The following is a 72,089-nucleotide window of genomic DNA, read 5'->3' on the forward strand; positions in this document are numbered from 1 at the left end:
AGCGCGTACTCGTGATGAATGTATTGCGACTGCTGATGAGAAAAACACGGGCATATTTGAAACTATTCCTCCACGTTTGTGTGATATGCAGTCTTCCTGTCTGCTCCGAGCAGGAATTGTTCTCCTGAACAATGATCACAGCCGCGCAGGCTGACAATCCCATGCACGTTGAACGGATATGACATGGCCCGCCTCTTTTACACTTCATGCCTGCCTCAAACTTGACTTGGGGGTAAACGGGCAATCGAGTGGAGTAATGTCAAAATCTGCAGTCAAGGAGGGGAGAGAGAGGGGGAGAAGGAGAGAGAAAGAGAGAGTCTTTGCCATGCCATGCAAACACCACGATTAAAATGTGAGATAATAGCGAGATCGTGGGTGACACTGTGGTGTAGCCTTCACACATACGCACTAAAGGCTGATTTATGGTTCCGCGTTACACCAACGCAAAGCCTGCGGCGTCGGGTAAGCGGCGACGGACACCGTACGGTGTGCGTCGCCGCTTACCCGACGCCGTAGGCTACGCGGTTCTCTGCGTCGATTTAACGCAGAACCATAATTCAGGTTTAACACTTAGGAGAGGAGAGGGGGCACGATCCAGCCATACATCACTCAAGTTGGCTGATAGGAGACTGATGCTTTAATGGGAACATTTACCAGTCAAAAAACTCAACTCCTGCATGTTGTGAGAAGAATTAAATGCGCGTGACGAGCAGTGAGTGTTAACAAAATACTGGGTCGCGATTCTGGCATGGAAATGTACACATATCCATAGGCCTGGAGTGAAAGTAAATCCTGGAAGAAATACCTGCTCTTAAATGGAATACATCTGCGTGTAGTTTTACCATAAAGTTATAATTTATTCACAGTACAAAACTGTGCGTATATTCTGTGCGTAAAAATACGAATACACCTTTTGACTGTTTTTTTTTAAATATATTTATACTTAGATGTTTTGGTTCCAAAATAATTTGGCAGTAAAGAATGCAGTGAATGAGAAAGGGTGTGGATAAAAAAGTCAAATATTTACCTCTGAAGTGACCCGCAGGACAAAGGCCCCCAAGGGCTCCCTCGAATTTGTTGATCATTTGAGTATATTTGATACTATAAGGGGTTACAGCAAATATCTTAAGGTATAACTGTTGTATTCGTTAGGCTTGTGACGAGATAAACCTGAACCTGTATTTTAAAGATGCCATTGCATAATTATTAAGCGGAAGAGAAGCAGAGTGGTGACACTTAATACATAATTGAACATATCAACTTTTGTAATTACTCAAAACCTATATTAAACTCATTTAAACATACTTTTTTACATCATGTTTATCGCGGTATAATATTTTCTCGTGGTCATGAAGCCTTTAGATCCCCGTCACCCTATCACTATAGTTCATAATTAAGAGGCTTTTTCACTTTTGGACATGGACGGGTCTCCTGCGGAAGGCGCGGCCAGTGGAGCACCTGAGCAAGGGGTTTTTACGGGACTCCGCGGCCTGCAGGAGCTGCAGAGCCTCGACTGCACGGTGCTTTGGTGTGGGCATCCCACACACTAAACTTTGAGAGGGATATGTCAGCATCAGTAATTACAGCTTGTCAGCTCCTGCGACACCGGGCTAAAGGGCCATCTCCGCAGCTCCTATCTGAGCGGAGGAGCGCGGTGCTTAATCAGTCCTGACAGTCAAATCCCAAACTTTTTTTTCTTATTTTCTTGGGAGAGTGGTGATCGTGCCACTCGGGCCTTTCTGTTATAACGCGGTTAAGGTCGGTGTGCACCTGCAGCTTCTCTTCAGCGTTGGCAAGGCGAAATATATTTTGTGAAAAAATGTGCTTGTCTCTGTTTTGTTTAAAAGAAATGTCGTTGAAGAGCTGAAGATGAGCATCAGATGCAAAGCTTGGAGCAATGCATCTAATATATTAACCTCTTTATCTTCCTTCCTCCCTGCATGTCCCCAAATCAGCTCATATACCTGGAAGAGCGAGCACACCACCTCCTCCGGCGCTGCTGCTCCTTGTCACATTATGATATTAAGTCATGTGCTCTAAGCTGATGATGCTGAATAACACGACAAGAGAAAATGCGCATTTAAGTTATTGCAATGATGAAAGATTAATCAAGTGATTTTCAGAAACATTTTCTAATAATATATATCAAAAAATATATTGAGACCAAGTTATCACCTGATTTGTTTAACAAATAGCGTTGTACATCAACTTACCACTCTTCCATCCCAAGCATGCTGCATGCCAGCCAGCACAAGGCAGGCTACAATCTAGAAGGAAAGTCGGGATTTAGGCTATGAAGCTGCTAATTGTAGAGGTAATGTGTGGCAAAAATAAGTTGCTAAAATATGTATATTCCGAAAGCTTGAAGCCAGTGAGAGACCCAACTGTACCCAGTTAGAATTAAATATTGAACTTATTTGGATTTTTAGTGTAAATGCGTCCCAAAACTGGATGGAAGCCACTCATTTTTGAAACGATCACTGGCAGGGGAGAGAGACCAGACGAGCCTAATTGATTTTTAAGTGGTGTCTCTGTGGTTTAGGAGAGTAGGAGGGGAGTCCACTTCAGGGATCTGCCAAACTCCTCCAGTTTGTACCTGAATTGAGGGGCAGTGATGTGTTGCTGATGCGGCTCAACAACCCGCACCGGGGGCCAGACGAGGGGTGGACAGAGGGGCCATCACAGCCCAATCTGTGCTCTCATGTGCGTTGGAGGATGGTTGTAAATGAACTTACTTCTGCGGAGGCAATAAGCTGACGTGTCAAGCCTCATACAGCAAACAATGGAATACCAATCACGTCTGTGATAGGGTCAGGCGACCACCAACACCCCCCTGGCCGTCTTTCCTCCATCGGATCGTAATTTTAGTAACGATTAGACGACATTTATTTTAATCTCCCACACTGTAAAGATATCCGATTTTAAAGACCTGCAGCGTGATAGAAGTGTTTTTCTGCCACATTAAGTGAAACTGAACATTTCATGAGGAATGGTCACCAATCTATCTATCTATCTATCTATCTATCTATCTATCTATCTATCTATCTATCTATCTATCTATCTATCTATCTATCTATCTATCTATCTATCTATCTATCTATCTATCTATCTATCTATCTATCTATCTATCTATCTATCTATCTATCTATCTATCTCACGCACGCACGCACGCATCACACACACACACACACACACACACACACACACACACACACACACAGACACACACACACACACACACACACACACACACACACACACACACACACACACACACACAGCATGCACACACCATGGACCTGCAGAGAAAAAGCAACTCTCCCCGAGTGAGCGGATAAAGGGGTCTGGGGGAGAGGGAGGCCGGCTCGCAGCTCACTCTTCCAGACTCTCACACACAAGATTCGGGCGCACGGCTCCATTGAGTACGAGGAGGCTTTTGCAGGGGGGCTTCATTAGAAGTAACGAGTTGACACAAGGTAAATCTTAATGTTGAGGCGCCTTTCTCTACCGGCCCGGGGAGGAGCCCTCATTAACTGTCGCTAACAACCCGTGTAAATACACTGATTGGACAGCTCCGATACAAGCTCCCAGCCCTGCCAGGAAGTCCCCCTAATGAGACCACACAATAAAAACAATACAAGAAAGAAGGGAGGGAGAGGGAGAGAGGAACAGTGATGTTAAAAACTTTTGTACAAGCTCTGCTATTAAAGTTGGCGCCACATTTACTGATCATTGTCACAACACTTGCATAAAAAATACTTTTTTTGAATTTAAATTAAGACACTGATTGTTTGCCTCTAAATTAAGTAGTATACTGTTAAAGTATTGCACTTGTGATTAGAAATCAGCAACCCTTTAAAGTACGATAATCGACCATAAGATGCAAATCATCGTTAAGATTATATGAAAAATTTCGTCAGTAAAGAGTTTGAAAGGGAATTTGAAAAAGAAACCCGCTGTTATAGCAGGTGGCAGCGTGCTTTTCCCAGTTCCCAATACGCTGCAAAAAATATCTAAGCGACCCGGTTCTGATTTTAAACTCTTTTTGCACAAAATAATCTAGCACTGGCCAAAAAGATGACGCCACAAAAATTTACAAACTGCATAATTGTGACGCACCAAAGTGTTATTCTCTATCAGCGAATTATAACAACTTTGATATTTGTCATTAAAGCTTTGAATATAGCACTGATTCAAACTAATTGGCTTAAATATGTTCTTAATCAAAACAGATTTAGAAAAAAAACATGTTCATGTAAACCTTTTTTTAAATAAACAAATATTCCAATTAATGAATTGTATTTATTTTTTTAAAGTACGGTCCTTCAATAAATGACTTCTTCATACTGACACTTTTTACAGTGTAGCAGTGGAGTCTCCGTGTTCCGTGGATCGGTCAGCGGGACGCAGGGATGCTGCGCCCCGTCCCGGCTCCACATCTGCTCTGCACCGCTGCCCGGTACATACACACGGGAAGCAATGAACTAAAAAATAGTCGAAACATTTGCGTTGCTGTTCAAACTTAATTGGGGTGGACTTATTAATGCGTAATGCTATAAAATATTTGAGGACATCATTGAAACCATGTCCGCGTGCAGAGGGCAGAACTTACGGGAGGCGCCGCTGAATTTCTACCTAGATCTCGGACAAACTGAGCAGTGAAGCAGCAGTGACCCGGTGCCAGATCCAGGCTCGGCTTGAAACGCTTTGTGATCGGGATTCTGCGCATATCTCTGTAGGAAATTAAAAAGACGTGGAGAGAAAAAATGCAATAAAATAAAACAGCAGCAAGAAGAAAAGGGTACGAGCGTTAACGGGAAACGTTAACATTTGTTCATTATTAAAAATACTAAAAATCTATTGACAGGAAAATTAAAGCAAAATGTGATCCAAATAATATAAACAACATCGTTTGAAGGATAACAATAATGCTTTTTTCCCCTTTACGCACCCGTCTAGTCTCCCAAGTCCCGTCTTGCGCGTTGTTAGGATGAATCCAGGATGGAGCAGCAGCACATGAGCCTGTCCTGTGTTTGCCAGGGAGGGGTGTGCTGCCTTTTCTGGCCAGCCTCTGCCAAAACGGGGTCAACGAGGGAGCAAAAGAAAAAAAAAAGAAAAGAAACGAAAAAAATAAAGCAAGATCCTTTCTTTCGTGCCTTCTTTCTCTTTCCTTCTTACCTTTTCCAGTCAACACCTTTTCTTTCTTTCTCTCTTCCGGTCCCCTTCTCTCTCTCACTCCCGAACATGACGTAACGTCAGCTTTGTTTATTTGCTCCCCTTATTGGAACGGACTGATAACAACCAAAACTTACTAAATGGCAGATATCGACATGCAACTGATGCCCGCCTGGCACAAGAACCACAGGAGAGCAGCATGCATCACTTTAGTTAGATAAAACTTCTTGTCAAAGCAAAGTTTTTGCATTCCCTTTTACTGAAATTCACCAAGAATAAGGTCACAGAAGAGGAAGAGAGATGCGGATAAGACAGTTGACAGACATCTGTGTCTGTTTGGCCAACGCATTTACAGTGTTGTAGCTTGCAAACTGATGTTTGTTTTGTCGTGTCTGGTGCTTGAGGCTGTAAGTAAACGGAGAAGACGCTAAATGCTGCGTGTGCATTCACAGCTCCCGTACCCCGCTGCTGGGAACATTCAGCAAGCTCTCGGATAAACACACAATTACGGCAGGTGAATAAACTTGTTTGGGGAGTGTTAATTACATGCTTAACGTAAACAAAAGCGATGTAAAAGAATGTGAATTACCAGTGGCTTTCCTCCCTCAATCCCCATTCAGGTTTTCCATTTCACCTCTAGTCTCTTCTAGGAGTGATTTCCGAAGTGCCTGCGAGGGCGACTCCCAAACAAGGCTCCTCCAAAACATAATGCTGGATAATACCTGCAGCCTTGGCTTCAATTGTGGTCACCTAAATTAGTGCACCCGGTCAGGTAGGAGGCTTTGCATATTCGAAGTAGACCTGCTAAGCCTGCACTCTCAACTTTAGTGTTGGGGTCGTGCTTGCATGCATGTGTGTGTGTGTGAGTGTGTGTGTGTAGGAGAGAGGGAGAAAGAGAGGGGAGGAGGGTGGGGGAGATGGGTTATAGGCTAGGAGGTTAGTTTTAACAACAGCCCGAAAATACCAGCCTTTACTTCCAGTCCACAGAGCTTTCCAATGGGACCAATTCAAGTGCCACTTGGAATTAGTCCTCCTGAATTTCGTGTCGCAGCGCAGTGGACAGGTTTGATCTCATATTCTGCCCTACCCCCACAGAAACACGCGCTCACAACCTCAACCAAACGTCTGACCCTGCTGCAAGATCATCACAACCCCTGCTCTGCACCACACACACCTCCAGACACAGACACTTACACAACTCACATGTGCGCGAAACTTACATATACAGACATGAAAACACTCCTTTACGCCCAAACGCCGGTGCGTAAAAGTGCGCAAACTCTCGCAGAATAACTGCGAGTGTGGCAGTTAAGTTAAATGGTAAACAGGTAGCGTTGACTGCACATGCACGTGGAGCTTGTGTACTTACTGTCTCGGGAAGCTTGAAGTCGGTGGTCTATGTTTCCAGCACCGGAAAACGTCCAAGTCGGGAAAAAGTTTTGAATTCCTGAATGAATTTGTAGAAAGGCGGCTTAGGATCATTATGTCAGCTTTATTGAGGGCGGATTAAGCGAGTCTAGATGCTACGCCTTGTACATGGCTCCTTCACAATGTGTTCCTTGTTCGTTTTGGAGTGAACTCACACTATTTTAACACCCTATAAGCCCTGTCTAAATATGAAGCCGTTTCAGCCATAAACATGAAAATCACACCGCTTTGACCGCTATAAGCCGAACCCTGTGACTGGATGCGGACATTGATCGCGTCCTTACCGCTTGATCAAATACATGAAAACTGCTTTTATGTCCCCAAGAAGCTTTCATGTTGCAATTTGATTGTAATTCTACAAGCCTAATGGTTTTAATTGGGGGTCGGACTATTAAAAAACAAAAAAAACAAAAAAAAAACAACAAATCAAAACAAAATGCGATGAGGCGATACACCAATTTAATTGTCCAAATGCAATGATCTCTGTTTAGTCAAGTCATCGCTGCTCATCGATATTCATACGAAACAACACACTTTGCTGGATGCGGAGCTATCAGCGGGCAGGGGGCCATCGCTGCAGCCGGAGTCCCAGAGCAGGGCCGGGACGGCGGGAGGGGGAGCAGCATCACGCAGCGGCGCACACCCGGACCAGCACCCACCCACACCACGAGCTCAAATAAAGTCATGATCAGAGCCTGTTTGCACCCACCCCCACCCCCCCCCCTTTTTTTTGACAGATCAGGGTAGAAGTCAAAACATTTTTCAAACATATACGCCACAGTATGATATCTTAGAAAACAATAAATGCATGGCAAGACAGTGCTTCACACAAAAAATGAATGGGATGACAGAAAATGATAACAAAATCGTCTCTATTCTACAAAAAAAATAAATAAAATGAAACAAAAATATTATAAAAATTGATTCGGTTCTAAGGATCGCTTGTATTCCCGAGTTACAGACACTGCTTGTCCATTTGTCACCCATTTAAAGCTCCCTCAGCCTCCCTCCCTTCTCTGCTAAGCATCTCCAGTCTACATATCTTCTTTAGCTTTAACGAGCCTCGTTAAGATCGCAATAATATTCCACCCTCTAATTGCTCATTCCATTCAGCAGATAGGCGAGCATTGGCTTGCGCCTGATGCGCGCGGGTCGGTGGGAGGGTTGCTGTGGAGATCGGAGACTCTGATAACCCCCCGTGCGTGCTGCACAAGTGGTGAAAGCCTCGCGCTACGTACTGGCTAATGATTGGCACGCTTGACAGTGATTGGCAGGGCTGCCATGACAACGTTACAACGACACCAAGAAGACCAATAGAAAAGGGAAACAAAATGTTTCAATGCTACACTCAACGGCGGATTTAGGGGGGAGATATTATGAGGCTGGTGTCATTAGGCGATAGCCATTGAATCATTCAACCTTTTTTACTTGCCGTATTTTTCGGTTTTTCTTTTTCTCGATAATTTTCTTTCTCTCTCAGGTCATTTCCATGGTTTTCAGATCCCCTTTAGAGCTTTATCCCTCCCATTTCTTCCTGCCTAACTTCGCTGATCGCCCACTGCTCGTGGCGAACAGCGCTCCCAGCAGCAGGTCTCCGGAAGACTTGTCCATGTTTCAGCTACCGACCCTCAACTTCTCCCCGGAGCAGGTGGCGAGCGTCTGCGAGACGCTGGAGGAGACCGGGGACATCGAGAGGCTGGGCCGCTTCCTGTGGTCGCTGCCCGTGGCTCCGGGAGCCTGCGAGGCGATCAACAAGCACGAGTCCATCCTGCGCGCCCGGGCCGTGGTGGCTTTCCACACGGGGAATTTCCGAGACCTCTACCACATCCTGGAGAACCACAAGTTCACCAAGGACTCGCACGGCAAACTGCAGGCCATGTGGCTGGAAGCGCACTACCAGGAGGCCGAGAAGCTGCGCGGCCGCCCGCTCGGACCGGTCGACAAGTACCGGGTGCGGAAGAAGTTTCCGCTGCCTCGGACCATCTGGGACGGGGAGCAGAAGACGCACTGTTTCAAAGAGCGGACGCGGAGCCTGTTGAGAGAGTGGTACCTGCAGGACCCGTATCCGAACCCCAGCAAGAAAAGGGAACTGGCTCAAGCCACAGGACTCACTCCCACACAGGTCGGAAACTGGTTTAAAAACCGGAGGCAACGAGACAGAGCCGCGGCAGCCAAAAACAGGTTGGTGCTTGTTTTCCTCTCCTCTCCTTAACGCGAGAATGATCGTAATCCGTCCAAAAAAAATTTTCTTTTAAAGAAAACAAGGGGAATGCTTTGAAACAGACGCAACGCTTTCGGATAAAGTGTTTGAGAAATACAAAGTCAGACAGTCAGTCAGGTGGAGGGAGCAGGCGGTGACATCTTTGTTATGAAGTCAAATCCGAGTAAACATTCAAAACACTTCGTTTTAAGTATAAATACTTACAACTGTACTAAATATATGCAGTTCTTTATGTTATATTTTATAATAAATAAAGGATTCAAATAATTAGATAAAATCCAATGATAGATAATTATTTAGAGTAAAATTGTATTACTATATATAGTAATTGAGTATATGGAATAAAAAAAACACTATAATTTTAAATTTCGAGTTTTATTTTGAAATAACTCTGAATAGTAAAATAACATAATTCAAGTACAAACTAAATTTACTGTCAAAGCAAATGAGCGACTATTGTGTAGTTTATTTTACACAAAAATGTCTTGTTCTAGGTCATTTTCAATATAAGAGTTAATGCAAAAAAATCTGCAAGCACAAATCAAAACATAATGAAACAAATCAGGTCAGTTTGTAGTTGATGTTTATGAAAACAACAACAACAATTACCACGATTATGGGTTAAGAGAATGACCTTTAAAATACGTATCACTTAAAATAAACATTACTGGACTAATATATTTGACCTGGTGAAATATGAAATCGTTTCGTTTGTAATGTAAACACAACTGTAATTGTCTTGTTTTGCAATTAATTTCGAATGTTGTGAAATTAGCATTTCTTTCTAATGCTAATTTATATCTTATTTAAATTTAAAGCTTGTGAGGAGATTTTATGTAGCCTACACAAGAATTGTTATTGTTCTCAAGTGAAGTTTTGTTGAACACAAAGGTTAAAAATCAAATGACTGACATTACTTCACTAAAAGGAGCATGCGTCTAAGACATAAGCTGTATTCATAACGTTATGTGTGGTATATCATTACATTGAAATGCTGTAATTGATTAAAAAAATACCGCGGAGACAACTAAGCCATATGAACACTATTCTAATCTTTTTGATAAATGAATAGATATATTTCGGCACTGACATTATCCCGCCGTGGTGGAGTTATTATCATGAGTGGACTGGAGATAAACATTCAGGATGATTGGAGTAACCACGATCTCAATATCACTCATTCATACACTTTCATCAGGATAAACCACGTCTGCGTCAAAGGCTCATGACAGTTTACATTTGTACAAAGGCAAGCATTTTCATGTTAAAACCAAGAATTGTTCGGCTTTGCAATCATGGGGCTTAAATAAAAATGCCCAGATATAAGCATAAGATATAAACAGATATAAACAAAGTAACACACAATCGTTCTATTTAAAATATCTCGGGATGCATAATACCAACAAAATAATTTTTTGACAACGAGTTCAGATGGTTGTCTCGCGCATTGACGATGATAAATCAATAACATAAAATAAAAATAGTAATAGTAACAATAAATAGAGCTTCATTTAATTTCTGCTAACATTTGGTAGTCTAAATAGCGCTGTGTTTTGTCCCCTGAAAAGCAAAGCTGGCTGTTTGATAAAAGCATGCATGCATGGCTGGGGCCGGCAAGGGAAAAGAAAAGCGAGTTTGAACCCCTATTTTGTAGTAGGAGGAGGGGAAGGGGGACATTCTCAGGTCTAATTGCCATTTCTCTCAATTTTTTCTTCCCTTTTTCTCCCCTCCTCGCTTCTTTTCTTCTCTAGGCTCCAACACCAAGCAATAGGACCGGGCGGTATGAGGTCCCTCTCAGAGGCCGGCCTCACCCCTCACAGCTCGGCAGAGTCGCCTTCGACCGCGGCCAGTCCCACCACCAGCGTTTCCAGTATGACAGAGAGAGTTGATACTGGGACGTCCATCCTGTCCGTCACATCCAGTGACTCAGAGTGCGATGTATGATACGGAGGAAAAAAAACAACAAACAAACAAAAACAAACAAACAAAAAACACAAGAACAAACAAAAAGAGAAATATTTACAGGGAAAATGGACCTGAAAAAAAAGACTTATGAAATATGGCGGATGAAAAAAAGGACTGACTGATATAAATATTAAAATAAAAGAGATAAAAGCACGTCGTTTTTTTTTATTCTTATTAAAAGCGCTTTCAAAGGACCCACGCCTGCCCCTCCTCTTCATACCCCCACACTTCCACCACTACTAGACTACTTGCATGATGGTTTTTATTTTTCATTTTGTAATCAGGGGAAACCTGAATGCAAGATTTTCCATCAGGAACATCGACCAGAGGGAATAAAAACGGCTCGTCTTGGTGTTTTCACCGCACCTTTTTCTTTTTCTTTCCCATCTACGGTTTTAGTCGAAGTGATCATGATGATGATGATGATGATGATGATGATGATGATGATGATGATGGCGATGATGATGATGATGATGATGATGGCGATGATGATGATGATGATGATGGCGATGATGATGATGATGATGATGGTTATGATGATGATGATGGTGATCATGATGATGAAGGTGATGATGATGATGGTGATGGTGACGGTAACGGTGAGGAAGCCGCCGTGCAGACAAGATGCAATGCTGTTTTTTTGCTTTGTGTTCATCAGACAATCATTTTAAGTCGTAAGCACCTTTTTTAATACACTACTGTCACTGCCTGTGTGGGGTACATGGTCAAAAATATGTTGAACGGATCCGTTTATGACTGTATCAGATTTTTATTTTTATTTTCAAAATTTTATATTGAATTATGTATATCTCAAATAATGCGATCATTCTCCCGGTCTGTAATATACGTGTAGAAATATGCTTGTACATAATTAATGCTCTCCCCCCTCCCCGTGTCATCCTCTTTTCTATCCCTTTCCTCACTTTTCTTGACTTGGTGTTCCTACATAAAATATTTGTCAAAACTTACAACTGAACTGCTGTAGGCGTTTTTGTTGGTTTTTTGTGGGTCAATGATGGCAACGACGGCACCAAGGGTATATGTTAAATACTCGCGCACAAACATCACGTAACCTGTATATATATATATATATATATATATATAATTTATACAATAATATATACAATTATTCTGTGATCTTTTCTTGCATGGTTTTAGATACTGCTTATTCCAAATGAAAATGCACTTTTCAACTTGCTTTACCTCTATGCATTGTGTCTGTCTTTCCATCCGATTACGGATAAGGACAGTGATAAGTGGCTAAACACATGTTCATATTGGGTCATTATTGGATTGTGGACGCATTAATGCTCATCGTAGCTTATGTGTCCCCGGAGCAGGTTATGCAGCCAGAGTGCTGAAGTCACTTGACTTGGTTTGCTCGGTCGCTCGTATTTCTATTGTTTGAACAGCTACACAAACTTTTCGATTTTAGTTTTGTGAGGCAGATACACTTCACCCCATTCTTATCCCGCCATTGCACCGCTGCTTCAAACTTATATTGATGTGTAAGCGTTACGTGACTTATGCTGTACACATTTTTGGCAAAACATAATGCAGCACTTTAAAATGTGAGTGCTATTTCCCCCTTTTGTTTACCGTTGATACTGAATACAGAAATTAAGTAAACGCGCCATTAAATGGGCTAATCACGATGGGACTCCTCCCCTGTCCCAATCTCCCATTGTAGCTCCTGAAAAGAGCTTTTCTTTCTCGGATGAGAACCATTTCCCCCTCAAAAAAAAAGAGAGAGGGGGGGTAGCGGGGTGGCTTTCTCTCCTGCAGTCCCTTTCCATCCAAATCCCCAACCAATTATGCTGCAGACTAGGGCCGATTTGCTTTAGGACACTGTTGCACGAACAGCCACAGTTTTGTTGGAAACACTTTCTCAAACATTTGTTTCGCCCAGGATCTGCCTGTGTAAATACATGGGCTGTTTGAGCGCTGATGTCTTGGGCAGCTAAAAGTAGGACAGGGGCTGCTGTTCGCATCCCGGAGGCTCTGAGAAATTAGAGGCTGCAGAGGGCACATCAACAGTTTAAACCTCCGGTTGTTTCATCTGGTTACAGTACATTTCTCCTTGATTGTTCGGCAGCTGACATTTTGGTGATATGTGTAAAAACTGCATTTTGGGTTCACTGTGGTGTCAGAAATGAACAAAAAAGAGTGAATAGTTTTCAGAAGGAATTCCTTTTTATTGTACAAGTCTGAAGTTCTATTACCCTGTGCGAGCTGTGCGCATAAACGCGCACGCGTTACAGGCTGAAAGAAGGCATTTAACATGGGGAGTCTAGATTCGACACCTGTTTTCATACTAAAAACGCCTAATTTGTCTAGTTTCATCTGTCATGGTGGCTTTAAGTTATGTACCAAAGAAGCTGTGGGTTAGAAACAAAACGGAATAGTGACTATTTTTGCAACAAACAAAAACTATTCTCCTAAATAGTAAATTGAGCTTGACAAAAGTGGAAATGTGGTCAAAAGTAAACTTGTATAGACCTTGGATGTGACAGCTGATTCTTTTTTTTTTTTTTTTGTTACTGCATAGATGTTATCGGTGCAGTTATCTGTCTCCTCTTGACTGATACCAATCAAAACACAAAAAAACAACTGTGTCAAACGCTTCAGCCACACGACTCAATAGGCCTGTGATCAGGAAACAAACGAGGCCATAAAGCTGACAAAAGCAAAGCCATGCTCCCTGCTTGCCTGAAACAAACCACCTCCCGCCACACTCCGATCGCAGATGAAGTAAATCTGTATCATATTTAAAACCCCATCCCGGGTCTTAAATCGGTCTGCAAGAGACAGATAGGGCCTATCAAAAGCACTGAGGGGTCGTGCCACCGCCGCACCAACACACGCTTATCGCACCCCCAACTCTCAATTTACGCACACCGCAAGTTGTATTGGCTAAGACAAGTCTCGGAGATGATTGAGATTAAATGAATCGTAAAGTGGAGAGGATTTTTTATCGGGAAGGGAGGGCACGGGATAGGGATGGAGAGTTAAAAGCTCATGAATACAAAACTAGATTTCAATTGCACAACATTACGTTCATTAAACTCACAGTTTAAACATGCAAGTAAACTTAGACTATAGTGTGTTAAAACAGATAGCATAAGAGATACACTTTTAAGTTTGCATACTTCCGTGCATGGCTTGGACACAGTTATCACAATGGATGTCACTATCTGTCAAAGTTACACAAACATAGGAATTGGGCTCTATGGGATGTGATACAAAACGACGCGCTGCAAGTCAATAATAATTGAACTTAATAATGGTTTCTCCATTAGAGCATGTGTAACAATGTAAATGAGATGCATGTATAGAGGACGGGCCTCGCAGTAAACATATGTAGGCCAGAGCAGCAGCAGTTTAAAAGTGTGAGCCTATCTGTTGCTGGCTGGGGTCATTAACAGTGGGGGAGCTCTTGTTCGTGATCTGTCAACTCAAATATGGATCACAAGACAAAGGAACTTAGCGAAGAGTAATCTGTGTGTGTGATACTTACATGAAATTAAACATGAATGTGAGACAAGTACGGCAACAATAAAAACGCCCATGTTTCCCCTATTTTCACTTCCAGACAGTTTATTTTTTTCCTGATAGGCATTTAAACCTTCTTTCAGTGAATAGAGGAATTTCAGCAATATAAAAATGCTCAGAAGTTATGTGATTTAAAGTGTTTTAAAGCAAAGGAAGTCGCTAGGGAAAACATCATCTGAAAAATTCCTTAAGCAGTGTCACACCTAAAAGTTGACCCAAAGCATAAAACGCAGCAGTGCCGTAAGAAAAGATCGAAGATTGTAAAGTTGATGCAGTCTGACCTCCATATATGTCACTTTTCAATGTGTGCCTTTTAAAATCCTAACTACATTTTAAATGAAAAATGCAAAAAAAAAAAAAAAAAAAAAAAGTAGAAAAAATCCCAAATTTCCTGCTTGTGTTTTGCATAAAATGATCTCCATGGAGTTTTGTGCACAAAACTCCCACAATACATAAGATGAGGCAGGAAATTGGCGTCATCATAAGAACCAAACCAGAGTCCCAACAGACTTTTCACTTTTGTTCTTGGGCGTCAATGAGGCTGAAAAACTAAGTGGTTATGTGTAGATATTATATATAGTCAGGAGGACTGGAACTCAAAACACTACGACTTAAATACCAGTAAAGCCGGGGTTATAACTTTGCTGCATGTCAGTTTTCTTTTACAAACAAGCAACCAAGTAAAATGTTGGTATCTTTTAATTTTGCACTTGTTCTTGAGAGACGAGCTGACTGGTTGTGGTGGTTGCTTGAGTCGTGGTGATGTGTTTAGAATCCAATCTTCCTTTTCTCTTCCGTCCCTACTATAACATATTGTCCAACTGCAAGGAAGAGGAGGAAGGGGGGTTATTGGGCCGGGGTTTGGCGGAGAGAAATACTTGCCCTGCCCTGTTTTTTTTGCTAGGATTGCACCGGCTAACTGAACACAACTTTTCTATTGGTGTGTATTCATGCAGCACCAGTTTGCCTCACCAGCGCGGGTGTCGGTGCAGGAATGAGCGCGGTGGACGAAACTCGCTGCTCTGTTTCTCCTCTCTTCAATAGGTAAGACGCAGGGCGGCAGCTTCCCTCTTGACAGAGTAATACCCAACATTCTCGGGGAGAGAAAGAGCGATCTCAGACTTAGAACTAGTCCTCTCTTCTCGGGCTTATTGTGGGAAATATTTGCAGCAATCAGCCAATCCCTGCAAAGGCCACAATAAAGCGAGTCTGAATTAATTACACATTTATTTTCAACTAACCCTAAAATAAATCCCAGCTATCCTGCACCACATTCCAGAGAAATTGCAGTAAATTGCTCCAGCTTTTTAAACCATTAAAGTGATATTAAACGCTTTATAAGGGTCAACAGGAACCACTGAAATTCAACAAAGCAAGTTGGAATATTATGCTATAAGGCAGCATGGGCAGGATTCAGGCTTATGGTTTCATGGCTGTGTGCGGAGATAGTTTGACTTTTGTTAGTGTCGTTTACGTGTGCCGACTTGCGTGAATCGTGCGCAATTTTGCCACTGCTTACCCTCCGTGCACCTGCCGCTTGATGACAGCTGATTGACCTCTCCTCCCCACCACCCAACAGCCCCCACCTCCACACCATTCATCACATACACTATCTACAAGGCAGGATGTCAGCCTTTAAAAAGTGTGTGTGTATATAAAATATGTATATATATATATATATATATATATATATATATATATATATATATATATATATATATATATATATATATATATATTCATGTGTGTATTTGTGTGTGCATGTGAAGTTAGTAAACTAAACAGTAATTTGGAGGTCATGTGCAGCACGTATAAGCGGTATTCTCCTTTATTAATGAAACGTAGAGGCAGCTGGGATCATACTCTCTCTTTCATAGTCAGGTCGGGAGGTGTGTGTGCGTGCGTGTGTGTATGTGCGTGTGCATGAGAGAAATGTGTGTGTGTGTGTGTGTATCTGGGGGGGGGGTCAAGAAATACTCCAGTCTAATGCTTATTAGTGTGGACTGCCAATGCACAAGCCTCATCTTTTTAAAACAAGCATAACATGAAAGCAACCCAAATCTAGCTTACTCAAGCATACATGCCCCCCCCCCCCGCCCACCCACCCCACCCCCCACGGGTGCGTACGCGCACGGCCTTGCACGCACAGCACATATGGAGCTTGTGTGTGTGTGTGTGTGTGTGTGTGTGTGTGTGTGTGTGTGTGGGGTGGGGGGCTGAGGTGCAGCGCTGTGATCTCTCGCCTCCTGCACACCGAGTGGACAGAGGGCTGAGCAGCTTAAATGGAGCCCCGGCACCTGGGATTTCTGCGGCCGTTCTCAGGCCTCCAAGAATGGCGGCGGAGCTGCGCGGCACAGAGACGCGCCTCCAACACGCACACGCTCCCACACACACGGATAGACTGGGAGGAAGGGGGTGCTGGTGTATAGCACACCCACACTGAACCATGTCTGACTTGGATGTATAAGCCGCACTGCTTTACTGTGAGTAAAAGTTACATTGATATACGGATCTCTGCTGCAGCAGAATTCACATTAAGATCAATATTATTGGTTCCATAAAGTAGGATTCTCCAAATTCTGTGCATAAATAACTGAATATTTCATACTCAGCAGTAAAACAGTGAAACCGCCCCAGTCCCACTCTCACACTTGATACACTTTGGTGACATGTTCCTCTTGACTCCCAGCTTTTCCTTTCATGAATTGCTGATTGTTCCCTGGTCTGGTGCTGAGGGCTTTTGTTTGTCAGCTGGCTCTCCTCGTGCTGGAAGCGTCGCGTGAACCTGGACACGGACACCTGGTCCCGCCGCAGCCACGCAGACACCTCAAACTTACACCCTCCGTCTCTTCTCCAACCACGCCACGGTGGGCTGCTTGGAAAATCTGCACACTTCTCCCGTCAACGAGGTCAACGACTCAAGCCTGAATTATGGTTCTGCGTAAAATCGACGCAGAGCCTACGCCGTAGGGTTACGCGGCGACGCGCACCGTACGCCGTAGGATCGGCCTTCAATCTGAATTCATGCACCGAAGCCCCTTGTTTCTGTTTTGTGTTCTAACATATCAAAGACGCGGCGTTTTCCATCACTTGATGTTTTATATAAAGATTTCTTCCTAAATTAGGTTGTACGGTACGGATCGTGACTTTACGCAGAGAAAGTCAACATTTTTAAAGATGTGGATTGAAAAAATATCACATGAAGAACACGTTCATGACAATACAGCCATCATAAAGTTTATTTCTGAACTTGAAAATTGTACATCAGCAACATTGGGCACTCTAAAGCCATAATACCGAAATATATATCTTAAACTGAGGTTAAGGACGGATCACATTGACTGGACTGTGACAGCCGTCAGCTTTCATGAAACCTGCCTGATGACAAGCCTCCTCTCTGAGCCCGATGCCCTGAACAAAAGGTCGGGGGTTGACCGATGTCTGGGTGTTCTTATCAATTTAGCTTCCATTTACAAACCGATACGATGGTTTACCCAGAATGCCCCCCATCCACTACACACCACCACCACAAACAGGATCCAACCGCAAGAAAAAGTGTAGTTGTGAAGGACAGTGAGGGGCCTGGCTGCGGCAGAGCTGCGAGCAGCGGCAAACACGCTCTTTGACTGCCATCTAGCGGAGAAAAGTGGAATTGACACGACTATTACAGTCTATGGCAGGGGTGTCCAAAGTCGGTCCTCGAGGGCCGGTGTCCTGCATGTTTTAGTTGTTTCCCTGCATCAACACACCTGATTCTAATTAACGGTCGTCACCACCTTGTCATCAAAGTCTGAATAGTTCTGTTGATGACCAAGCTCCTTGTATCACGGTTTGATAAAAAAAAAAGGGACACATCTAAAACATGCAGGACACGGGCCCTCGAGGACCGACTTTGGACACCCCTGGTCTATGGAAACATTTTCCTCTGGACATGTTTGGTGTCTTTAGACATTTAGGTAGCTGATTTCTCAACATGATAAGTGTTGATGGAGCCACCAGTGTCTCCAGCAGATACTATTTTAAATGGCTTTAGCACACTGGTAGTGGCACTAACGGCCTGCAATCTACTGTACACCCAGCTGGACCAGAGGGTATGTTCAAGCTGGAACGTCTCTGTCAAACCCTCGTTGTGCTCTAGTTAAGGTCAATGCAGGCCCGGACGTACATAGCCATCCTGAGCACTACAAGGACAACTACAGTGAAGTCATCCCGGCAGCACACACACACTGCATAAGCCTTTACACACACAAGGAGCAGGCACCTTCATTAAAGTTTTATTGTGTGAAAGTCAAATGATGTTGGAACAGTGAACCAGCTTCTCCCTTTAGTTCTAGATCAAGGATTCAGACGCCAGAGAGTGTAATGGAACCCCCCCGATCCTCGGTTAATTTTTCAAAACTGATACCTAGAGTTTTACCGAGTCCGCCAAGGAGCCAAGTGACTGGTGTGTGAGAGATAGTACGACTGGTTGTGTGGGCGAGCTGGGGACGTGTAACGGTGTCCTCTGCAACGCTGTTGTGGAGAGCTGGAGCAGGAAAAGGACAAATACCAGTTTACAGAGAAGCTTTCACTGTTAATGGACAGTGAAATGCTTCAGGCTACTTGGCCTGAATCCACCCTCGAATAACTCCAGGAGGAAAAGGGTCTACTAGTATGTTACATGCCATAAGTAGCATACTGTAATTTCTTTACTTCCCTATTTTGTACTTAAATATCTTAAAGCAGTTTGAGATTCATTTCAGACTGACAACAATAAAGCAAAATATATCTTGGATCACCTGAGTCAATTTATAGTTCAAACAAGACGCATGGAGGTACTGTTGGAAAATAAATGCTATAGAAACAAAATGCGTACAACTAGTGCATTTTAGATTTAAAAGCAAATGACGAAACAGAATATGAACTGAACACTTTATTAATCAATGGATTATACACACATTCAGACAAAAAGACTGCAACTTGTTTTCAGGTAGCCCCATATAAAAGGCAGAGTGATCGTCTCTTCCTTTAGACCCTTTGCTTCCTTACACACACAGTCAGCCTTTCTGGTCCAGCTGAAAGGTTTTGCTTGTCCCAACTACTCTCAGATGGAGCGTAACCATCTGGAAAATAGGAAGAAAGTTTAATAAAATGTTATGTTTGAATGCAATCTTCACAACTCACTGTCTACCAGAGCATCTGCATGGAACATGTGCCTTGCTGGTTATTAACTGGCTCAGGGCTCTCGAGGCCCTCAGCTGAAGCAGGCTGTTTTGTCCGACCACTTATTCTATTTTTAATAGGTTCTTGTACATGAGTCGGTCGTGGAGCATCTTTGAAGCACCCTATTTAAAAATGGCCTCTGTCCCGAGGTGGCCTCCAAAACACATGCATTATTGACGCATACACCGACCTCACCACCCCCCCACCCTCCCTTCACTCAGTCCAGTTCAGCAGGCAGCAGCAGCAGCAGCAGCTGCACAGCTCCCACGAGGAGAGAGACAACACATCGGAGACCAAACGTGTGCAGGTAGAGGTGGATGGATGAGAGGGGAGCAGTCACAGGTCAAACCAGCAGAAACACTCCTCACATGGTTACTGAACTTAAGGTGACTTTCTTCAACTTGAGTCCCCTTAAACAAGGTGACTCATGTTAGTAAATTAAAAGTGACTACATAGCAATTTGAGGAAACGAAAAGAGAAAAAAAAGATGTATTATGGAACAGAAGAAAAAAGCCAGAGCAGCATTTTGAAACAAATCATAAAAATAACTAAACGTTGAACATGCAGGCTTTAATTCCCCAAATATTAACCTTTCTTTTACTGTTTTCTCTCTTTACATACACAAGTGCATGTGTGCACAAACACACACACACACACACACACACACACACACACACACACACACACACACACACACACACACACACACACACACACACACACACACACACACACACACACACACAAAACACAAAGATCAAAATTGAATGTGAACAGTTGGAGAGAATTGAGAGAGGGCAAAGGGAGAGGTTGAGAGCTGTGTAAATGGTCAATTGGCTTAACTCAGTGGTGTCTGTTCTTGGTGTGACAATGTCAGTGGGCAATGTGCAAATGTGCACTCTTTTGATTTCCCTGATGTAATCCTCTGCAGCATACTGGTGGCCTATAAAGCCCCAGGGAGGGGAGATGAGTGAGACGCTGCATAGTGTTTTTTTCTGGGATTAAGATAGTACCTCCTAGCTTCCGTTCTTTCAAATGTCACATGCATGTAGGGAACAAGCCCAAATCCTGCATGCAAGTGTGTGACTACGCTTTTGATGTAGTCTCTATCATCACACCCATATGCATCCCCATGCTTACCTTACCTACAGTACTAAAGCTTGTATGCAGTCTTCACCAATTAGTGTTTCATTATGTTACGCTGCCATCTAGTGATCCTTTTCACAGAATAATTTTTTTTTAACCATAGCACACATTTGGTGCTCTGTGCCCTCTCTAACATCACCTAAAACTATTTTATAACTTAGGAGCATGAATTATCCTTTCAGATATTTGAAGCTACTTTTCATATATTGTCAGTCACAACAATGCGTTTCTGTTGTTTAGGGTATATAATAGAAATGCATATGATTAGTTTTATGAAGAGAAAATGGCAACAGCACTATCAGACTCAGATTGCAACTACCTAGAGGTTTGGACTGTTTTCTATTGCATCATAATATCCACAGGCAGCACACTGGTGTGGGTATAAAAATATGGATGGTTAATATCTGCAATAGCCCCTAATACAACCTTTCCTGTCCCTGGCAGGCTATTAAATGGACCTGTGGGAGTGAGGCAGGCAGTACCAGACTTATTCTAAAACCATGGCAACCTAGCAAGCTGTGTTGTCCTGTTGAAAACCCCTTATTGCTCACATTACACCTCCATACAAAAACATTTAATTTTCAATATTTGGTCATTACCTCCTGCACTAAATCTGACAGCTGTCATTGAATTGATTTCACTGTGGCATTTTAGCCACGTAAACACTGATATCGTTTTTATCAAAAGAGAGAATTGGCTATAATTACAAGAGGTCATCATGAAATCTATGCATGAAATGAAAATGAATAAAAAAGAAATGCATGAAAGTAGCGTGCTTTCACTAAATATTGCATGTACATGTGTGTAGCCTTGTGCATTCACATAATCCTTGCTCTCATGAGAAACTGCTAAAGGCATTTATGACTTCCACCACTATTCCAGCACTTACATGTGTTTGTGCCAAGTCAAGTGCGTAAAAATATTACAAATGGTGTATACAGAAGCTTTAAGGTCACTGACACATATCCCATCCTTTATGCCTACCTCTCATTGTGTAGTGAAATTATACTCATGGCTTGTTTTCTGCCCTTCTCACTACAAAATTGCTTTGGCTGAAACCCAGGAGCATTTGAAGTGCAGTGGAGAAGCTAATCAAGCAGCAAGTTAACAGCAACAAAGCAAAAGAGACTTCAAACAGCTGTCACTGCTGTGAGTGAGAAAAAGCAACGAGAGAGGAGTCCACAGTTTGAGAACCAGTCAAGTGTAAGTTATCAAGAAGAATATGTTGCATGGGGGAAGGAGACAGATGGAGGATGGAGGGATGGATAACACGGGGAAAAATTCGTTTTTTTTCTTTTCACATTCTTCATGGTGGCTGTTCACTTTATTGATGTCCCTAACATCACATGATTACGTCCGTTTTTCATTTACAGCAGTGGCTCTAATCTTTTTTCTTTTTTTCTGATAAGCCCTCCACAAGAACCTGAACGCATCACAAAAAGCATCAAAAATCTTACTGCATTTGTTCAACTTAGTTTCACTATTATTATTATTATCATCATCATCATCATCATCATCATCATCATCATTATTATTATTATTATTATTATTATTATTATTAGGCTATTATTATTATTATTATTATTATTATAAATGGGGCAATACTATCAGCACAGTTGATGGAAAAGTTAATCATCGATCTTCACCTGTAAATCCAAACCTGAGTGTTGATCATTAATATTAACAATAATTTTATTTCTGTATCTACATGTAAGTATTTTTATTTATTTATTTATTTTTCATTTTTTCCCCAGTAATGTTTTTTTTAACGTTTTCTATGTTTTTTGTGTATCTGTGCGAAAAAGGCATTGATACACTTTGTATGAATGAATATACCATCATTTCATGAGGTTCTGTTGACTCCTCTGGTTTTTCACTGAAGTGTGCCTGCTAGTGTATTCAAGTTGAGCTAACTCATAATCACAGTCTCGCCACCGTTTTCAGGACACGTAGTTACAATTCCTGAACACTAGGTGGCAGCAGTGCTCAGTGTTTAAAGTCTTTCGAGCCAAGCGCTGTCCCATTTATTATGGAGAAAACCAAACAATTCCCTCGCCTTACTTAATTATTTTTTGTTTTGTTATCCTTCAAGCACATTTACACAATACTAAGTGGAATGAATACAGAGGCACTGTGTGCCCTTTAATGTAGGTGAGAGGACTGTCATTGTGTGTGGCTTTTACTCAGTTGGAAATAAGTTAGAAGACATCTTAAGTCCCTTCCTATGCTATTTTTAAATTGATTTATTTTGAGGGATTCTATAATGATAATTACACACGCACACGCACACGCACACGCACACGCACACGCACACGCACACGCACACGCACACGCACACGCACACACACACACACACACACACACACACACACACACACACACACACACACACACACACACACACGGTGCTCACGGCTCAGAAGGTGCACACGCACACTGTGTGCTGATTCAACAGTCTGGCAGGTTGAACCCGTAAGTGTGTTTGGTGTCAAACAGACAAACCTGCTATACAAACTGCTAAAAAAAACTACTATGCAAACAGGTCTGCTATACACAGGAAAACTGATAGAGATTGATCAATATTAGTAGGAAGATCCTGGTCTTTATTTTGAACAAACAAGCCCAGAGCAGGATATGAATGAGCCACGTTTATTTCCTTAACCCAAAAAACAGTTTTGATGGCATATATATATATATATTTAAGTCTTATCACTTGTCTTTGTGAAACAGAGAACAGAAGATAATTGCCCACATAACCAAGTGAACCAAAGCAATTACAACAAGCAGAAGATCATGTTGTTATACAACTAAATAGGTGTAGGAGAGTCTAGCCAATTTTGAAGTATTGATTAAACACGGTATTTGAAAATGGAGACGTTTTGCTAAATAAAAAAGGGACATCTTTCATTTAAGTGGGGCACAGCGGGAATATAACGATTCTCCAAGAAACAAGAATCTCTTTTTATAGTGCAATGCATCTGATTTGGTTATTGCTTACTCCGTCTTTCAGTGAGCTATCAAAGCAACAACTTCAAGCACCTGAATCCACTAAAAGCAGCAGGTAGAAATTCTCCTTTTTCAACAACTCAGTAGTCTCCCGCCATAATGGCATCATGCCTATCAGCTTCAGGGCTTTCAGTGAAGTTTGAACATCATTATGCACAGGATAAAAGCATCAAATAATCTACACCAGGTGAAAAGTTTTAATCAGAAATAAGACACCGTCTTCTGAGGAGTTCAAGTTGCTCCCGTAAGGTCACAAATACCCTTTGCCAAAATGCTGGACAAAAAGAAACCAAAGCCTCTTTCATCCCAGCTGCCGTTGGTTATTTAAACAAGTGTTTATGATTTGTAGTTATATTTGGGTTTTCCCTTTGTTTATTCCTTTGTGATGATAATTGCTTGATTGTGTGGTTATGGGGAGCTGTACGGCAATTGCCCTTTGGGCCTTATAAAGGCATCCTTGATCCTTGGTAGCCTTTTTGTGAAATCTGTAGCATCAGCAGCAAACAGGACGGTGGCAGCATCACCAAGAGGAGGTCTCATGGACATCATTTAAATGTAAATTCATTAAGTACGTATTAGGTGACAAGTGGCAGGAGAATGCATCCAACTGTAACATCAAATGATTACCACCAGTGTAATAATATAGGAAAGTGGGGCTAAAGCAGTGAATAGATTACCTTTATGACACTATTCTGGCTCACGTAGAGTAAAAAACTGGACAGGCTAAAGGTAAAATACAGCGTGCTATGAAAATCCTGTGCATGATTTAACCTGCCCTTTGGCGTTCAGAGTGAACACCCAGTGAAAGCATAAAGAATGGCGTAGTTAATCTTTTAGCGGGACAGATTTAATGGAATGGTGTCAGGTGACAATAGCTGGAAAAGTCATCGGAGTGAACCTAATGCGATCAGAATAGGCTGTGTCTGTCCCCCATCTAAGAATTTACAGTAGAGAGAAAAGCCCAGGCGAGCTTTTGCTTAACCCCTGGTGCACACACACACACACACACACACACACACACACACACACACACACACACACACACACACACACACACACACACACACACACACACACACACACACACACACACACACACACACACACACACACACACACACACACACACACACACACACACACACGTACAAGGCAAAATACATCTCCAGTCCCCTCTATCAGTGTCTTTAATTCAATACATTCTCAAAATAAGACTACAACTTCCTAAAACTACCGTTTTTACAACTTTACTTCAAGTCTTCCTTTCCAGGTTATATTTGAATGAGGATAAATAGCAGAAAAATATGTAGGTGAATGTAAATAGCTTACTAATTATACTATTCCATCACTCGTCATCCATTAAAAGCACTGTCAAACACAGAGAAGGTATTTTATAAAGTAGGAAACTTTATAATTATCTGCACATTCCGTCGCTATAACGAATCCTGTATTTGCCAACATCAACATAAGGGTGTGTTGTCGGCTCTTTATGAACTGTTTTGTAATGATAGTCAGGGGCTTGTGGGTAAAAAGTTCACATTTTCACAGTGCAACTTTAAATTTATATGCATGTTACTGGGGGTGAAGAAGTCAACTGTTTGACCAAACTTTATTTCTTGATGTGTGTCTCCCCGTCTCGGCTCTCAGGATGGAGGTCAGGACACAGTTTGTAAGGTGACCTTTAACTCCGGCAAAGGGCACCTGCTGCGCGCTCGTACGTGTGCAGGAGTGTGTGCGTTTTGTAACAGTAGGCGTCCAACGCACAAGGAGCACATTAATGCCTGTACTCCCCTGACCATCTTTCTCCCTCTCTCTCTTTTTTTTTTGTTACCGTAACCATACACTGTGTACCCCACCACCCAGCCACCCACCTCCTCCTTCTCCAGACCCCCTGCAGTTTTATCCACTTTTATGGGACACACCTGATCCCCCAAAAACGCATATTGGCTGATGATAGGCTGAAATCAGTAAGCTGGAGTACAAACAAACCACAGTCACTGATCTCCGATTGATGTTAAATGTTACATCGACGACTGATAAAATACTTTGCTTTTAATAGCATAATTCTATTGCAGTCAAACAATTAATTAATGCTGCTGTAATTTAGGACACTTTCCTGATTTTGGGAGGAGACTATTGCTCTAGAAGCCACATTTATATTAGTTTTGACATTTAATTTATTTATTAGTTTAGATTTAAATAAATCAATATCCATACTTAACCGTCACGGCAACACATCAAGGTGTAAATAAACGTGGTGAAGTGCATGCATGAATAAGTCAGTTCGTATTCCTCCTCTCTGCCATCTGACTCTGACTTTACTTTTCACTTGCAGTGTTTCCGTAATGTAAATCCCAGCTGTCCTCTTCACTTATCAGCACAGCAGCTAACCTCTAAAAGCAACAAGTGGCACGGATTATAAACTATTCACACTTATGACATCACTTGACTCAGAAATATTTGTTATAGTATTCTCACGCTACAGTCACTCAGCCCTTATTTTTCTCACAATCAACCAGGACAACAACTGGAATCGGAGCTCGATCGCTTGCTGTGTATTTTGAGTGTAAAACTATTGGGGTTGTCTTAAGACCGGTGGGCTCCGTATTTAAATTAGAGCAGCGGTTTGACAAACTGTCCATGACCCAGAGAGCCTGTGATTAAGCCTCCTGTTCAGCCGAAGTGAATCCCTTCTAGCTCTGAGGCTGCTGCTATAAAAGTTTGACCTCTGACCCCCCTGAAGGGGGTCTAAGTGAAAGGAGAATTTCCCCACTGGGGCCAATAATGTGTCACATTATAACCAGCATCACTGTATCTGACATTTCTATGGAGTGTGTTAACTTAACAAAATGTCTCTGGTTTGAAGAGTATAAAGATGTTAAATGAAGACTTTGCACATGAAACATTAAACTTAATATGTCCATCCACTTGCACAAGAATACATACACTTTAAAATATTTGTGGCTCATGCCACAAAACTCCTTGTGATTCATTTTCCCTTGACCTCCTAGCTTTACATGATCAATTTTTGTGATGCAGCTTTATCATCAGAATCTTAATTGATAATTAACTTTTAAAACAAACAATCAGTTAAACCAGAAGTGGTTGAAGCTTTTCCTCTTTTTCAAATTAAACTTTGCTGATTTCCAAAGATTTCCTTTTAAGAAATTGGCGTGTTAACTTGTGCATACATGATCGTATTTTAATGCACATTTTAGGTTAAAGTTGGCAGCATAATAAATCCTAAATAGGGTTACTCATATCCAATACCTCCCACCCCACCTAAATATAAAAAAAGACAGGAATCCCTAAAAACGGAAATGTTTTAACTTAACCCATTATCAAACTTTATTTGATCTGATACTTTTTAATAATAATAATAATAATAATAATAATAATAATAATAATAATAATAATAATAATAATAATAATAATAATAATAATAATAATAATAATAATAAAATAAAATAAAATAGAAAGAAAAAAATACAATGTGCCATTAAAGCTGTCTTGCACACATTCTTGTGAAGACAGTTTTTTTCAGGCACTTCTTAACATCCTTATGTTCACTGATGCCACGAGGAAAATTTGACCTCCAGGTAGAACAACTTCACTGCAAGCTCCTGTTGGACAGCTCTAGAAAATTACTTTTCATCCCTGCAAAAATCTCAATTGATTTTTTCCCCCCGAGGCATTCTGAACCAAACGTCTTCTTGACAAGACTTTTTGACCAAACTTGTTGAGCCCTCATCTCCGCAGCATCCCTGATGAGCTGAAGATCAAACAGCCTGGAGAATAACCGTCTACTTCTATCTGACTGTTGATCCTGCTGCTTTTAGACGATCGTTAGACCAACTTTCGGTGATCAAATGGACGTTTTTACCCACTGCGCCTTGTTAGGCCTTTTCTTTCGTCAAAAATTGGTGGATTTTCCGAACATTTTTGATCCAAAAAACCCTTAACAGCCTCCTCTTTCCCGGGCACACACTGCGCGCTCGTGATGCCAGTTCACATTTCAACCTAATGGGAAACAAGAGGGAGTGGGAGTATAGGCAAACGAAAATCACAGCTCTTTACGGGGTTACGGAGTTGGTTTGGTGAAAGGCCAAATATTCCGTATTATGTCTCCTCGCAGGCCGCTGTTATGGGCTTGTTTTGAGCAGACCCATATGTACAGAAATCCTTAATTACAAAATGCGGGTGCTTTGAGCTACAAGTGTAATTGGCCTCCGTTCATGCGCCAGGACAAGGTGCGACTGATCCTTCTCATTTTACCACCACGAAAGAGACAGTTCACACACTCTTTGTGTACCTAGACTATTCATATTCACTCGTGTAATTACAGCCGCTCGGGTCTACAGGAAGGTTCATTAAAGGACAGGATGCTTTACTGTTGTTTCACCCAGTAAAAGAAAATGGTCTTCCCATGTGCGCAACATGCAGTAAAACACTACCCGTGCATCTTTGCAGTCACAGAGATATACATCATGAGTAAGAACTAAGAAGCAATCTGAATAAATCAGACAGCTTTAGGAATTAAAAAAAAACATGACACTGAACTCCAAAAACATACAGATATGTAACATAACGATAGAACCAAACGCAAATGTTAATACTCTAATCGGATGAGGAGACAGAAAAGGTGAGTGAACCTGTGAGAGCTGAAACGCTAAAGCTGCTGGTGAAAAACATGACTGGACCAGAAGAGTTAGTGTTTGGTGAAGCTGCACACTGGCTGAGTGACTAGTGACTGACTGAGGGGGGAGCTGAAAGTGTTGCACGGCCGAAGCTGTTCAAACAAAGTGTCTTCTTTCAACGCAAGTTTCCAGTTCTGTTTTTCCTTCCTCTGACAATCTCTACAGCACTTTTGTTCTCCTCGGCCGAGCGCGGAGAGATAAGGTGTCATCACTCGAACATCAAGGTCCCCTGTTGGAAAAGTGCGTATAAATTTCGCCCAGCTTCGCCTGAGATGGCCGCATGCCACATGTTTCAGGCTCTTGGCGTGTTGTTTTTACAAAGTACTAGACTGAGTGTCGGCTTTTCTTCTCCCTCCATCTGTCTTCCTCCCTCTCCATTAGTATTTTATTTTAATCATAGGCTAAAATCATTACTTGGACGAGCATTACCAGAAATGTGTTGCTCCTTCTTCAAAACTGCATTTTAATCTTTCGCTTTAATATTGAATTATAACCTTCAAATTTAAAAAGAAGCTATGCATTATAGAAAAATGTATATTTTATACAAATCTCAAGATTTCTGAACTTCCTTTGATATGCAAGGCTTGTGGAAATTGCTGAGAAACTGTCTCTGATTCAAAACTTATTGCAGCGTTTATAATTACAGTAATATCAGGACACGTAAAGGTGCAAGATCCCCGACATATAAAATCAAGCATATGTGTCAAAGGCTTCAAGCTTTTGATTTTCAGGTATTGCTATCTGATTTTTTTCTCAAGTTTTTTTTTATGTAATGGTGACTTATAATATTCAAAAGGCCAAATAAAATATAAAATTGGGGCTGTGAGTCCACACTTCAACATCCGCACGCTGTGTCCTTTTCTCTGGTATCAATGCTACACCACACACGTGAAAAAAACACCAATAAAAAGCGCAAGACAACTACCAGGAAGTGCACACACTCGTTACGGAAGCACTTTTTCATAACTCTGGAGGTTTTTTCCCTGCAACAACTAAAACAGGTCTAAAGTGGAATATCTGCACTCATTTAAACATCCTATCCAACATCTCACATCTTGAACCATTTAAAAGTAATCCGTGAGGAAGCAAACATATTGGAGACAATTGTAATGAATAGTTAAAAATCATTCAGACTCAAAGAAGTCCTCCATTTTAATCCATGTATGCTTTTCTTTTATTGTAAAGGATATATGAAACTATAAGTCGATTTATGCTTCATCATTTATCGCAAGGTTTACATGCAGTCTCTTTCCAAGTGAAAATGTAAACACTACTAATAATGTCAGGAGATTAAGATACTTCATCTTATCACGGCTCTTATAAGACACTTGTAAGAATATTATAAGCCAGCAGTAAGCCCATCTTCCTCTACAACAAGAAAAAACAGATAATAATAAAATAAAATAAAAAAACTGCTTATGGCTCTCTTAAAACGCCCCATATTAACAAAAAAGGCATGGGGTATTTAACTTTTGTCTGGTGATAGTCATGATCTAAACTCCTAAAATAACAACGGTAATAACAAGAATTAAGACACTTTATTGTTTTCAACAATATAACATGTTACGTTATTACATTCCGGTAAGATCTTTTTCTTTCTCTTATCCACCACTGCAAAAAGATCCGTCTTAACAAGACATATAATCACAAATCTATTCATTTCTCAAAGAATATTTTTCTCAAGCAAGTGTGAGTGAAATGATCCCAGTGGCGAGGGAATATGGTACAAGTTTGATCTTTTCTGTGGAAAGTTCTAAGTGCTCTGCTCTGGACACTTGTTTCTGGAGAAAAAAAACCCAACAAGCAAACGTTTTAATTTGGGGATAAGAGGAGGTCACGCGCACACCGGCAGATTTGATTTCCCCACTCGTTGAGAAAAAGATTTTTTAAAGTTGAATATGAGACGAAGTGATTTGTTACGGTGGCTGTTTTTCTCACTGTTCCAGTCTGCCTGCCTTTGCCGCATGTGCTTGAAGCTTAACTCACGCCACCCTGTAAATTACTTTCCCGAAAAAAAGGGGGAAAAAAAGAGAGAGAGGACAAAACTGGTGCTCTTTGTCCCCATTTCTTGCAGATTTTTTCTTTTCTTTTCTTTCTTTTTTTGTTTTAAGAGCCAAGGTCCACTAGATTCGAAGACATAGGGTTCAGTATGGAGTCGTGGTGCAGCGTGTGGTGGTGGTGCGGCTCCGCGCCGCCGGGCACCGGGACGGCGCTGGGGCCCGGCGGGGGCGCCAGGCCGTGCAGCCCCGGTAAACCGCTGCTCGGGCCGAGCAGCAGAGCCGGGCTCTGGGACGTGTGATGATCCGGAGTCCCCGAGGGCGTCTTTTCGTCGTCCGAGCTCCCCAATAGAGATTTATTTCCATTCATGGAAGAAGTCAGTGGGTTGTGACTATTGCTGTTGGAGTTCTCGTTGTTTTCTCTGTTAAACGGAAAACAACATCATATAAGTTGGCTGCCAGTATGAATAAACCCATGCAACAAGTAGCTTACTCGTGGAAAAGAAAAAGAAGTCAGCTATAATTATTAGTGAATATTCTAAGAATATAATCAAGATTAATTAAATGCATATTAATATACAACCTAAAGCTGATAAAAGAATATTTTGGAAAAGGCGCACATGCGTGTAATTTTAATATTTTAACTGGCTTTGGGCATATTTACAACAGCTCCAATAACATCGTTATTATATACATAATTGTTATAAAGGTTTAAAATGGATCAGTCATGCTTTTCCATGATGCAAACAATTAATACGTCCCAGAAATAGTTTAAATCCCCAGCTAACTTCAGCAGCGCATAGTGGCGAGCTGTGACAGCGGGGCCATAAATCTGCTTCACTGCTCAAAGTGTTTGTATTTAGAACAAATGAATTTGGCCTGTGGATAAACTCAAAGTGAGGAACGTCCGCCTTTCCATGTACATTTCAAACCAGTGCGTTTTTAGGCTCCATGTGACACAGTTCATACGTTACGCAGGCTTTTTGGTCATGACATGATTTACGGAGCTTTCAGTCCAAATTAGTGGCCAGGGGCTGAAAGAGGACACCGAGCGAAGAGCGAGCACCTGACTGCAACACCTCTCCAAAACCTCCCCTGCGCGCTCGCATGTGTGTGATTTCCAAACTTTGAAACGAGCAGACTTTGGTCCCAATGAAATGTCAAGCGGGCTGATGAGGCGGCGAGACAGGCAGCCACATCAAGTGTACCGCACAAGAGCTTTTAGACAAGTTCTGATATGTTTATTCTGTGCTCACATCAGCATCCGCGAGGGGAACAACAATTCTCTGATCTCGACATGAAAGTCAAATTTCGTGTTATTATTAAATGCGGTTTCTCAAATACAAAGTATAGGGTAATTATAGCTTTGGTGACCTTGCAATTTACCTGACGAGGGCCCTTTAATTTTTTCATTTTCAATTTTTTCGCTCAAACAAGCAAATAAGCAGAGGACTTGATTTTGAATATCCTCTAATATGATTTGCTCCATAAAGACGCATCTGGTAGAAAATATTAAAAAAAGGAAATTAAAATAGTTTTAGGCAAAATAAACTGTCAACAAATTAGTTTCTCACACATGCAGAAGCTTTTGTGACTGAGCCCAATTTTTTCTTTGACATATAACATCAAATAATGAACACAATAATAATAATAATCGTGTCTTCTTGTTTTTCCTCCTACCTTTCTTTGGCTTCAGCTGCTCGGTCTCGCTGCCGTCGGTTTTTGAACCAGTTGCTGACCTGTGTGGTCGTGAGTCCCGTGGCCTCGGCCAGCTCTCTCTTCTCCCGCGGGGACGGGTAGGGGTTGTGGGTGTACCACTCCCGCAGCACGCTCCGGCTCTTCTCCTTGAAGCAGTAGCTGGTCTCCTCTCCGTCCCAGATGGAGCGGGGCAGGGGGAACTTCCTCCGGACCCGGTACTTCCCCACGGCTCCGAGCGGCCGGCCGCGCAGCTTCTCCGCCTCGATGTAGTGCGCCTTGAGCCACAGCTGCTGCAGCTTCGGGTGGTTGTGCAGCGAGAACTGGTGGCTCTCCAGGATCTTGTACAGCTCTCGGAAGTTCCCCCGGTGGAAGGCGACCACGGCTTTCGCCTTGAGCACGCTCTCGTTTTTGTGGAGGTGTTCGCACGCCGGCAGCGACCAGAGGAAGCGCCCCAGCCGCTCGATGTTCCCCCCTTGCTGGAGGACCTCGCACACACACGCCACTTGTTCTTGCGTAAAACCAAACGTCGGAAGCATTGACATAGCGACAAGGTAAAACCAAAGGGATGATTATATTGTGCCTCACTTCCACGTCTTTCCTATATCAGTCTCTCATTAAATCAAGACGCATTAAGTCCATCAGTGTCAAAAGGTCCCCCCGAAAGCGCAGCCTAAAAAACTTTGAACCGAACGCGCTTTGGTAATATCCAACTGCGCACAGCAGAACAAGTTAAAGCCTATATTCAGCCATGCAAAAACCCCAGGCGACAATTCCTCATAAAGTTGCGGAGAATGAGAGAAAGTTGCTACTCCTTCCACCGTCCCACTCCACCTTTTGTATGCCGTTTCAACATAAACTACACACGGAGAGCAGGCTCGCTGGCTCGTTTTAATAATATTATTCTAAGCTGGCAAGACAGGCGATTATATGAACTCTGATTGGTCGGTTATCTGACCCGGGGATGGTGAGGATAAGACAATAGCCTTAGTCAAATTATTTGCCATGGTTACGCTGTCACTCAAAGTAACCTGATACGCTTTGAGGTGGCTCCCTGGCAAAGTCGACGCGATTGTTCTCTTCACGACCGGTCCGCCTACCAATAGAAATATTTCCCTGATTTTTTACTCCAAAACTGTTTTTATCCTCCTCCTTCAGTTTGACAGACACCTCCAGCAGCCAAAGAGCTCAGGGCTGTGTGGGGATCATCGTGGAGAAGGAGCGGCTGATCCGCGGCCGGGGGAAGGATGGCGCCAGAGCGCACGGAGCCGCTGCCTGCGCGCCTCCCCTGCACCTCTCACAAATTAATCACCATTTCGTAATGTTTGGTACTTTAAAACACTTATTTCACACAAGTGAAGTAACTGTCAAACAAGTCGGACAATTAAAAGCACTGATTTAGAATAAACAAAAAATACACGAGACAGATCCTGCAAGGAGGGAAAGTATATCACTTCCAATCAGTGTAAGTTCACTTGGTAAACTGGGGGAACTGTTGTTTAGGGTGGTTTCTTTCAGACCAAATTATAAGAAATATAAGAAAAACACATTAGCTGAAAAGTAATGGTTTCAGAAAACTAATGATCTCCAAAAAATGTGTTGATGTGAGAATATTCTAGACTTTTATTAGGATCTGCATGAGAATCTTAGGATGTTAGGTGAATCTTAAGTTTTAATATTTTAATTAATTTAGAGAAATAAGCAAAATAACATTTCAAGATGTATTATCCTTCCGCAATAATATCCAGAATTAAGTTTTCTAAACAAATATAAGTAGACCCGTGCCCTGATCAGGTTTTTAGTGCAATGCACGTGATAAATATAATGAATACTCAAATGAGGGCTGAGGCAGTGACTGCGGCAGCGCACACTGCATGAACAATGTTAAGGTGTGAAGCCGGACTAATGGGGAAAGCAGCTCGTGCACGTTACAAGCTGCAGCAGAGCTGAGCAGGCAGGAGGAGAGTCGGCGGGCAACAGCTGAAGGGAAACATCCACCAGCGCAACGGTGAGATTACATTTTCTGTTCATATCATAGACCTCGGATGACACGGTGGTGCAGCGGAGGAGGCAGAAAAAGATGATCCAAAGCACAAACAAGAGTTCGGTTAGAAGAAAAACCCAATTTTAAAAGCGAAAATTAAAAATGGAGAGGGTTTAAAGAAGTTTTAAAAATTAATATAGAATATTAATGCAAATAATGGACTAAAATGGGTGCAAAAAATTGATTTATACTATAAGAAATTGGGCTACACGGACACACGTGTCACAAAGACAGGCGTGCGTTTTTGACTTAAAGCCACAGATTGACCAGTTGGCAGATTTCTATCGTGTGACCGTGGGACCTCTTAATTAGGGATACGATTGTCAGCTACACCCACGGCGGTGTCACATCACTCCACACAGCTGCTCAACATCCCACTGACACACGCACACACACGCCTCTCTCCTCCAGACCTGTTGCTCCGGCCACCACTTCAGATAGGACTTAAGGTACAACAGTACATGATTGGAGGAGAGCTGGCACACGCTGCCTTATCTTAAAGGAAGAAATACGGGGTTGCAAAAAAAGAGAACACTTAAAAAATATATATATTTAATGAACCTCATTTGATTGTTGCCCTCAATTTTAAAGCGGCATCAACGTCAATATAACAACAACAATAATAGTACTTATAATATTAATACTACTAATAATAATATAAATTTTCGATGAGCCTGATACAGGGAAGGCGCAGCTGCTTAAAACAAATTATTACTGTGATTATGAAATGAGTTCATCAGCAGTAATAAAGAGCAGTAAGGGGAGCCTGAGCTCAGTTTCCGCCTTGTGTTCTCTCTTTGTTTAATAAATTGACTTGGGTTTCGCCTGAAGCGCAGTTCTTAGAGTATTAAAGAATTAGTGTGACTGATGGTAATCCTCAGGGGACCGGGGGTCGCCTCTAAGGGATAGTGAGAGGGGCAAAAACGTAGAAAAAAACGGAGCAGGGGAAGTCGTGTTTTCCCTTATCATTCCCATGTAATAATAATAACAACAACAACAATAATATTAATAAAAATAACAAAAAGGACAACAACAACACTGATAATAATAATAATAATAATAATAATAATAATAACAATAATAATAATAATAATAATAATAATAATAATAATAATAATAATAATAATAATAATAATAATAATAATAATAATAATAATAATAATAATAATAATAATTTAATTTAATGTAATATAATATTGCAAATGATTGTTTAATTTTAAATTGCCCATAAAGATACAAATTAAACTCCGACGCTCGCACGCTTGAACTGTGAGAACAGGCTGATGAGTGAAAGCAAGAGCGGCCCAGAACACAGTTTGACAGACATTCATTTTTAAACAGATTTCAGATAACCCTTATCATCTCCATCCATCTAACACAAACACCCGAATGCCTGTTGTAATACAGTCCAAAACATACCGAGGCTCCCCCACCGATGACGGGGCGGCTGGAAATGTGCTGACAGTGGTCACACTATTCTCCTGCAAAGTTATGTATCGTATCAATTTTACATTTCTAACTGTATCAAAAGGCCATTCAGATACGCCTTGTAAACTATCACAGCTTATCCGCCTGACCTTAAAATACTCCCAATGTGCTCTTATTGAGAAGTTATACACACAAGCTATGATATAATTCCTCTGATTTCATTTTTTATTTATGTTTTTAGCAAAGTTCCTTGCCTTAGATTTGGCTGGCCAGAACTGAGTTTTTGTCTCCCTGTAGATAGATGCTGCCTACTGCTGTTTCCATTGAAATATATCTGTATATATATTTTGGTAATTTGAATCATTTGAAGGCATCACAACAAAGGAAACAGTGCTCAGACCCTGAGGGAGCACCAGTGAGGGTCATTCTTAAACATTATAGATAAAATGATAATGCATGAGTCAGTGTTTGGGCAAAAGTCTTTTTCTTATCTATATATTTGAATTTCCATGGACCTGTAGGCATTAATTACTTTTTGTCATCGTGGTCCAACATACATATTTTCAGATATAACACTCTTAGTGATCTAGAAATCTTCAAGTTCAGTCTCAATCAACATCATCCTCTTACTGATCTTTTGTAACCTTATGATCCACTTACAGTATATCTCAATGCAGACTGAGCCTCAATGCAGCAGCCAAAGGTCAGAGAGGTTAATGATAAGGAAAGTGGCTTTTGGCAGCAGAAAGGAGATATGATTAGTGCAAGAGCAGAGCAAGTGATTACAGCATGAATCTAAATAGAAAGAATCTTCATTTGGGTTTGGCATAATCAGAAGAGCGTGCGTGTGCGCCAGCAATGACATGGGGTCCCATGTCTTTCCTTTGACAATGTTTGTAAACCACTTGCTTCCACGGATCAGTTTGATCAGAGGGCTCTGCCTCTGAAATGGTAATTCTTATGGCGACTGATGAATGAAGATCACGTTCCTTCTAATATCCAACCCCCCTATTTTCACAACCTCCCACCGCTCACCTCAGCCACTCCCCACCACGACCTCCACTAATTGAGCTGATTATTACAAGATGTGCGTGTGTGTGTGCATGTTGCAAGGAGACTATCTGTTGGGGTGGGCCTCGACGATTTAAATGTGACTTTTATTCTGTGAGACTGCTGCACACACTGATCTCAGACAAGCGCAACATCGACTTGATTAGTTTCATTTTTTGGACAGAAATCCAAACTTGAGCAGAGAGAAAGAAATTATTAAAGCCAGAACCTCTGTGTCAATACTGGTTAAAGGATATGAATGAAGGCCTATCCAATAATTGGTTGTTTACATCTATCTTGTTACCCCAGAGGCGGGCCTATCCTATAGCGCAAGGAGGACATTTCACAAAACCACACAGCCCAGCAGGGAGGGGTAGACGGAGAGAGAGACAGGGCAGAGAGGTGGGGTGTGTGTGTCTGAAGGTTCTGTCTTTATTTCATTAAGGCTCTGACCGGTCGGCAGGTTCATCAGATTGGGAGGTTTGGATTTCGGTTCCGCTCTTGTATATATTGCCTTTCATTTAAAAAGCAGTTAAAAGGTGAGACAAGCATAACCTTCAGCTGATTGACATCAGAGAACACAGAAACCAAATAAAAGCATGCAGAAAAGATACTGATTTACGTCCTTTGATTTTCTTCCATCCATCTGAACAAATTTGATCTGTAACATTTGCTTATGTACAGCATACAGTATAAATAAATGAAAATAAATCATACTTTATATCCTCTACAGGTTTTCTGTCTTAACTTGTATTTTTTCTGACCATAAAAGGCTATATTATAATAACATCTAAACACAATGCATTCATGTTGATAACACACAAACAAATCTGATATATCTATTATTTGGAGTTAAATGGCGATTAAGTCACATATTTATGCAGAAAAACAGCGATATATCTAAATTCAATGTATCCCTTTGCTAAATGTGGATTTCATACAGATGTGTATCTATATTATTATCTTTAGCAAAACGTTGATTCGCTACATTCAAAATATCCAGCAAAATCAGGAAAAACTCTGGCTACTATCTCAAAACAACACAGGCAAACACATTCAAGTATCTGAAAGATGTGTAATCAAGTTATGAGGTAACAAAAAATGATATACTAAAGAGGACTTGATATGTTTACTGCCTTTCTTTTTTACTTAAATATTTTACAGTTTTCTTTTGTTTTTGCATGTGCTATAAAATGTCTGAAAAGTCACACAAGACCAGAATCCATTAGAGACTTATTTCTTTCCAAAGGACAAAACTACTCCCACACAGGCTGGTGGTTATGGTGTTTGCTTATTTACCTACATGATCCTTTACCATTCTGGCCTATAGCTTAGTGAAAAGCTTGACACACTTCATGTGCAGGATGAGCACCTGCCTTTATTCTGCCATAGTTATCCAATAAGCTAAAGAGGCCTGAGGAGGTGATTTGTAGAGAGAAACGAGTTAAAAACAGACCGTTTATGGCAGAAAGTGGCGACAGATGGTGCAGCAGTGTATGGTTTGAGGACAAGTATTTTTGAAAATTAAAACAAACAAGTCCACTCTTGTGTAAAAATTAGCATAACAGGAGCCTTTTAAAAATACCTGGATCTAAATAAGATTGAGAGTGAGAATAAGAGGTTTTTTGTATATGTGTGAGTGTGGGATTTAAAAAAAAGAGAAAATGGAGTGAGCAATATAAATAAAATCAGTTTTCCTCCCAATGCAGTAAATTACTAAGTATCTAATTATCCATCACCAACCAATGCCTCACAGCGCAGACTGCCCACCCACCAACAGTGCTGTGGAACAAACCTACACTCAAACTGCAGCTGGCCTGAGCACAAGAGCAAACAGCAACAAGTGTCTGTTTTTCTACCAGGCTGGTCACTGAAGCTGATGAGTAGCTCTGTGTGTGCGTGCATGTGTGTGTGTGTGTGTGCGCGCGCGCGGGTGTGCGTGTGAGTGTGGAGAGTAAGTGGTGAGTGAGGGAAAGATATAGAGCTTGCCGCTTGCTGCTGGGGTTAATTTATGCGATCAATCACTCCATTTGATTCTTGTTTATTTTCAGGAGTCGCATGGTCATTTCAGCTGCACACTGACTCCTTTATGCTCTGCCAAGGCGTTTCCTCAACCACTAAGACTGTATAGCATGCTTTTGGCCATAATTTAGAGAGGAGAGTGGTTCCAGCACTTCTCCGATATTTCACGGTCCGTAACCTTTATGGTGAAATCCTCTCAGACCTGTCTCCCGTCAAACTGGCAATGCGAAGAAATGCAGGTATATAAGCTTCACACATACACTGATTTATATCAACACTGTGGGCTTATTTTAAATGACTGCAAACACACTCCACTGAGGAATTTTGTAATATTATCACCTATAATTTGGCAAATAGAGCACAGACCAAAGCGTACGACATCCACATGCATGGTGTTTCTCTTGCAAGAGCATTGAGGCTTGAAGTGGTTACTTTGAATTAGTTCTTTTTTTGTTTTGTTTTTTGCTCAGTGCAAATCCACATACTCAATATACATGGATATATTTACTAAAGACATATTTATGTTGCTTTTCATATGCATTTCATAATGCTCTATCCTCTGAATAACCTGGAAACCTTGCTGGAGGATTAACCTGCTCCTACAGACTATTTTGTTACGGCATGCAACTAAGAAACCACCATGGGACCAATATGCAGGATCAGATAAACCTCAGCCTGCTCTGCATCAAAGTAGTCAGTAGGCTGGGACATATAATTGGATCATGATAACCAATTGCCTCTGATCATGTAACATTTGAAACAGCAAACAAATGCCTCTTTTGGACAGAAGCACAAGGGGAAGAGTTTGCCCCACCCCTGGAAGAAATTACAAAAAAAGGCCTTGACTGTGATGCCACAATGTTATTTCAACGTAAATAAGACCAGAGTTGGGACAAGGACTTATTTTGGAAACTGGTTTTACTTAAACAGAGAAGGAAACACAGACATATACATCATGTTAAATTACGCACAGCCGGCTTTACTGTTAAAGGAAAGGTTTTATAGTACGTCCTGTTAAGCTGCTCAGTAAAAAAAAAAAAAAATGCTTGGATGGCAGGTTTCTACTAATACTACTACTGTCATTTAGCAGACGCTTTTATCCAAAGCGACTTACATCTAAATTTATTCGGAAAAAAGTCTAAACTCTTAATCAGAGTATTCTTTTTACGTAAAAACAGGGGACTCTAGTGTGAATCTTATAGATCAGTGTTCCTTTATGTACAACCTGATCTGTCCACTCATAGCAAAAGTCTGTATAATGTCTTAATGTTTTTTCCTCATGCGACAGTCTTCCACTTTTATAGCACTGGAACTCGTATCTCAGGAAAGAATTTATTAAAAACGACTGCAATAATTAGCAATGTGCTAATGTTTGAATTTGTATCCATTCCTGTATGCAGCTTTTTTTTACTACACTTTGTGGTTCCACTTGAAACACAAGGCTTGACCCCATGTCACTGGCCATATGGGCAGTAAATACTTCCACGATAGAGTCAGTGGTTGTACTGATACTGTAAAAGGGGAAACAGTCTCATGGCACATCAAACCACAGTGTTTAAATGGCAAAAGAAAATCAATCATAAGTCTTTGGTAAAGCGACAGGTTTTCTCTCTTACTACGTCCCAGTAACTTTGAAGAGCTTTTGTTTTTCTCTAAATTTCAATTTTCTAAAGACATGATATGGTATCAGCTCTGTTTGGCTCTGAACTAAATGTTAATCCGGACACTGAAACCGTCTCAAAATGAAATAACAAAAAAATCTGGCAAGCTTAAATGGATGCTAAAGGCTTTCTTCTGCATTGACTTGAGATGCTAAGCGGTTAATGATGTCCTGATCAGACTGGACGGATAACCAAGAAACCATGAATGCCTGTACAACATTTGGTTCTTATCCAGAAATAATTGAGTATTCTGACTTGCTCTATGAAGAAGAACACAGGTGAAGACAGTTTTTGTTAGCTGTGGCTCCATTCCAGTAAGGGTTCAAGAAAATCGTGATGGCGAGCCAGTATACTTGTTTGTTTAAGCCAGAACTGATGTGGAAGGGTTGTATCCATACTGCCAGTACTGGACATACTCGTAAATAGGCACAACATCAAACCATAAATAGTTAGAATATGTTACGTTAAAAAAGAAATGAATAAATAAAAAGAAATCTTTTGCTGTACAGCATACATCTGCTTCTATTTGTGTTGGTGTAAATGTGGACATTTTAAATTGGGAATCAATATAGATAACCTCAATTTTGGATTCAGACTGAGATGGCTATGGATTCATTTTTCGTCTGAAAATATCCTGAAACTGACACCAACCGCCATTTAGTTTATATTAGAGTATTACTCTTCCCACTGGACCAAAAGCGTCAACCTGCTGGTACTCAGCAACAATTTATCCTCTGGAGACATTAAACACTGTAACATGGCTAATAATGGCCCAAAAAACATAATAAAGGGAATGAAATAGTCTCAATTAGCTTAAAAAGACAAACAAATAAATCAGAACACCCCAGAAGGAATTAACTATCTTCAGATCAATTGTTCGTACTGCTGTCTTGTAGGTCAGTTTTACATCCAACAGCTAACATTTCATAATTTTATACACAGTGTTTTATATACATCCCATTTTAATTTTATACAGCCCATTTGTACACTGAAGCTATTTGACTAAAACCATCCATCAAACATTGAGCTGTGTCCAGCTCACACTATGAGATAGTTGAGATGAAGGGAAGTGTTTACCCTGTAAATTTAAGTGTGGTTTAGTGTATCGCTCATTCGCTTTTTAAATGGAGGCACAGAATTTCATGATTGCTTTTTAATTCTGCCTGAGGAGAACATTTAATGCCTTCAAACCTCTGAACACTTTGCTGAGGAAACTAACAATTATAGACAATCTGGCAGCCACAGAAAATTTGAGGGGAAAAAGGAGCTCCGGCCGAGGAACTGCCTCATGCATCATTTACATTTTACTAAGGTTTAGTTTCTCCAGTTGTTCCAGTTATTCAATGTGTCATAATTCAATGATTTTTTTCTCTCAAAAAGTGCATATGATACAATAATTTGCTTCACTGTGTCCAAGACAGATTCCACTAAGACTGATCCTACATTTGTTAATGTAAACTCTTATTTTAATGGCCTACATGTTTGTAGATGATGGATCATATCTTGTGAGAGTTTGTAGTTGATGGTACTGAACATGTACTCAGTCATGTGCCCTCAGCTTAAACACAGCCTGTATCATCACATAGAGTAAGAAAAATGTGATTATATAATATTTGGGCTCTTATTGTGAAACTTTAACGTTTTTAAATTTGGACCAAGTTAGCTGCAGGTTTTGTCATTTTAGGTTGCTACATGAGAAGGGGCTTACATCTAAACATGGCTTAGGTTTAAATACCCCCGTGTTTGACAGGTAAAACATTCCACACATCCAGTTTCATACAGTAGCTACAAAATATAATTAAGTAGGGACTAAGAAGGACAGTTTCCTTTTAATAGCAGCATTTTCATCAAAATAAAATGACACAAGGAATCTTAAGCTTTATTTCAGTGTATTATTTATTACCTACTTCTGAAAGGCAAAGGAGAAACAGACTGACCTCTGACCTGTGATCTTATTCTGAGGTTCAGCTCAGTGTCTGCATGGGCTGTAATAATTTTTGAAGTTGCTCAGTTTGAAAGTGAAAGTATCAATATCACGGCTGTTTCCAATAATTTCCAATTCCTTTTTGCGTGAACTCAAATGTGTGAGTTAGTTCTTCAGAAGCAACTTCTGCAGAAACATCAATAACGCTCTGTGTGCGCTATCGGTGCGCAGAATGAAGACGCACTTCACTATTCAGAGCATCAAAACATGAGCTTAGTTTCTGGCTTTTAAAACAAGAGCAAAAAGAAAAAAAATCCTACATTGATAAGTTAAGTGAAATTTCACACAACTGCAGATACATTTTAACTTCATGCATGGACCATTGTGAAGTTGCTAAATTAAATTTGCCGATAAATAGTCAATCTTCTCCTTGCGTCTTTTTCAATGAATTGTCCTCAGTAGAAGAAGAGGGCTTCAGCTGAACTTTATTTTCACGTGTTAACAATAACTTTTGACCAATTTTATGATGTGGTAAAGCATATGAATGAATTATATGCATTTGCATTTCTTTTACTATCAAATACGTTGAAAAGCTTTTCATAAAACTGCCAAGATGTGCTTGTACTTTTCCTTTTTTTGTTTTTGAGGATGTGATATCTTGCCTTGCAAGTAAAAAGCAAAGAGCAAACACCTGATGGTGTCTGATAATGATGCCATGCATGAGTTACAACAGACCCAAGCTCTTTGTCCCAGCTCTGGAGGTCATCTCCAGTGAAGACATGCCTGTTGGTGGGCAGAGGGATGTGGAGCTTTCACACAAGCAAGGGAGGATTACAGTCAATTGCCCCCAAATTGCAATAATACCCGCTGCAGGGCCACCCACAGATGTGTTGAGAGACAAGTGATAAATTGCTACATATGTCCATTCCACAGCGGCGATTCTCGGTGCAGCGCACAGCCAAGGCTGATCTACATTTGAGCTTCAGCTCTAAGAGGCATTAAAAATCTGAAATATGTGTAAGTGTGAAAATAGCTGTCTAGTACCCACATCGGATTCTCTAGTTTCTTTTTTTTTCCACACATGCATTTTATTTACAAATCAAAGTTTGTATTAGATTAATGGGAAATTATTACATTTATTTTTTAACAACCAAGCATCCTGTTACACAACTCAAGAATTCCACAACTCAGAAAATTGTTTATCGCTTCAAAATGAATATGGCATATCACATTTTGAAACTGAACCCCCCAGCGTGCTCTCATACAGGGATGCTCAGTAATTAGTTCAGATCATATCATTTCTCAGCCAGAGCCAAGCAGATGGCTAATCCAGTCCCGCTATCTAATCAGCGCAGTCATTCTAATGACAGGATAATTTCATAAGAGCTCTTTGTCCCAGAATATTCAAGAGCAGCATGGTGGGAGGGGGGGCGGAGGGGCGGGGTCTCGGAGATATTCATCATCAGTGCAGATTGGAAACAGGCTCTAATAAATGACACATTTGTTTCCTGCCTGTGTGTGTTAGAGGAATGTCAGAATGCAGTGAATGTGCTGTAGTGGGCTTGTGTGTGTGTGTGTGTGTCTGTGTGTGTGCGTGTGTGTGTGGATGGTGAGATGAAATGGTTGGAGTGTGTGAGGGAACAGCAGCTGCCTTGCTCTGCAAAGTACTTCAACTTGTATAATGCTTGTGTGAGGGGCGTGTGTGTGTGTTTGTGTGTGTGTGTGTGTGTGGACGTGGCAGATGAGTCCCCATGTGTGTGTTGTGCCTTTAACTAGTTAGAGATTCAGACTTCAGTCTAGCTAATAGACGAGGTCTTACTGTAGTATTTACACCTTCAGGTCAGGGCAACACAAACCTAATCAGCTGGTGGCTCAACATGTTTGTATATGTGTGTATGTGTCTCACAGTGATTTCAAATAAAACCCCAGAGAGCTCTGCAACATCTCTCTTTCTGCTTCCAGTACATGACAAAAACTAATATCTGATATGAAGGTAAAACAGGACAAAAGGAGGAATGTAAAGGAAATAATACTGTAAAATCAGACGATGCAATAAAATCTAGCATGTTCCTGTGTGTGTGTGTGTGTGTGTGTGTGTGTGTGTGTGTGTGTGTGTGTGTGTGTGTGTGCACCACAGAGACATCAAGCAGAGACATTATTTACAGCACTGCTGGAAGCACAGGCAGACAAAGAATACATAGATGTATCAGAGCAGGATCTTCCAGGGGTCAGATTAAAGCTCAGTGATGTTTATCGCAGAGAATCTCAGATCAATGATGTTTTTTTGTTTTTGTTTTTTAATGCTGTGTTTCCATCCTGGGAAGAACCATCCGAAGCTCAGGAAGAGACTACAAGACACGCAAACATAGATCAAATCTTTGCTCGATTTGCTGATGATTAGGTCCTAGTCCCGGCCTTGTGTCGGGGTGACGGAGGGGGCAGGCTGGGTTGTTGCAGCCAGAGTCATATTTACTCCAGCCAGAGTAATATTATCAATAAAAGCCAAGAGGACAGCAGTTCACCATAACTCATAACAGGCAGTGAGCAGCACAGCTGTTCAGAGTTCAGTTTCCTCTGAAGCAGCGGAGGACTTAAAAGGAAAAATTACGGCAGACTCCAGGGAGCAAATGGGCAGAAAAAAGCAAAGAAGAGAGAAGAAAAGAGGTGCAGAGGAAAGACACAAATTAATGATTATAGTAATTTCTGATCAATATAAAATCCAGTTAAATCAAAGAACGAGAATTGTAATTTTTTTTAGTTCAAAATTTTACAATGAGAAAAGCAAATACAGCAATATAATATGCAACCTGTAAATTAAGCAAGTCAAATTATATATAAAAAGGAAAAACAACAATAGAAAAACTGCAGGTGCAGAATCACTCACTGGGCTGCATAGTTGGTTTTTATCAGCTTTTATCAAAAAATCATCAACTCCTGGTGAATTTATTCATGTCTGCTTAAACATTAAATTATCTGTGCCATTGAAATAATGTTATTAATAATTAGAAATTTGCTACAAATGTTACACGGTGGGTATTGGAATTAAGATCAATTCCCTCCACATCTGTTTGATGACATTATGATTCAGCATTTCTAGTTTGTGATATACTGATTGACTTGTCAAAGCTTTCGTGTTATGATGCCTCATAATAACCAGGTTGCTGGGTTTACTCGCGAGCAATCCCCATTTAATTTGACTTTTACTAAACAAATATCTTTAGGTTTTTCACCAAACTCCCACAAAAGAAAAGTGGTGAGCTGAGGAAGTAGATTTGAATAAATGAGTGCTGTTTTCCGGTGATCTGTTCTTTGTTTCTCTCGCACTTAATTTGAAATTAGCTGCCGTGCCTGATTTTGGGCTGACGCTCTCCAAACACTTCATCACCAGCCATCTCAGGTTCACTGAAGATGCAGGCTGATCTCATCGATCACAGATCAAAGATGTCTGATTTCAAGCCAGTATGATTAAACAGCGGACCACCCCCGAGAACCAATAATGAAACACTTTACTTGATTTAAAATTAATTAGTCTTCTTTTGACAAACAGCTTGATGTGTTGTCTGCATCAGTGTGCATGTTTGAGGTCATTAGATTAGTTCATGTAGCCAATTAAAGAAAAAAAAGGAAAATGCTTGATTTATTAATTATTATTCCAGAACAAGTATTCTACTCAGGATGGAATAAGTTGTGAGTGTGAGGAAAGTTTGTGTCCATACATGCGTGTTGCTAAGAATGGATCGCTTGTATCACTTGCCCCCATTTGAGGGGAAGTGACATGAGATACTTAAAGACCTAAAATTGCCTCACTTAGCCAAACAAACTGGCTCTTCTGACACGCACTCACACACACACATACACACACACACGCACGTTCACACACACACAGAGGTCTTGGGTTCTCTAATGGCCAATAAACTCAGGACGTTCATTCCTCCTCTCAGGCTCACAAAAACTGAACAGCAATGTTATTGAGAGTAAACGGATTCCACTGTAGCTCTGCCTAATGACCACACACACACACACACACACACACACACACACACACACACACACACACACACACACACACACACACACACACACACACACACACACACACACACACACACACACACAGTTTGAGGGTCAGTGGAGGCTGCAGCAGATAGGATGTACATAATAACCCTAACATGGCTTTTATAAGCCACCGGTTCTTTTGAAACAACATCAGCTAGGAGAGAACCCGGGTCTGCATATAAAAACACTGAGCATTCTGGGCCGACACTTTGAAGTTTCCCTGCTTGACCTGCCGCTTTCAACTAAAGAGAAACTCACAGGCAAGTAAATATAACATGTTGTCACAAACACATATTCAATCAAAGTTGCATCTGTTTTTTTTAACATGAGTTTTTGTGTGTGAAGATTTGAAGATGTAAAGAAACTGACACTGAGTCAGGACTTTGTGTGTGTGTGACAGCCCCACCAAACTAGTAAAAATCCTCAAGATCCCTGCACATTGACAACCATGTTAAACAGAAGTTGTGCGACATCCAGATACGGGGTTTTGATGCTGAGACACAGACATCACTCCCAAAACTTTTACAGGGCATTTCCTTCCTTGTCTTAGTACTCCCACTTCACCCATTTGAAAATTATTGTCCCGTCTCGGCTAGTAAACTGGCTTTCCCTCCAAAGGTAAACTTTTGCTGTAATCCCCCTGCAAATTTCAAGCGTTCTGTCATTTTAAACGGATGGATTAATGGTGGAGTGGGCCATGTACTGTGCACTACGAGTGTGTGTGTGTGTGTGCAAGAGTGAGAGAGTCCAACCCCTCCGATACTTCTAATGGTTTCTTTAGGGAGCATATGTCCTTTGCGTCAGCACAGAAACAGTATAGCGTCTACAGTTACAGCCGGGTTCAGTGTGAAAGACAGACATGCTGTACAAAAGGAAGGTGGGAGGAGGAAGTTGGAGGGCATAGAGTTGTGAGCACGGAGCAGGGAAAGGAGCTGCACGGCGTTTCAGAACAAGCAGATCCCTCCATATTGCTTTACCATCAATAAATCTCGGAGCTCACTATAGTGCTGACATAAATTAGCCTGCTCACCCAATCTACCCAGCTAAGAGTTAACTAGCACCGCAGCCTCTTCTTAAGCATACACACATGGACCAGTCCACAGCTGCTGCGCCCCCACCTGCTCCCAAACCCTGGCTGCAACTTTATGACAACGGGTGTCATGCTATCTGCTTGCAAAAATGTAAAAAAAAACAAAAGAATGTTGTAGCTATCAGTAAATACATGCACCCCTACACACAGTGCACACAGTCACACAGTCACACAGTCACACAGTCACACAGTCACACAGAGCAGCGCAGGCACCCACTGAGTTTTGGGGTAATTAGTCGTCTTTCTTGGCGGTGATTACACTTCCTCATTGGGGTCACCGATAGCAAAACGCTTGTTAAACTTTACATTCCCTGATGGGGCGAGAAAGAGCGAAACAGACGGAGTGTGCACGCTCATTAACACAGAGCGCTGTGTTTGTGTGCGCATGCACACACCTGGAGTTTAACATGTGGATGTTGCTGTCTGGGTGGCGTTTCCGTGTTCGGACTTGATGTCTTGTAAGTGTGAAAAAGATGCCTTTTAACCTCAGTTTAATAGATGCAGGTGACACTTAGCTGCCTCTTTTTACTGTCTGGGACACAGAGGAATTGGTTGAAGGAAATGTGGAAAAATGTGGAAATTGGCTAAAAATAAAAAAAATGTAAAAAAAAGTACCTGGCTTTCGTAAGATAACAAATAAATGTCTAGAAGTCAACTTTAAAAACTCAAAGTGCCAAACATCTTCCAGTTCAAACCTCTCATGTAGGATTATGTTGCTATTTTTCATAAATTGACAAAGTTTTGAAGTTCTGGTCAAACGAAACAATTTTAGGACATTGAGATATTATCCACATTTTAAGTAAAAATAATTTACTAACTTGGATATAAATCGAGGCATTTATGTAGCGCTCTGACAGCAAGACTTGCATTTGACATAATATAAATCTGAAAAACAGAGAAAAAAATATAGAAGTACACGATAACAAAAACACAGACAACTGTAAAAGTAATACAAAATATGATCTCAGTATTCCTTCTGCGTTTGAAATTTGTTCACTCTCCACATCGAATTATTTTTCCTGTTTACAAAAAGGATGTGGGATATTTCAACCGACTCAGCAAAAAAAGCTGCTCTGGGGCACTTTGACGTCTTAAAACACACACACTTTTGATGAATTAAAGAGATTCTGCAGATAGCCCTGAAAGCTTATCCTGTGCACCTCAGCAAATTCTGAAGCTCTTTTTCTTATGTGATCATTTTAGGTAATTTAATAAATTCCCAAGGCTCTGTGTGGAATTAGAAGAAGCGAGACTTTGGTCAGAGGAGGGCTTTTAGGAAACCAGGGAACGCACATCAGAGGCACAGCAGTCGATGGTAATGTAATAAACGTTTACATTTACCTGCCTCTCACCTTTCCTGTTGGTATATACCCACAATCTAAACTGAACTTGTTGAAGCGTCGGCCCAGTTTGTTTTGATAGATACACTGCATGTCTTTATCTCTTTCCCTCTCTTGACTCTGCATCCATGCTTGAAAGATGAAATATTTGATGTTTTAGCGAGGGGGGCGATGGGGGGGAGGGGTTGAGGTGTGGTTAAGCTTATGTGTGTGCGTGTTTTGGGGTGTTGTTGCAGAGGGCCCGCTCAAGATGCCAGAACTAGCACTTCTGGTTGGAAAAAAGGAGTCTACGTTTTCGTCAGACATGTAGTGCAGACAGACGGGGTGAAGGAAAGGTTTTTTTGAAAATGCAGTCCAAGATCAACAGAAAAACGCTCCCCACTGACCATGTGGTCAAAAATGGGTATATAGAGAAAGAGAGGCTGCATCTGGCATGATGCCTCGAATAAAGGGGGAGGGAGGGGGAATATACCCCTCCTGGCCCACAGCGTGCCCTTTTCTGCTGCCAGCTGCAGGCCATCGGCGCATAGGAGAAGAAAACCGAGAAGACGATCGAGGGACACAGGTAGAGCCGGGAGGGAAAGACAGGCAGAAAGACAGACAGAATCATGTATAGAAGCGCCAGGGAGGAGGATACTGAGAAGCATGGAGACATATCATGAACAAGGTCAGAAAGACATCGCTTGGCAGAACAGGAAATGATACAGGATATATCATCTCTATCTCTCCCTGGCTGTGCTCTCTGAGGCCTGTCTGTAAGTGACAGTGCTGCAGAGGGAAGTTGACATTGCTGAAGTATGAATTTCACCCGTTCGTGTTTTGCGGAAAACACGGAATCAAAGCTGTCTGTCTGGATCAGGGGCAAGGCCCGTGACCCTCCAGTGACCCCCCCGGAGAAGACAGCGGGGTTCTGCCGGCCAGTCACATGTAATTTACTGGACATTATGCAACTCTATTTGCAGCTTTTAACTTTGACTTTTCAAAATTTGGTAGTAATAAGCATTTGGAAATGATTATGAGAAGTAAGTTGCCCCTTTCTGTGACCACTGATGGCCTCTTGCTTTAGATCCCAAGCATTTTTTGATAGCATACGATAATGTTAAAACCAGATGGTGATGAAAAAAGAGAGCATATCATCTCAACTTCTGCTTACTCTTTTAAGTTCAGAATGAAGCGAGTGAGCAGCCGACAAGAAAAAACAACATTTAACATTTCAAGTGTGGAAAGTTAAGACTGAAGACGTAAAAAATTGGAGAGAAAAAACAGCTCTTGCAGCTTGACTAAAAGAGGATAACATTTTAATCTGCAAGAAAAAACAACACACATGTAGCAGCTTGTGCACACACGCATGCAGATACATATATTCATACACAGGTTCACACACACAAACACGGGACCGTAACTAAAACGACACGCATGCATGACTTGGCGTAGTGGGGTAAAGTGAGACCTTCCCGTAATCAAAAGAAACAGGGTGCAACAATACAGACACAGTTTTCAAGTGACTGCCCCGAGGGATGGATCCTTCCTCAGGAATGAAGAAGGGAAAATAGACACTTAGCTGGGTGTAGCAAAAATAAAAAAGAATAGAGCACAATAAAATAAAACAGAATATTGGGGAAGTGGCAGACTGTGCCATTTTAGTAAGTCTCCATTATATAGTGTTTCTATTTCCTTTCTTTTGTCTTCCTTTCCACTTCCCCCCTCTTTTGTCTCATTTTCCCTCATGATGTTGCAGGATGCAAAGCATTGTGGGTTATTTTGTGCGATATCCATCAGGTGAATGGACAGAGGCAGTAGTGCAGGAAAAAAAAAAGAGGACAGAGGGTATTCCCTTTCTGAAAATGACAGAAACACCAGTCTGGAATCAATCTGGGAATCGCAGCACGGGTTCTAAAACACTCACAAACACACGCGTCACGTTTAATCTTTAACCCCGGTGAGGCAGAGCGTGCATTATTTTTCATCTCAGTAAGGTTATGCGCTGTAATGTTGTGTCAGGTCTGAGGTATGGCTCTCTGCTGTAACTCCAGGTTCACCTGCTGCTGAAGCTCTTTACCAGAGCACCAGAAGTTAACTGCTGCCATAAATAGTCAAAGTGGTGTGTGCAGCGAGCTGCAGGGCAGCACACAGCAATGATATATCTACCAGGAAAAGAGCAAATTGTCTCTCCATGCTACTTGCAGTAAAAAGTCACATTTCAGGGCTTCAAAGAGCGGTTTGATTTGTTTAAGGAATAAAGAGATCGCATATAAGGTGTCAGTGGCCCACTTAAGTTGATTTGCCGAGTGGTGTCTCAAAAATAGATTATACAAGGCTCGAACATTTACAACACAAGATAAACTAAGTCAGTTCAGAAGAGAAGATGAACATAGTTGTTTTTTTCTCTCTTGAGAACACCTGAGCTGAATACATTCAACTGTAAAAATAAAAAGTATTTAATAGACTTCTTTCATACATAGATGACAATATAAATATTTTACACACATAAAATAGTGAGCAATAGTGGATATAAACACAGCATCAGATGTATCGTTAAAAACATAGTGACATTTATTTAGCTCTTCTCTTCCAAACATTACAACTAATTTGTCGTCCACCTAAATAAATACTGTTCATTTTCTCCCTTTTCTGTGTCTTTGTCTTTTTGACTGAGAGCAGTTAATCTAATCATGAGAAACCACTCTCAATGAGTCTCAACAGACCACTGAGAAGCTTCTCAGCTACTTCACCACACGCATGTGAATGTTTACAAAGTTTTATGTAGTCATTTCCAGGAGTTGAAGAGAAGCAGGTCCATGTGATGATAGAAGAGCCTGCCATCTTTAGCACGCTACATCCAAATATTAGCTGGAATAAAACATGGAGAAAAATAAAGAGATCTTTTATCCGTTTAGAGACCTGACCTATTGTTAAACAGAAGAAACGTATTCTCGGCCAGGCAGGCACTCGAGGAAAATATAACCAGAAGTAAAATAAAGTTCAGTGATGAGGTATGTTTCATGGAACTTGTAAAATATCCAAACCAGAAAGTGAAATCCGGCAGAATCCTGTACATGCAGCAGTCGTTATGGTTTCTGGGTTCTGATGTTATGTTTTGTTAAGATCGCCTGCTCTCATTAGGTTAATTTTATTTTAATTGTGCTCATTACTTTAGTAAGGTCCCTGTTCTATGTTAAGTTAGTATTTGCTTTATTTCCAGGCTCTGTCTTTTGGTGAGTTGTATCTATGTTTTATTTTGTTAGTGGATTTTTTTTCCTTTCTACCTTGATTAACTTTATTTTCTTTCTTTCTTTTTCTTTTTTTTTATTCTACAGAGCTTGTTGGCGTTAACTGTGGAGTAATGGGTAGAGTCGGTTTCCCCAGGAGGTTGTGGGTTTGATCCCAACTCCGTCAAGAGCCAAAGTGTCCCTGGGCAGGACATTGAATCCCACACTGGTCCCATCGCCTCAGTCAGTCAGTGCTCATCCTAATGTAATATAAATCAGGAGGATTGTGTTGAGAAGGGCATTTGATGTAAAAAAACAAAACAAAAAAAAACATGCCAACTCAATATAGGGAACACAATGCAGTTGCAGCAGACCCTAAGAGCTGGAAAACATTACTTGTTGTTTTGGCTTGTTTTGTTTTGTTCAGCTTGTATCCATCGTACCTGCTGTTGAATGTTTCAATCTTTCACCTGCTGCTCATCTGTGATCAGTTCCCTCTGCATGTCTCCATGCCTCCAAGGATTTGTCTGATACCCCAATCTGTTTTTTTTGCTCCGTTGCTTCCTCTTCATCTGTCCTCCTCCCTGCCTCTCCTTGCCCTGTTTTTAGATTTGGTTTCCCTGCAACTTTTGGTTCGCTTTTTGGTCTGATTGTGGTCATCTGAATAAAAGTTTATTTAATTTTTACCCACATATCTCCCAATTATGAATCACCATTTGGATATACACCCACTTCAGGAACCATGATTACAATTATGGATTAATGGCAAACCTAAAAAAAAAAATTTGCAAAATGTGGAAATATAAATATTAAAATAACAACTACTGAATATCTGCCAACTAACCACAACATCACTGGTCCTGGCACTAATCTAGCTTTGCTTATAGTAATAACTAATGTCTGACACAATTCTGTACAACGTGAGACTATCTAGATGGTAAACAACAAGATATTCAGGCAGAGACTGCCGTTTTGTGTCAAGGTCAATGTTTGATGTCTTCTTTATTAATAGTTAATACAACATTTGGCAAAACCTGAAAGTCACATTTTAATTTTTCTGTTGCATTTGTCTGCATGAGAGCGTGTTTGCTTCACCAGCCCTATTGACATTTTTTGACCCCTAAAAAAACAAAACAAATTTTGTCAAAGAGGATCTAATTGACCAACAGTAGGACATGAACAACCAGGAAAGAGAAGACAAGACAGTGATGGGTGCAGCTTGGTGACTGGGTGGTGTGTTGTGTGTATGTGAATGAGTGTGTATCGAATTGTGTTGGAATAAAAGGACATACATTTTAATGTAGGACAGACAGATATATACATACAGAGAAGGGGAGGAGCTTCCCTATTAAATTGTATAATTTGTGTGTTTAGTGTGGGGTGCGTCTAAGGCTGTGAGTATATTAAAATGGTTGTCTAAGCTGGGGAGGGAACATAACTACATATTGTTTACATATTGATTACATAAAATTAACATATACATACTATCTATGTATAGACATATAGACATATATACAGACATATATCTTTAAATGCTCATATATGCAAATATATTCATGCAGTCAACTACACCCAACCCATACACATAACCTTATATCTATTTGTGTGTATATACATATAAATGAATGGTAAAAAGTTGTGCAGTCGTACACATTCTAAGTTCATCATCATTTAATTATAATACTGTATATTGTGTGGTGGGTACTACAATTCATGGTTAGCATACTCAAATGGATAATCATATTTATACCTAAATGTAAAATACATACACACACATGTACATGTGGTTAAATATAAATACATACATACTGTACATACATGCCTGATGAATGATGTTAAATGATGACCAATAGATATGAAATTATATTGGGGCTACGGACTCTGATTCGTTTACCTTCCACTAAGCTGTTCATTTATACGTAATCAATTAATTCAAATTTCCTTCCTTGGAAAATTTCACCACTTGGAAGTCATCCTGGAAGTGTGTTATATTTCCCAATAATAAGCTAATCTGTGGCTTCAATTAGACTGTCATGATAGACCTACATCAACACAATAGATATGTTGTAATTACTAAATACTCTCCCACCTTTCTTTGTGATCATGTGCATGGAAATCTATGAGAGACAAGTTTCCTCTTTCAGCAAACAGTGACTGGGGAATGTCATTTTGATTTTAAATCAAATGAAATCTGCTGTATCTGCATGTTGTCATACTGATGACTACAGCATTATGTCGGCCACAAAGAACAGGGCCCTCAGGTCAATGAAGCCTCTGCACAGCTAACACAGAAGAATTACTCTCTAATTCCAATATACTGTACCTTGACCCACATTTATCTATCAAGAATCAGCCAGTGACTCATTTGGAGTAGTCAGAGCTATAACACTGTGAAAAATGAACAGACGGCTCATTGTTCTGCTGTGGCTATCTGCAGCCTCACATCTGCCACCTTCTGCTTAATTGAAGGTTAATTGCATAGAATAAGTATGTACCTCGCACAAATGCTCCGGATCACTATTTCCATCCGAGCAAAGACGTTTTCTTGTGTAAGGTGAGTTAGATATCTGGAATTTATCAACTTGCTCAGGATATGAGAGCCCAATTTTACTCAACATACTGTAGACTGTGAGCAGGTAAAACGGCAACATGTGGAAGAGAGTACGCGAGTCATACAGCGCAAGCACACACTACACACTCATGCAAAAGAATGCCAAACTCCTCCTGTCATTTTTAATCAAGAATTTGATCCCTCATCCCATCTGGCTTTTTCTGACTTGGTGGGCTGCAGTGTGCAGACAAGAACGGATATGTATATGAACAAGCCAAGTGCACAGATACACACGTGCATACAAATAAACACAGATAAACAGTGTGTGAGGCTGCCAAAGTTGAGACCACCAACTGTATCCTGAAAATTTTGCCATAGCCATAAAAAGCAGATGGTGCTGCTCTATTAGCTGCAAACACACACACTTACACAAACAGGAGCGTAGTACAAAAGTCTGGGTCTCATACATAAGCCGTCCAGAGGGCTCCCACGCCACCCCAAACACACACACACTAGTTTAAATGGTTTTTACGGTGGTTTGTAAAATTTGAGTTCACAGGATTTCTGATAGCAATGCAGACCTATTAATGACCACCAAAGTACACTTTAACTCAACTCCTACGGTTTAATTCCTAAAGGGTACTTTGAAAAGGTTACTGTACAATAACACACAACCACACAAGACTTGACTCACCAGTCAGTTAGTTTGTACTTTCAGAGGAAGCGCAAACAGATTGCCTCAACATTTGATCCACAAGGTAAGATTTAAGCCCAGTAATCTGTTGTTTCGTTCAAAGTTGGGACAGTCCTAAATATTGTAATATTTGAAAAATACTAAATATTTGTAAAGATACTTTTAAGACAAAATGTAAGACAAAAAAGGGTAAATCAATCTTTGCATATTCTATTTGTTTTCGATATCAAATAACAAGTAGCTAAATTGCAGTAAACACCAGTGCAAAGAAACAGTGAGTCACATTGGCCTAACTTGTGAAATAAAATTGTGGAAAAATTATCTTTTTCAGGCTTTTTTTTCCGGGAAAAAATAGCATCTAATATTATATTCGGGTCAATAAAGTATCACAACCGTTGAATTTCCTCTCTATGTGCTTTCAGGTGTTGGTTGAGCTTACGTTTACTTACTTGTTTTTTTTTATAAATGTATGATGGAGTTTTTTATAATTAAGACATTTAACAAAAAAAATACCCCCCCCCGCCAAAAAAATAGAAAAAAAAAAGAAATACTTGCAAAGAAATGCATGAGCAACTACTAGTTGCTCATGCATTTGAGGGTGAAAATAGAAGAAGCTCATTCACGAGTAAAATATTTGAATGTATTTGCATAAATAGCATCTTTGTGTCTGTAATGTCATTGTGAATCTCATTGTTCTTCAAGTTTATTTAGTCAGAAAATCCTTATCCAACAGTCAGGCCTCATCATATCATGATTACCTCTGGAAACTTGCAGAATTGGTTTGTGTTTGTGTGTTTGTGTGTTTGTGTGTTTGTGTGTTTGCCTGCTGCACATGCATGTATAAGAACACAGGTCAACAAGATAACATTTGGTGGACCACCTTTCAGGAAGATCAGTTTGCTAAATACGGCATATCAACTAACTCATCTGTGTGTGTGCAACTGTTAGGGGTTTAGCATTTACCTGAAAGGTTAGGGTGCAGAAGGATTTGATTACTGATAACGTTACAAGACAAGAACCACATAAGGAGGAAATGCAAAACACAGACAAACTGCAACTTCTTTGTCGTACAAGTAGATCAGTTGGATATTTGAGTACATTCTACAACCAGTTCTGCTCACAGTAGCAACAGACAATAACAACATAAGGTGCAATATCTGTCTACCTCATACACATCCTACCTGCTTTTTTTTGCACTGTTTTTCTTTCTTTCTCATACTGCGCTACTTTTTTATTTTTCATTCCAATGTATTTACTGTTTATATTTTGTAATCATATATTTTTTACTTTTTTTACCCTTTCCCTGCATATGTGTGTTGAGTGTACTGCTGCTGCACAAAGCGAATTTCCCCATTGAGGGAGAAATTAAAGGACAAACTAATCTAATCTAATACAAAAATACAAATGAATATCCTCTAAAAAAAAACTGACTCCAGCTTAAAAACAGTGAAGAGTAAAATGAACTAAGCTACTTAAAGAAAGACCAAACTACAAGCTCACTCTTAACTGTTGTCCATTAAAGTGTCTCTAAAAGGGGCCTGTGGCAGGAACACACAATCCAGCGCCGGAGGGAAAGTGTGACTATTGGAGTGGACATTAACAAGTTCAGCTACCAGCTCACTGCCTCATAACCTGGAGAAAATGGGTGTCTACATCATTAGCCTTCCTGGATACACTAATTTCAACTCACAGGGTGGTTCACACACACATACAGAGAAACAGTGAGACTCATGGACAGATGGAGAAAGAAAAGAAATACAATATCATAGATGACACAAACATGAGTCATTCAGCGAACCCAGTTGCTGAAAAAGTCAACATTTCATGATCAAGACATTTAAGATGGACTGAAGGTATTTTTACTGTTTTCAGACATCCATATGTACAAGGGTGTACATACACTAATGTGTGTGTGTGTGTGTGTGCATATGCCCCCCAACCAAAGGAATTTTAATTGTTTGAGACAAAAGGGGATTTAATTTTTTTCCGAGGTACATTTATCTTTTCCCCTTTCCCTCTCCTCCTATGCTTCTTTTTCACCCTCCTTTCTTCCATGAAACAATAAAATCGTCTGGCCTCTAAGTTATGGGGGGCTTTTGAAGTGACTGGAGGAGCCAGTAAATTTAGTGGGCACCTTTGGGAGCTGGTTCAGTGGCCCAGTGGCTGTACCCATATATCATAAGTGCATGTGCATGTGCCCGTGAGACTTTGCATGTGTGTTTGCATGTCTATGCATGCTCACACAAGTCATGGCTAGTCATGTGTGTCTGTGTGACACAAAAGTACGTTGACTTGGTGTGTACATGTGCAAGGTCTTGTTGCTCTCTATTTCATAGTCATGCTGATTTGTGGTTGTCTACATTAAGTTTCCCAGGACGCAATAAATCTCAGTCCACAAACTGCATTAGAGATAGACATGCGTGTACTTGTGTGTGAATAAAATAGTACGGGGTCTATGTATCGTACGGTCATGTACTGGTCACTTGACCATCTGTGGCCCCAGATTGCAACTTTGTAGTGGTTTCTGTTCAGTTAACAATTAGTGGTTTCATCGAGTCAAAATGCTTTTCTTTGTTCCTCCACTTTGGACTTTGCTTTTTAGAATTACATCTCTCTTAAACCAAAGGACAATTGTGATTACTGACCTGAAGTTTCATAACAGCATTTAGCATTTAGTAAAAGATCATCCAAATTCAGTTCTTAGATCCCCCTTCAAGGAATAATGGATTTAAATTAAGATCTCAATTTAAAAACAAATAAAAACTAAAAATGACTATAATTTTAATCAATCTTTCGATACATCCATCCAACATCTGTCCTTGCTTCTTCCTCTTCAGGATCAAGGGGATCCACTGGAGTCTGTCCCAATTCTCTTCAGGCAAAAGGCAGGAATAACCTTACACAGGTCACCGGTCCATTACAGGTAGATTTAATTCAGCTGACCATGAAGTCTTATAAAGAATATACGACTTGACTCTGTCTTTGCAGCAATTGGAGCTTATCGGTGGAAAGGAAACAAGTTATTAACAGACAGTTCTGAATGTCCTTTACTGTAAGGTTACAGTTCATAGTACAGGTGAAGGTAACTTTTACATTAATGCTAGGACCTACTTTTTCCCTACTTAACACTGGATAGTCCTAAACTGATCTATATTATTTGCTTCCCTGTAATTGTATGTTTTCATGTCATTCTTTATTCACTTGTTGCATCCTAGAATGCCAATTACAGGATCACACGACAATGCATTTATAATACAGGATTGTGGAAGGAGATGAGCTCCTGATATGGATAACAAATTATATTCATCCTCTTTTATACAATTTGTGACTCCCTTACCTCTGTACCTCTCTTTTCTTTTCTTATGCTCTCTCAGCTTTCCTAGACACCTGTGTAGGTCTAGTGTTTCAGACAAGTCCCTGAAAAATAAATGCAGAGCTCCAATCTCTTAATCCACTCGGCTCCATACAGCCACGTCACATGACACCACCATGGTCGTCCTGATGGCCAGACAACACTGGAGGGAGTGATTGTTTTGTGTCTGCATGTGTCTTGGATTTGTCAGGCAAAGAGAGCCAAAAACACAAAAAAAAAGAGAAAGTGACGATATAGTATTCAAGTTCTAATACAGTTTAAACTGTAGTGTATATCAGGGGTGTTCAGACCCTAAAACAGCATTTAGTACTTGTTGTTTGGTACATTGTTTTTGTATGTCCTTTGTCTATTTGTGGATTAAGTCTTGGCTTAATCACCTCTGTGTATCACAATAAAGAACTACAGCTGGATTTTTTTTTTTCTCATTTAAATCAATCTGCTTGGTTCATGTGTTGTGTGCGTGCATGTGTGTGTGTGTGTGTTTGGGATGATACCTTATCCACAGCAATCAGTCTGACCTCCACTCTGGAGTGAACTGTTCTCAATGATTAATGGATCTGCCTCCATGCTTGGTCGCCAAGGCAACCCGAAACCCGATAGCCCTCAGGAATTTGCTAGCGCGCCCTCAAAGTTAGGCTGCGTGTGTGTGTGTGTGTGTGTGTGTGTGTGTGTGTGTGTGTGTGTGTGTGTGTGTGTGTGTGTGTGTGTGTGTGTGTGTGTGTGTGTGTGTGTGTGTGTGTGTGTGTGTGTGTGTGTGTACCAGGCTGTGGGTGGGAGACGCTTTGGAAGGATGAAGTTGGCTGTGGTGAAGGTGGGAGAGGAGGTCCAATTCAGTCAATAAAACAGAGATTTCCATTCTGGACTTTTGATGCTTTGTTGTTTGCTTGAGTTTCTGTTACACATTTTAATGTACCGACAAGCCAGCCTAACCATTTGTGTCCAAGGCAAGTATTGTTTTAGGCCAATAATAGCATGTAAAATCACATGAGCGTTCCAGGCCACCTCCCCTGGTGTTAAATCACCAGCATCATTACTTACTGTTCACTGAGCAGTTCAGATTTGTGCATGGATGTACATTAGTGTGTGTTTGCACATTATATCTGTCTGATTGTGTTTTTGTGCGTAGATGCTTGGGTGAGACCCTTAGCCCCTCTGAAGCTGGTGATGAGTAAATCTATGTTAACAAGATGGCAGCTCTTCAGCTGAAGTGTTTGCCGACTGCGTGCGCGACAGACCAACTTAACACTACAGTGTTATTTTCCAAGGGCCACTTAACACTTTATTGATCTGGAGACCAGAGGGGCTCATTAGTCCGAGGCTCAGAGTTAGCACAGCACGTACGTATATAGCCCAGAATGACGCTTACATACCAACGATATGGTACAATCTTAATATAGACACATTTCTCATTGCTCCATTTCTGCATGGGAGCCTGCGTGTGGTTATTGTCTGGTAATTAACAGCTACTCTACAGCTTTTTAAAAGGCATAGGATTTGTGTCTTGTGTATTTCTTACACAATTCATATAATGAAGAAAGTTCACCAAGGACTACTGCAGGTGTGTTTGGATGGTTAACGTCTACCTTTGAAAAGTGCTACAAAACTTTTTAGAAGTTATGTAGCACTGTGGGCCACAAAATATTATCTTGGGTTGGTAATATAAACAGATTATGTGCAGTTTATATATCCATTTAATTTACTTATTAGCCATAGGAAAGAACCACTTCACAACAGGAAAAAAAAGGGATAATTTACATGGTCATGCCATGGCTAAAACAAACTTTTCTTGTTTGTGAACATGTCTCATTTCTATAGTTTATTAATCCCAGGAGAATTAAAGTATGCACACTTTTCAAAGAGCTTATCATTTTCTCCTGGACAGCCACAAACTAAAGCTGTGTGATTACACTTATCTAAGTCCAAACATGTGTGTGATTAATGTTTCTGTATTTTTACAGTAATTCATCAGATAATGGGGACACTCAGGTTAAAATATTCACATACAAATTCATGTATTATGTGAGTGTACTGGTATGTCACGATCTGGGGTTATGTGTGTGTATGTGCTGAGTGACGGACGCACTGGGGGTATCTTTGACACTGTGTCAGGCGTGTAAACCCACACTAAACTGATCTGATGTGGCCCTCCTGGTCTCTGAATACACACACAAAGAAATAATATGCTCATGTTTCTCTATTTCTGACAAAGCTGACTTCAGTGTCACACTGGTTAAAACTATACAGCCTGTCACCTGTAGGTTGTTGCATTTACTGAAAAGTTCATACATTATATGCAACACTAAGGACTACAGAATTGAACTAAGATAGCTGTATAACCATTACTTGTTTCATTTCTGCATCAAGCCTCAGTACGAGGAGTTGGGAGTGCGAATATGCTCCATTTTAAAGTGTCAAGGCTGTGTTTGCTTGTGAGGGCGGTGACGCTACATACTGACCTTTTTCTTGCAGAATCATCTAATATTGTTGAAAGTGATGGCGGGTGACTTGATTGTCATACTTTCACTTGAATGCCACTATGAATAATGTTTCTGTTTCTCCTGAGAATCGTTTTGTCTTGAAAATATTTACAACTTAAAAGTTTTGAAGTGTGACCTTAAGTAGGGAAAATATAATGAAACAAAAAACTTAAATAAACAGCTTGTTTGGCTTGAGCGCCAAAGCAAAGGTTAAAAATCAGAGATTTTATTCCAAGAAGTGCCAAGATAAGAACCAACAGTGATGAGAGACCATGAGAGACAAAAGACAATAATGTCTTTCTTATCATCATTGGATTCAAGAAAAGTCAGTATTTACAAAAACCTCCCTCCGAAACAAACATAGATTTAACTATTTATGGAAAGGGGCTCATAGAGATGTTTGCAAAGTTTATCAGTTAATATTTAAATTAATGTAGGTTTAAGACAACCAGATGCCTGTTTATTTTATCTATTTTTGTTTGTTTTTATTTTTTGTATCTGAAAGAGACTTTAAAATGAATATGGATGTCATTAAAACTTTGATAGAAAAGCAAAGCTTAGGATGTTTGCACAGTACTGTACGACTGAAAATCTGTTAATACAAAAGAAAACTAACTAACCTTTGAGGTATGCCATTGATCCACTGATGGAGTAAAATTATTCAACCCCTGACTTGAAACTATGCAGGAGCAGGCCATGATTGAAGATACCAAAAGTGGAACTTAGATTTAAAAAAAGATTACCTGCACCTTTACTCAGCAAGAGGTGACTCGTCACATTTCTTAATGATATCAGTTGTGCTTAGACCACTTTCTCCATATATTAATATGAAAGGAACAGTTTGGAGAAGGTTCATAAAGATAGGGGTCCATATTATGTTTCTTTAGCTGCAGAATGGGATGTTTAAATCTGGAAAAGAAGCAGAATATAGGGCATAATCTAAAAAAAAAAGACAAAGAAAAGGTCATATAAAAGTGCTGAGCATGTTAACTGATTTCTTTAGGCAGAAGCAAGGAACAGTCTTTATTTTAGGCCATTTTTATGATGCAGTCCATGACTGTGTTCGCTTCGTATTGTATTTTCTCTCCTGTCATTATTTTCTTGAGTCACCTAATCGTCTCTGCCATGATGTCCAGTGTTGCTCCATGTGCTCCATAATCCATGTGAGCTTGTTTCAACTCTGTTTATGTGTGACATAGTGGCATATGTTACCACCAGGACAGAGATCCAAAGATACTTTAACTGTTTTTATGTTGATAGTTGCAACATGAGAGTTTGATATATTTATAATATGTAAAAAATAATATATTTTTTAAATAAATGAAATCAAAACTGATATTTTAAGAGAAAAAGTCCTTTGTGCAGCTTTAAACAGCCTAATGAAAACAACATCTAGGGAGACTAGAGGGTTGATCTCTGGAATAAAATTACAAAAAAAAATCAACATCTTAAACTTTGTTTGAAGAAATGTGTTAGAGTTTCTTTTGATCAGCAGGATTCAAACATTTATATTGATCAGGAACCATTAATAACAGAGTTAATTTACTTGAATAGCATTTCAGGATTATAGTTGTTTCTGGATAACAGCTGTGAGAAGTGAGTTGATATTGCAACCTAACTACTTTCTTATGAAATAACATTTGGTTTTTAAGGTCAGTGTTTCATTTCAGATGTGTTGATCTTACATTAACATTCATATTTTTGCACATTTTCTACACACATTGAAAGCAATTGTTGATAATGTGGTCATATGAGCGCCTGAAGAGAGGTGCATGGGAGAATAAAATCACAGTCGTAAATGTTGAATCCTTCAAACGTTAGGCAATTATTATTAATCATTTAATGTCACAGTGTGTTTTACATTAACTTGAACAGGTAGTTAACATTTTCCTCATCATAAAATATAAGAAATGACTCATTACGAGTTTAGAAAATCCAACAACATGCTATGAAACATTTAGATATTCTGCATGGAAGGTGTTTTAGACAACTGATATTACTCTAACTTTATAATGTCTTTGTTACCGCTAACATCGGTCAAATTAGGAAATTTAACACGTATTTAAATGTATAAATCAATGCAAAAATTGAGTCAAAGAAGGATAACTTCAATAGTCGGAGATAAGAGTGATTTTCTCAGGTTAAACATATGACTTATTGAGAAATCACACAGGGCTGCAGGCAAAAGAGGTGTAAGTAAACAGTCATTTATGCTTCTATAGTGTGTGCTGGCAGGTATACTGTGGAAAATGTGTGTGTACAAACATAAGTGGCATATCTGCATGTTTGCTCATTTGTATGCGTCCATAAACAAGTCAAAGTCAAATAAAGTTCAAGTGGGCATACCGTACAACATTTCCAACCACTGAGGCAAAGCCACATAGTAGATCATCTGATTCAGCCTCTCATCTCAAACATGGTAGTCAGGTCAGGATTAAGTTGAGTCTGTTTAGCAAGTCCAGTGATGAATTTGTGTGTTTATGTATATTCATATAATTGTGATACTGATTTGGAAGTCTCTGTGCTTGTTAAAGAAATCATATCAGTCCTTGTGTGTCTTGGTCATACCGTGGCGAATGAAAAACAGGTTAAATGAGCATGGAGAAGGGTTGAGGCCAAAAACAGAGAGGGCAAACACTGTGCAAACATTCGCTGTATTTACTTGCAAGTATTTGCATGTGCTGCAGACCAGTGTGAGATCATCAGCCATAAAGCTCACTTCATGGAACGAGCAAATGATGGGGCCTGTCATTTGCTGATGAATATAAGAACAGTACTAATTTTACTGATATTACTCAAAATGTTGTTTGCAGGGTGTGTTTGTGTTTCACACTCAACCGGCAAGAGAAATGAATGGGTGGCTTTAGCTGAGGAGGTAAAGTAGTTAGCTGGAGGTTCAATCCCCAGCCTCTGCAGTCCATAAACTAAAGAGTTGTCGGATTAAATATTGAAGCTTATTTGGCCGCTGATGCATCACCCGTATGTGGACTTGTGTATGACAGGGAAAATGACAAAACTGAGAAAATACAAATTGCAGTGACAAAAGACGTGGTAAAAGCTTCCGTGAATGTGGCATGAAAATGTGGCAAATAAGTGGGTTTAGTGAGTCAACAAGACCAGTAAAGCAATATATTAATGATATGCATTCATCATTTAATCAAAATCATAATGCTCATCTCTCTAACATTTTTTTTATTTTGCAGTACCATAAAATTAAAATGTATTAAACACTATTTTGTAAAATGTCAGGTCTTCAAACATCTTCTCTTTCATCGGTAGAGAAATAGATAATTCTGCTATCATCCACAGTTCTGGTATTTTAGGTTTTATCTAAATAATTCAATGAAGACAAAAAACATTGTATTTAGATTGATTTGTTTTTCATTTGATTCTATGTGATATTTTATGTTCTGCCTTGTCACCTTTATTAATATGTTAAATACATAGATTTTTGCATTTCAGGCACACTGCAAAATTTGTAACAATGAGCTAAAAGCCAAAATAATTATACAATTTCAAACAGGTATCAGTAGATGATTGCTTATGAATTGAGACAAGATAGTTTGGTGGGCAAAGGATCTCAAGTTTGCCAACGAAATACACGTGAAAAGCTTAAAACATTTGACTGCAATTTTCAATTTTCAACAACAATCATCATATCATCAATAGCTGATATAACCACGTGGGACAAGGATTAGTTTGGGACACATTTCTCAAACATTACAATAAAGAGCTGCATTCACAAATGCAACTACAGTGAAACTTTACTGTTCAGAATCAAAAGTGAACCTTGTCTAGAGGCTCTCTTCTGGGCTCAGAGGCATCTGGGACGGTCCATCATGGGGTAGAAACACCTGCCTTGGCCAGCCTAATCAGTATCCCAGATCTGTTTTGGAAGAAGTGGGTTCTGGATGTTCTACTTGATTATATTTGTCCAAAACAGAAGAAAGTAATCGATCCACACCAGTAAAGAGGAGTCCCCTCCTTGTCCTACAAATACAAAGCTCTGATCCCATGTCAAAAGACTTCATGTCTTGTAACAAAACAATGAATTCTTCGTACGGACAGTTGTGCGGTCGTACGGGGGTGGGCTGACCAGCTCTGTTGCTTTACAATGACAAGATTCCCAGTGTGAATCTTGGCTGGGACCTTGGTGTTTACTGGCTCTCCCAGTGCCGGCGTGGGTTTTCCCCAGGTGCTCCGGCTTCCTCTCACAGCCTAAAAACATGCAGTTAGGTTGATTAGTGATTGTGCATTGACTGTAATGTGAGGAGGAGTGTGCATGGTTGTTTGACTCTGTGTGGCCTGTGATGAACTAGTGACCACCCTGCCTCTTGTCTGATGAAAGCTGTGACAGGCTCCAGGCCCCTGCGGTGCTGTACAAATATGGATGAGCGCTAGGGTTCTCACTTACATTTAAATTAGGCCATGCAATCACTAACTTCAACGTTTCTAATCATCATTTGCCATAAATAGCATCAGGATATGGACATTTCTATTCAAATTTCATTACAAATTTGTTGATATAACCAGCGCGTTACAAATTAATACCATGCACTTCCGCAGACTAACCGGGCTGTAACTATGTTTTGAACAGTGAATTTAGCATGTTTGTAATTCCAGTGAATGTAGAAGCTTGTAAAGTAGACTTGTCATGACATTTTTATTTACTGAACCAGTGAAATTCATCTTATCAGTAAACAGCTAATATTGTTAAAAAAGGTGGGCAGAAACACAGCAAATAATCAATGTAATAAGTAATTAACAAGTATTTAACAAGTTATTACTAAAGTGAGAACATTCAGTCATGGTGTTTTTTAAAAAACTCTGAACTCTGAATTGTTTTAAAGTTATTTCATCATTCATTAAGGAAATATACAAGAACTTTATAATAATCTGGTGACTGCTAAGCATGCTTGTACCCCCCTGGTTGTGTGCATGTTTAGAAAAGGTTTGTAAGCAAAATGCTTGTAGTCCTGACCTGTTTCCCAACATAGATATATATAGATTTGTGGGTGCTTTTTACACACACACACACACACACACACACACACACACACACACACACACACACACACACACACACACACACACACACACACACACACACACGTACAGACGCACTTGTTTGATATTTTCAGGGGCAATATATTAACTTTAAAGCGCTGTGGGAAGAACAACAACATTATGATACAAGAAATGAAAAATTGATAAATATTAATAAATGTCATACAGATTAAAAAAAGTGTCAACTTTTTGTTTGTATTTTGCTTATCAACTCAACTTTGTGCCATTATGGTTATTGAATATTTTCAGCTAAAAGTTTCTTTTTTTTCATAAAAATAGAGTATCGCTTTGTTATCTTTCCATGTTTTGGCTACCTGCTACAGCCTTGCTCAGATCTGATGGGAATGGCGTGCTCTTATCAGCACCTATTTGTCAACTTTGTCTTGTCTTGTCTCCTGCTACTGTACAGAGAAGCCGTACCTTAACTACTTGAATACATCAAACCTTTAGTCACTGGGAAATCATGGGTTAATGTTGCTGCATGAAGGCACATGTATATTCTCACATGTGCATGCCTGACAAATGAAAGGTGGCGAGTGGAGCAGGGTTCAGTACAGACCAGACCTCTAGCCCTAATCAGGTTACATGATTAATGAGGGAGGGAAATGGGCTCATGTTGTATTAAGAAAATGTGTGTTTGAACCCAAAGCAGCGGGTATCAGCAGCCTAATGCATCAACCATCGACTGGACACCTGAGATCCAAGGTCTGCTGTGCTGTTAGCTTTTTCCCAGTGGAGGGGCGTATCGATTCAACTAAAACTCTTACGTTCACTCACTTTCTTCCTGTTTCCCTCTTTTTTTCCCCAGTCCATCTTCTATCCTCTGTGTCCTTCCATGCCTTTCTTGCATTTATTTCACACCTCCTTTGTTTCATTCAATTACCACTTTCTTACCTCAGTTTTCACTTTCCTGTGCTCGGCATCTGTCTTCCTCCTCTCTCCTTACTGCCTTTCTCCACTATGCTCACAGCTTCACACACTGCACAATAGCATCAGTGTTTTCTGTGTCTGTTTTTTGCCTCTGAATGATTTAGGTTCTTTTTTTGGCATCGGAGCAATGTCCAGCTCTCAGCCCTCACAACCCAAACACTGAACAGTCATTTAATCTCTGTGACTGGCTGCACCACGGGCTTGTCTGATATATTAGCGAGCACTGCCTCATCCAATAAAGACCATGTCCACTCAGTAACCGTGTGAACCATATGGTAGAAGCAACAACACCAGGTTTCCATGACAAAACAAGAGGTTTATTCATTATTAATGTCCTCATATTTCCCCGGGAAAAAAAAAAAAATCACCATCAGAAAGTTTTGTGTCAAAACAGGACTTATTTTTTTAGAAGGGTAGAAGTTGTACTTCAGCAAAAAGCATGGTGACAGTTTCATTTTGAGGGAGCCGTGGTGTTATTACTGGGAACCAATTAGACAGCCTCTGTGGCTTTCTGAAGCGGACTGCATCTTGACAGTCTCCGAGGAGGTGAGTTGTTATGTGCACAGTAGTGCACAAATAGCTGCTGATGAGCGATCAGTCTGGACCCAAAGACAAAACAAAGCTAAAGCTCTGCTCATGTTACGCTTTAAAAAAAAAATCTAATTCTCTCTTATCAGCAGCAGCTATTGTGGTGAATAAATTGAAGTATTATGATAATTTCAATCATTATTTTAAAGAATATTATTCATGTTTCAAGGCTTAACTGTGTTTAAGTGGTGGCAGGGTTTATTATAGTAGAGAAGAGCGTAAAGATGTTGAGAGTCGTAGAAAGTCTCTTTTTTGGTTGCATAAGGCGTGTTTTAACAAAATCAGAAGTAGTTACATTTATTTATGTAAACAGAGAGAAAATACAGTTTGAAATTAGGATGCAATTATGTGATGACACTAACAAAGTGGAGCCTTTCCTGTCCTTGTGGTGTAATTTCTTCAGAGTTTACTCCTTCAGCCATGTGAATATGCCAGATTTATGAATAATCAGTGTGTTTGCTCTCGTCAACTCAACCATCATCTCCAATGACAAAGTTTACTCTGAAAAGTTCAGCGACTGACTCAGAGGAGGAAAGAACGAGGCATTCAACAAAGGAGAAGTACAAGCTGTTCATTAAAACAAAATAACCCCAGGCTCACAGAATCAAAGCAATAAAGTACTCTGGATAAATAAATAAATGAATGAAATGAAGATTATGAAATCAATACAGAGAAGAGAGACCACAAGAAATCCTTAAGACATGGAAACAAACCTGCAATATATATAGACAAACGATTAACTTACTATGTCACCATGTCAAGATGATTCATTGTTGCAGCGTTGCATCCTGAAGTACACAGATGCACAGAAGAAGTAAACACACATATAAACACAGACGCACACACACACACACACACACACAGACTCCCACTGTGGATTGTGCAGAGACAGCAAGGAAAATATCAGCGTCTTAAAAGTATTACCAGTCATCTTTTCATATTTCTTTCCTCCTGCTGTTATATTTTTCTCCCCTGTCAAACAAATCAAATCGCCAAGACCAAACGGAGGCTGAGGCAGCAGCTCATATTTTCCACTGTTGGGTTCACAAATGCAGCGCTCTCACAAACAGGCTCTGTGCAAGGAGACATGACCTGTGTGCGTTTGCCTGTCTGTGTGACGACTGCACAAGAGTGTGTGTGTGTGTGTGTGTGGGTGTGTGTGTGTGTGTGTGTGTGTGTGGATGGTCTTGTGGACATTTGCATATTAGTAAAAGCAGTACAATTCCCTTTACTTGATCTGTGGATTTCAATTAAGTGAGATACATATAATTATGTTTTCAAAATAGCAGGACTCAGTGCTCTGTGATTGACGGCTCACCTGTTCAGGGTGTACTATGGCTTTTCACCTGTAGGCTTGACCCCGACCCCCTGGCCCCATACAAAAGAAGCAGGTTGATAATGCGTTAGTTAATTCATTATTAGTAAAATGATTAATAAAAACAATATTGGACTTAATTTGATACAGGGAAAATTTAATCATTTGATGTAATTATCTGTAACTGCTTTGATTATGAGCATTCATTAACATAAAGTGATTCACAAAATTAAGATTTTAAAGCTCTAAGTTTAAAAGGACACTAGGGAGCTTTAAGACAAATATAAGATTGATGCACACATAAATCCTGTGTGAATGTTTGAGTGATGTGGTAAAACTGCAGTTTGGGTTTCAGGACAAGTGATTGTGTCTGTGCTACAGATGTTTAACCACATCAGCTTCTATTCTCAGCTGACTTCAATTCATTCTTAAAAGTCAGTAATGGCAGGATGTGAAAGGCTGCAAAGTACCATTGTAATATCTAGTGCACATGTTAAAACACTGTTAGAAAAAAAAGTGAATAATTTCAAATAATTATGCATAACTAAATAAAAGTTATAATTAAAGCTTGTGTTAACAGAGACACATTTTTATCTTCTACGTTGCCGTGGTGCTTTCCTTTACAAACTGCATGCCTGAAAAGTCTAAAACTGACAAAAAAAATGTCATGAAGCGGCCCAGCAATCCGCTGCCTTCTGGTTACATTTCCCTCTAGAGCACCATCCCTCATCAGAGGGTCAGAGGTCAGGAGATTCATCAAAACAGTTTTTGCAGCATGAGGTACACAAAGGAGCCTCTCAGGATTAGAAAGGGCTTGCTGTGTTTTTGGCTGTCTACATTAAGGCCTATCCCATCATCACCCTGGCCTGCATGCTCTGTGAACTCATCAACTATTCCGATGGGCTCACATCGCCAGCCTCCACCTACACAGCTCTCCTGCTGTCCTCTCTCTCTCTTTCACTCTATCACTCTTTCTCTCTCTCCATCTCTTAGCAGCTTCTCCAACACCAGAGGAAGAAACTGATTAAGAGGAACTGTAGTTAGCTTTTCCAGAACTGCAACCTTTCTGGATGACTCTGTTTTTTTTCCCCTCCACTTGTGTTTTTCGGTAATTCATCCCCGAAGGATGACTAAACGTGAGCTGAGAGATAATTGTTGTACGTTGTTAGGTATCTTTAACTACCTCAGAACTTTGTTGAATGATCAACTTGAATCCTTCTTCTCTATTTACAATGAAAGTCAACTTCTGTGGAATTAAATTAGTGAAAAGTGGACAGAAATAATGAGAAAAGACAAACAAATGTGCAAATCCCACTTATTATCATCAGTGCTTCCTGCTCTATACTTCCTGTGGTATCAAAGTTAACACACTGATGATACTCTTGCCATTTGCTTTGGACTGGATATTTAGTGTCACATTACTCATACCCAGACTACGGTTGATCCCTATTGTGTTTGACATCCGTTGACTGCCAGACAGCTGGCGTGACGAAGGACCCTGCTCCAAGCATCCCAGTGTCCTATTTGCCACATCATTTTAGTTTTCAGATTTTTTTTTAAAGATGGGATTCCTTTGGGCAGAGGGACAGTTTTTGGCATCATGTTCTTACTTAAAATGAAAAATATTTTACAGACTGACAGCAGAAAAATGAAAGCAACGCATCTCGCCGCTCAGAGATGGCGTTGACTCCATTAGCCTGTGTTTGGACACCTGTAGGGGTTCAGGCTCAGCCTGGACGGCTGTCAGAGAGGCACTTTGGTAAAGCCAGAAATTATCCAAACAGTGGGACACTCCCTCGTTCAATGCATTAGCGCGGTTTTAGCACAGAAGGACACAGCTATGGGACCTGTGAGTCTGAGTGATGCACAGTCCAGAGCTGTCAAGGGATCTTCTGTAAATAATTTGTGATTTAATACAGACAGTATGTGTTAGATTAGTTATTTGAGCCTTTTTCCCTGAGAAAGAAGAGTATTTGTAATATGTGTGTGTGTGTGTGTATATATATATATATATATATATATATATATATATATATATATATATATATATATATATATATATATATATATATATATATATATATATATATATATATATATATATATATATATATATGAGAGTTTGTAAAAAAGTGCAAATATCACAACTAAACCATCATATCCTGCACAATACTTAAAGGAAAAATGACTCACATTCAGCTTACTTTATTTTTCCTGTCTGGAACTACATCACATTCCTTATCAGTGAACTTTTATGAATTTGATGATGCACATAAAGGCTGAGGTTTTCATGAGGGAATAAGTGTCCCGTCCACCAAAGTATAAGATATCTAACGTTTTATCACCCGAGTCTTATTACAAATGGATAAACAAAACAACGATGGGGGACAAAATAATTAAGCAGCAGCCTGTTTTGGTACATTTTGGGAGTTAGCATGGCGTTCATGTGCAGCGCCTGAGAACACAGTGAGCTCAGTCTAGTCGTTGCTGCAGTGCAGCCTCACTCAGGGTGTGTACGCCGGTCATGGACATAAACTTCAATTTCTGCTCATGACATTTATTAACTACAAATACAACAGCCGCTGTTTTTTTTTTTTTGTTTTTTTTTTCTGTCAAGGCACGGAAAATGAAATCATCTAATTTCCTACACATTACCTTAGGTTTTTTTCTTTCTTTTTTGGTGAAGTTTCTCTGGGTGAATCAAGGGAAAGGGTTCAATGTATTAAATCATTTATTTACACAGTAAAATTCCTCTTTTTCTGCCAGTGACCAACACAGCGTAGGTGCTTTGACAGACTGTAATCCATTTATAAAAGCAGTTAATGCATGGGCAGGGGGGTTTAATTTAAAGCTAATTAGATTTTGCTGAAAAAAAAAAACAGCTTCAAGTTAAAAATGAGGAAAGCTCTCACTATATAGAAGTTACTTTTATACAGCTGAAAACGTGCCTTTGACTTTTCAACTCTAAAATTTAGACATTAAATGAATTTGTTTATTTCCACATTTACAGATATTAACTTTGTGTAAATTTGGTGCCCGTGTTTAATTCTAATAACTGTTAGCATGACGGCATAATGCCATTAGGGTATAAATGTAGGTCTCTGAGGTGGTTAGGACACTGCTGGCAATAAATGGGAATTTGCCACTTATTAAAAACTGCTTTGGTGACTGGAAATAAATTAATTC

At 40.3% G+C, this 72,089-nt stretch overlaps 2 protein-coding genes and 1 long non-coding RNA gene across 3 annotated transcripts; 2 read left to right on the forward strand and 1 right to left on the reverse strand.

Moving 5' to 3' along the window:
- Window positions 1-7,924: 7,924 nt before the first annotated feature.
- Window positions 7,925-11,730, forward strand: six3a (SIX homeobox 3a). Its single transcript, XM_061744815.1, has 2 exons — window positions 7,925-8,784; window positions 10,576-11,730. The coding sequence occupies exons 1-2, from the start codon at window positions 8,093-8,095 to the stop codon at window positions 10,766-10,768; spliced, it is 885 nt and encodes a 294-aa protein (XP_061600799.1). The 5' UTR covers window positions 7,925-8,092; the 3' UTR covers window positions 10,769-11,730.
- A 17,824-nt stretch (window positions 11,731-29,554) lies between these two features.
- Window positions 29,555-33,251, reverse strand: six2a (SIX homeobox 2a). The gene is made up of 2 exons (XM_061744762.1): window positions 32,070-33,251; window positions 29,555-30,811 (listed from the first exon to the last, which is right to left on the reverse strand). Exons 1-2 carry the CDS (start codon window positions 32,627-32,629, stop codon window positions 30,499-30,501), a joined length of 873 nt encoding a protein of 290 aa, XP_061600746.1. The 5' UTR covers window positions 32,630-33,251; the 3' UTR covers window positions 29,555-30,498.
- Window positions 33,252-34,027: 776 nt separating this feature from the next.
- LOC133463747 (uncharacterized) lies at window positions 34,028-52,116 on the forward strand. The gene is made up of 3 exons (XR_009784366.1): window positions 34,028-34,092; window positions 48,563-48,674; window positions 52,017-52,116. It is a non-coding gene; the product is annotated as an uncharacterized LOC133463747 (long non-coding RNA).
- The last annotated feature ends 19,973 nt before the right edge of the window (window positions 52,117-72,089 follow it).

Source organism: Cololabis saira, chromosome 17 (assembly GCF_033807715.1).
Source record: "Cololabis saira isolate AMF1-May2022 chromosome 17, fColSai1.1, whole genome shotgun sequence".
In the NCBI taxonomy this organism is placed as follows: Eukaryota; Metazoa; Chordata; class Actinopteri; order Beloniformes; family Belonidae; genus Cololabis; species Cololabis saira.

Coding starts and splice junctions, on each gene's coding strand:
- six3a (XM_061744815.1), top strand. CDS start 8,093: ATGGTTTTCAGATCCCCTTTAGAGCTTTATCCCTCCCATTTCTTCCTG. Junction 8,785..10,575: donor GCCGCGGCAGCCAAAAACAG/GTTGGTGCTTGT, acceptor TTTCTTCTCTAG/GCTCCAACACCAAGCAATAG.
- six2a (XM_061744762.1), bottom strand. CDS start 32,629: ATGTCAATGCTTCCGACGTTTGGTTTTACGCAAGAACAAGTGGCGTGT. Junction 30,812..32,069: donor GCAGCTGAAGCCAAAGAAAG/GTAGGAGGAAAA, acceptor TCCGTTTAACAG/AGAAAACAACGAGAACTCCA.